We start from the raw sequence: 57,614 nt of genomic DNA on the forward strand, positions 1-57,614 counted from the left end.
TATAGCAAGTAATTATGAAACACCAGTTTTCAGCTCAGGTGTATATTAAATAGCAGAACATAGGGGATTGAGCATTTAAAATATAGGGAGATGGAAGCGTGTGGCCAATGCAATACTCTTTTCATATTGTTTTATATGTACATTTTTATTTATCTTGAATTTCCTTCTTTCATGCATTTTCTTTCCCTGTGTCTAACTTGCAAATTATTTGTTTCAAGAAATTGTTCAGCAACCACCCATGATTTAAAATTACCAACCCCTTAAGTTATAAGAAAAAGGCAACACAAATAACCAGTAGCGATAAACATTGTCCCATTTTGCGTGGTCTACACGAAAACACATAAGGCAAAACAAATTGTTTTGTTGCCCTCAGCCACCGAACGAAAAATATGAAATAATAAAATATCGGGTCGCTTTTTTTTTTCTTTTTTTTTTTAATAGGCCCAAAAGTGAGTAAGTAAAAACTCACCATTTTAAGTAGTAAAAGTGTTTCCTCTAAAAATTAACGATCCCGGATGTTATGTTTAGTAATTGACAAAAACTTCTAAGAACTGATTTATTCAACCCCAAATAACTATAAGTAAACAAGGTCACATAATTTGCATAATGAGGACTTCCTGTGTGTACAGGGTCAATTGCCATATGTTCATAATTAACATGCTTTGTCGATTACATATCATGACACCGGACCGTTGTTTGATCCCCAGGGTTCCCAGGGGGATAAGTGGCGACTTTGAACCTCGGGTTGATCTGTATTTCTCTGACATGTTCCGAATACTATGAACTATGAAGTCTGAAGAGCAAACACGTCTTTTGCATTTCAGGCCATTTTGACATTTGCGATTCGAAGGATAGTTGGTGCACAATATTAAAAATATCGCCGCACCAAGTATTTTCTTAATTAAATAAAAACATTATTGACAAAAACAATACGTTTGTTGTAGTAAATATTATTTTTAATAAATGAAATGCACAAATTTTTAATTGAATTTACAAAACTTGACATTTTATATTAAAACTCTCACCCGCTTACATCACAAACAAAACGACGGCTTTTGCACGTTAAGCGCTGTCAGTATCGCAGTAATGCCATCGTGTGTACGTACCAGTGGCGGATCTGGGGGGGGGGGTGTCGGGGATACCCCCCCCCCCCGTTGACAGAATTAAGTTTAAATAAAAAAATCCGACCGACCGACCCAATTTTTCAATTTTCCGACTTGTGGGCAACATAGTTTTTTTTTGGGGCGGGGGACTAACGGGTGACGAGATATTTTAGTGTGTACAATGGATATTTCAGCGATAATTGGTGGAACTATGAACAGAATACCAGTCAATACTTGATTGTGCTCGTTTGCCTGGGAGCAATACTAAAACCGATTAATAACATACAGTATTGAACATGACCAACTCAGATCAGGTCAATCGATGACTATACTTCCAGGTTTTTGTCATTTACTTATTCTCGACAGACCTGTTCTCGTGATGTCGAACTTGAAAATGCACTGTACATTTTGTGTCGTCGTCTACCAGAAAAACGGTCTGCGTCAACTTGAAAATGCAATGTGCGTCGTCGTCTACTAGAAAAAATGCGTCTGCGTCAACTTGAGAATGCTATATGCGTCGTCGTCTACTAGAAAAAAAAATGCGTCTGCGTCAACTTGAAAATGCAAATGTGAGTCGTCGACTACTAGCAAAAATGCGTCTGCGTCAACTTGAAATTAAAAATGTAAAGTCTCCTAGGGGGACTCGTTTTGCGTCGACAACTTAAAAAGTGCAAGTTGCGTCGCCTACTAGGGGGACTATGGAAAGCCGTACGGTACGGGACCCTGCTGCGTCGATATAAATTGCATGGTAAAACATATAGCTTCAAAATTATGCTGCTTCTTCAACAAAAGTGCGATTTCCGATGTCTACGTTTACCAATTGTAGTAGTAGCAATCAACGCAAAACTTATTCACAGTCGTCGCTAATTAATTAGCAGTTGTCGCAAAGCAAGTTGTGGTAGTCGCGATTTAACGGGTGATGATTTTTCAGATGTCATTAACATTTGTCGTTGACGCGGTTCCTTAATTTATAGATGACGACATTTCATATTCCAAGTTGACGAAGCAAACAAGTCCCCTAGTAGACGACGCAACTTGCACTTTTCAAGTTGTCGACGCAAAACGAGTTCCCCTAGGTGACTTTCCTTTTTTCATTTCAAGTTGACGCAGACGCATTTTTTGCTAGTAGTCAACGACGCACATTAGCATTTTCAAGTTGACGCAGACGCAAATTGCATTTTCAAGTTGACGCAGACGCGTTTCCTGGTAAACGACAACGCACAGTGTATTTTTCAAATTGACACCAACGCAACATTTGAGTTAGGGTGAGGATGATAATCTTCGCAGAGACAATTTTAAGAAAAACCAAGTCAGAAATAATATTTATATAAAATAAAACCAGTGTATAGTAGCAACCGCCCAATGAAACAGTCTTGATATGGAAGACTATTGGAGGTTGATATTTGTATATGGATCTCCAACTCGTATATTTGTCATAAATCAAAGAAATGTGACTTGAGGAAATTTAAAGGTTGTTTTGTCCGTGGCATGCTAATTATTTAGGTCACTGAGCAAATAAGAATCTGCAAAAATATTCGTGAGTAACCACGTAAGAAAGGTTTTTTATAAGTTGATCATACCACCACCTCCATGATCACACGTTATGTCTTGAAACTGCCTAAAGGTTTCGATATAACTAGTTAGGCTTTATATAATATAGAAAAGTTCACTAACACAGTTTTAAACTATATAAAAAACTGCATTAAAACAGAAATTTAGCACACAAATGAGTGAGAATATAATTTACTATTTCCCCTTCTCAAGTTTCTATCATACTTATCTTCTCAATTATAATGAAAAGTTACCAATACTAAATGGCATCAATATAAAAATAATTATTTTTATGAATATAGCTGCACTACAATTTGAGATCACTTACGTATATACACTGGCGGATCCAGAAATTCGGTAAGGGGCGCTACTATTGACGTGGGCTAGGTTTGTCAATTTTTTGTTTGCGGGCTGAAGGGGGTAGGGCGCCTGGAACTGGAACATATGTGTTTATTTACATGTTCGCCATATAAAAAGACATAAAGTCATTATTAGTTTAATTTGTTCAGGTCCTAGTAGTTTGACGTCGTACTAGCGGCCAGGAACTGCCGATGGCAGGGTAGTTAATATACATGGTTAAGAGATCATTGTGCATTTTTTCATGTGGATTCACCATAATAAAATAGCCCGCTAGATTCTCAATAATATCATTTGATAGACATTAAAACAATGAATAAATAGAATACTCAGACCCAGGTGAGCTGAAAACTATAGCAAGTAATTATGAAACACCAGTTTTCAGCTCAGGTGTATATTAAATAGCAGAACATAGGGGATTGAGCATTTAAAATATAGGGAGATGGAAGCGTGTGACCAATGCAATACTCTTTTCATATTGTTTTATATGTACATTTTTATTTATCTTGAATTTCCTTCTTTCATGCATTTTCTTTCCCTGTGTCTAACTTGCAAATTATTTGTTTCAAGAAATTGTTCAGCAACCACCCATGATTTAAAATTACCAACCCCTTAAGTTATAAGAAAAAGGCAACACAAATAACCAGTAGCGATAAACATTGTCCCATTTTGCGTGGTCTACACGAAAACACATAAGGCAAAAAAAATTGTTTTGTTGCCCTCAGCCACCGAACGAAAAATATGAAATAATAAAATATCGGGTCGCTTTTTTTTTTCTTTTTTTTTAATAGGCCCAAAAGTGAGTAAGTAAAAACTCACCATTTTAAGTAGTAAAAGTGTTTCCTCTAAAAATTAACGATCCCGGATGTTATGTTTAGTAATTGACAAAAACTTCTAAGAACTGATTTATTCAACCCCAAATAACTATAAGTAAACAAGGTCACATAATTTGCATAATGAGGACTTCCTGTGTGTACAGGGTCAATTGCCATATGTTCATAATTAACATGCTTTGTCGATTACATATCATGACACCGGACCGTTGTTTGATCCCCAGGGTTCCCAGGGGGATAAGTGGCGACTTTGAACCTCGGGTTGATCTGTATTTCTCTGACATGTTCCGAATACTATGAAGTCTGAAGAGCAAACACGTCTTTTGCATTTCAGGCCATTTTGACATTTGCGATTCGAAGGATAGTTGGTGCACAATATTAAAAATATCGCCGCACCAAGTATTTTCTTAATTAAATAAAAACATTATTGACAAAAACAATATGTTTGTTGTAGTAAATATTATTTTTAATAAATAAAATGCACAAATTTTTAATTGAATTTACAAAACTTGACATTTTATATTAAAACTCTCACCCGCTTACATCACAAACAAAACGACGGCTTTTGCACGTTTTAGCGCTGTCAGTATCGCAGTAATGCCATCGTGTGTACGTACCAGTGGCGGATCTGGGGGGGGGGGTGTCGGGGATACCCCCCCCCCGTTGACAGAATTAAGTTTAAATAAAAAAATCCGACCGACCGACCAAATTTTTCAATTTTCCGACTTGTGGGCAACATAGTTTTTTTTGGGGGGGGGGACTAACGGGTGACGAGATATTTTAGTGTGTACAATGGATATTTCAGCGATATTTGGTGGAACTATGAACAGAATACCAGTCAATACTTGATTGTGCTCCTTTGCCTGGGAGCAATACTAAAACCGATTAATAACATACAGTATTGAACATGACCAACTCAGATCAGGTCAATCGATGACTATACTTCCAGGTTTTTGTCATTTACTTATTCTCGACAGACCTATTCTCGTGATGTCGAACTTGAAAATGCACTGTACATTTTGTGTCGTCGTCTACCAGAAAAACGGTCTGCGTCAACTTGAAAATGCAATGTGCGTCGTCGTCTACTAGAAAAAATGCGTCTGCGTCAACTTGAGAATGCTATATGCGTCGTCGTCTACTAGAAAAAAAATGCGTCTGCGTCAACTTGAAAATGCAAATGTGAGTCGTCGACTACTAGCAAAAATGCGTCTGCGTCAACTTGAAATTAAAAATGTAAAGTCTCCTAGGGGGACTCGTTTTGCGTCGACAACTTAAAAAGTGCAAGTTGCGTCGCCTACTAGGGGGACTATGGAAAGCCGTACGGTACGGGACCCTGCTGCGTCGATATAAATTGCATGGTAAAACATATAGCTTCAAAATTATGCTGCTTCTTCAACAAAAGTGCGATTTCCGATGTCTACGTTTACCAATTGTAGTAGTAGCAATCAACGCAAAACTTATTCACAGTCGTCGCTAATTAATTAGCAGTTGTCGCAAAGCAAGTTGTGGTAGTCGCGATTTAACGGGTGATGATTTTTCAGATGTCATTAACATTTGTCGTTGACGCGGTTCCTTAATTTATAGATGACGACATTTCATATTCCAAGTTGACGAAGCAAACAAGTCCCCTAGTAGACGACGCAACTTGCACTTTTCAAGTTGTCGACGCAAAACGAGTTCCCCTAGGTGACTTTCCTTTTTTCATTTCAAGTTGACGCAGACGCATTTTTTGCTAGTAGTCAACGACGCACATTAGCATTTTCAAGTTGACGCAGACGCAAATTGCATTTTCAAGTTGACGCAGACGCGTTTCCTGGTAAACGACAACGCACAGTGTATTTTTCAAATTGACACCAACGCAACATTTGAGTTAGGGTGAGGATGATAATCTTCGCAGAGACAGTTTTAAGAAAAACCAAGTCAGAAATAATATTTATATAAAATAAAACCAGTGTATAGTAGCAACCGCCCAATGAAACAGTCTTGATATGGAAGACTATTGGAGGTTGATATTTGTATATGGATCTCCAACTCGTATATTTGTCATAAATCAAAGAAATGTGACTTGAGGAAATTTAAAGGTTGTTTTGTCCGTGGCATGCTAATTATTTAGGTCACTGAGCAAATAAGAATCTGCAAAAATATTCGTGAGTAACCACGTAAGAAAGGTTTTTTATAAGTTGATCATACCACCACCTCCATGATCACACGTTATGTCTTGAAACTGCCTAAAGGTTTCGATATAACTAGTTAGGCTTTATATAATATAGAAAAGTTCACTAACACAGTTTTAAACTATATAAAAAACTGCATTAAAACAGAAATTTAGCACACAAATGAGTGAGAATATAATTTACTATTTCCCCTTCTCAAGTTTCTATCATACTTATCTTCTCAATTATAATGAAAAGTTACCAATACTAAATGGCATCAATATAAAAATAATTATTTTTATGAATATAGCTGCACTACAATTTGAGATCACTTACGTATATACACTGGCGGATCCAGAAATTCGGTAAGGGGCGCTACTATTGACGTGGGCTAGGTTTGTCAATTTTTTGTTTGCGGGCTGAAGGGGGTAGGGCGCCTGGAACTGGAACATATGTGTTTATTTACATGTTCGCCATATAAAAAGACATAAAGTCATTATTAGTTTAATTTGTTCAGGTCCTAGTAGTTTGACGTCGTACTAGCGGCCAGGAACTGCCGATGGCAGGGTAGTTAATATACATGGTTAAGAGATCATTGTGCATTTTTTCATGTGGATTCACCATAATAAAATAGCCCGCTAGATTCTCCATAATATCATTTGATAGACATTAAAACAATGAATAAATAGAATACTCAGACCCAGGTGAGCTGAAAACTATAGCAAGTAATTATGAAACACCAGTTTTCAGCTCAGGTGTATATTAAATAGCAGAACATAGGGGATTGAGCATTTAAAATATAGGGAGATGGAAGCGTGTGACCAATGCAATACTCTTTTCATATTGTTTTATATGTACATTTTTATTTATCTTGAATTTCCTTCTTTCATGCATTTTCTTTCCCTGTGTCTAACTTGCAAATTATTTGTTTCAAGAAATTGTTCAGCAACCACCCATGATTTAAAATTACCAACCCCTTAAGTTATAAGAAAAAGGCAACACAAATAACCAGTAGCGATAAACATTGTCCCATTTTGCGTGGTCTACACGAAAACACATAAGGCAAAAAAAATTGTTTTGTTGCCCTCAGCCACCGAACGAAAAATATGAAATAATAAAATATCGGGTCGCTTTTTTTTTTCTTTTTTTTTAATAGGCCCAAAAGTGAGTAAGTAAAAACTCACCATTTTAAGTAGTAAAAGTGTTTCCTCTAAAAATTAACGATCCCGGATGTTATGTTTAGTAATTGACAAAAACTTCTAAGAACTGATTTATTCAACCCCAAATAACTATAAGTAAACAAGGTCACATAATTTGCATAATGAGGACTTCCTGTGTGTACAGGGTCAATTGCCATATGTTCATAATTAACATGCTTTGTCGATTACATATCATGACACCGGACCGTTGTTTGATCCCCAGGGTTCCCAGGGGGATAAGTGGCGACTTTGAACCTCGGGTTGATCTGTATTTCTCTGACATGTTCCGAATACTATGAAGTCTGAAGAGCAAACACGTCTTTTGCATTTCAGGCCATTTTGACATTTGCGATTCGAAGGATAGTTGGTGCACAATATTAAAAATATCGCCGCACCAAGTATTTTCTTAATTAAATAAAAACATTATTGACAAAAACAATATGTTTGTTGTAGTAAATATTATTTTTAATAAATAAAATGCACAAATTTTTAATTGAATTTACAAAACTTGACATTTTATATTAAAACTCTCACCCGCTTACATCACAAACAAAACGACGGCTTTTGCACGTTTTAGCGCTGTCAGTATCGCAGTAATGCCATCGTGTGTACGTACCAGTGGCGGATCTGGGGGGGGGGGTGTCGGGGATAACCCCCCCCCCGTTGACAGAATTAAGTTTAAATAAAAAAATCCGACCGACCGACCAAATTTTTCAATTTTCCGACTTGTGGGCAACATAGTTTTTTTTGGGGGGGGGACTAACGGGTGACGAGATATTTTAGTGTGTACAATGGATATTTCAGCGATATTTGGTGGAACTATGAACAGAATACCAGTCAATACTTGATTGTGCTCCTTTGCCTGGGAGCAATACTAAACCGATTAATAACATACAGTATTGAACATGACCAACTCAGATCAGGTCAATCGATGACTATACTTCCAGGTTTTTGTCATTTACTTATTCTCGACAGACCTATTCTCGTGATGTCGAACTTGAAAATGCACTGTACATTTTGTGTCGTCGTCTACCAGAAAAACGGTCTGCGTCAACTTGAAAATGCAATGTGCGTCGTCGTCTACTAGAAAAAATGCGTCTGCGTCAACTTGAGAATGCTATATGCGTCGTCGTCTACTAGAAAAAAAAGACGACGACACAAAATGTACAGTGCATTTTCAAGTTCGACATCACGAGAATAGGTCTGTCGAGAATAAGTAAATGACAAAAACCTGGAAGTATAGTCATCGATTGACCTGATCTGAGTTGGTCATGTTCAATACTGTATGTTATTAATCGGTTTTAGTATTGCTCCCAGGCAAACGAGCACAATCAAGTATTGACTGGTATTCTGTTCATAGTTCCACCAAATATCGCTGAAATATCCATTGTACACACTAAAATATCTCGTTCCCGTTAGTCCCCCCCCAAAAAAAACTATGTTGCCCACAAGTCGGAAAATTGAAAAATTGGGTCGGTCGGTCGGATTTTTTTATTTAAACTTAATTCTGTCAACGGGGGGTGTGTGTGTGTGTGTGTGTGTGTGTGTGTGTGTGTGTGTGTGTGTGTGTGTGTGTGTGTGTGTGTATCCCCGACACCCCCCAGATCCGCCACTGGTACGTACACACGATGGCCTTACTGCGATACTGACAGCGCTAAAACGTGCAAAAGCCATCGTTTTGTTTGTGATGTAAGCGGGTGAGAGTTTTAATATAAAATGTCAAGTTTTGTAAATTCAATTAAAAATTTGTGCATTTTATTTATTAAAAATAATATTTACTACAACAAACATATTGTTTTTGTCAATAATGTTTTTATTTAATTAAGAAAATACTTGGTGCGGCGATATTTTTAATATTGTGCACCAACTATCCTTCGAATCGCAAATGTCAAAATGGCCTGAAATGCAAAAGACGTGTTTGCTCTTCAGACTTCATAGTATTCGGAACATGTCAGAGAAATACAGATCAACCCGAGGTTCAAAGTCGCCACTTATCCCCCTGGGAACCCTGGGGATCAAACAACGGTCCGGTGTCATGATATGTAATCGACAAAGCATGTTAATTATGAACATATGGCAATTGACCCTGTACACACAGGAAGTCCTCATTATGCAAATTATGTGACCTTGTTTACTTATAGTTATTTGGGGTTGAATAAATCAGTTCTTAGAAGTTTTTGTCAATTACTAAACATAACATCCGGGATCGTTAATTTTTAGAGGAAACACTTTTACTACTTAAAATGGTGAGTTTTTACTTACTCACTTTTGGGCCTATTAAAAAAAAAAAGAAAAAAAAAAGCGACCCGATATTTTATTATTTCATATTTTTCGTTCGGTGGCTGAGGGCAACAAAACAATTTTTTTTGCCTTATGTGTTTTCGTGTAGACCACGCAAAATGGGACAATGTTTATCGCTACTGGTTATTTGTGTTGCCTTTTTCTTATAACTTAAGGGGTTGGTAATTTTAAATCATGGGTAGTTGCTGAACAATTTCTTGAAACAAATAATTTGCAAGTTAGACACAGGGAAAGAAAATGCATGAAAGAAGGAAATTCAAGATAAATAAAAATGTACATATAAAACAATATGAAAAGAGTATTGCATTGGTCACACGCTTCCATCTCCCTATATTTTAAATGCTCAATCCCCTATGTTCTGCTATTTAATATACACCTGAGCTGAAAACTGGTGTTTCATAATTACTTGCTATAGTTTTCAGCTCACCTGGGTCTGAGTATTCTATTTATTCATTGTTTTAATGTCTATCAAATGATATTATTGAGAATCTAGCGGGCTATTTTATTATGGTGAATCCACATGAAAAAATGCACAATGATCTCTTAACCATGTATATTAACTACCCTGCCATCGGCAGTTCCTGGCCGCTAGTACGACGTCAAACTACTAGGACCTGAACAAATTAAACTAATAATGACTTTATGTCTTTTTATATGGCGAACATGTAAATAAACACATATGTTCCAGTTCCAGGCGCCCTACCCCCTTCAGCCCGCAAACAAAAAATTGACAAACCTAGCCCACGTCAATAGTAGCGCCCCTTACCGAATTTCTGGATCCGCCAGTGTATATACGTAAGTGATCTCAAATTGTAGTGCAGCTATATTCATAAAAATAATTATTTTTATATTGATGCCATTTAGTATTGGTAACTTTTCATTATAATTGAGAAGATAAGTATGATAGAAACTTGAGAAGGGGAAATAGTAAATTATATTCTCACTCATTTGTGTGCTAAATTTCTGTTTTAATGCAGTTTTTTATATAGTTTAAAACTGTGTTAGTGAACTTTTCTATATTATATAAAGCCTAACTAGTTATATCGAAACCTTTAGGCAGTTTCAAGACATAACGTGTGATCATGGAGGTGGTGGTATGATCAACTTATAAAAAACCTATCTTACGTGGTTACTCACGAATATTTTTGCAGATTCTTATTTGCTCAGTGACCTAAATAATTAGCATGCCACGGACAAAACAACCTTTAAATTTCCTCAAGTCACATTTCTTTGATTTATGACAAATATACGAGTTGGAGATCCATATACAAATATCAACCTCCAATAGTCTTCCATATCAAGACTGTTTCATTGGGCGGTTGCTACTATACACAGGTTTTATTTTATATAAATATTATTTCTGACTTGGTTTTTCTTAAAATTGTCTCTGCGAAGATTATCATCCTCACCCTAACTCAAATGTTGCGTTGGTGTCAATTTGAAAAATACACTGTGCGTTGTCGTTTACCAGGAAACGCGTCTGCGTCAACTTGAAAATGCAATTTGCGTCTGCGTCAACTTGAAAATGCAAATGTGAGTCGTCGACTACTAGCAAAAATGCGTCTGCGTCAACTTGAAATGAAAAAAGGAAAGTCACCTAGGGGAACTCGTTTTGCGTCGACAACTTGAAAAGTGTAAGTTGCGTCGTCTACTAGGGGACTTGTTTGCTTCGTCAACTTGGAATATGAAATGTCGTCATCTATAAATTAAGGAACCGCGTCAACGACAAATGTTAATGACATCTGAAAAATCATCACCCGTTAAATCGCGACTACCACAACTTGCTTTGCGACAACTGCTAATTAATTAGCGACGACTGTGAATAAGTTTTGCGTTGATTGCTACTACTACAATTGGTAAACGTAGACATCGGAAATCGCACTTTTGTTGAAGAAGCAGCATAATTTTGAAGCTATATGTTTTACCATGCAATTTATATCGACGCAGCAGGGTCCCGTACGGCTTTCTATACTGCAGAGTGTTAGTGACTTCGACAAATCATCACCCGTTAAATCGCGACTACTACAACTCGCTTTGCGACAACTACTAATTAATTAGCGACGACTGTGAATAAGTTTTGCGTTGATTGCTACTACTACAATTGGTAAACGTAGACATTGGAAATCGCATTTTGGTTGAAGAAGCAGGATAATTTTGAAGCTATATGTTTTACCATGCAATTTATATTGACGCAGCAGGGTCCCGTACGGCTTTCCATACCCCCTAGTAGACTTTGCATTTTTCATTTTAAGTTGACGCAGACGAATTTTTTCTAGTAAACGACGACGCACACAGTATTCTCAAGTTGACGCAGACGCATTTCCTGGTAGACGACAGCGCGCAGTGTATTTTCAAATTGACACCAACGCAACATTTAAATTAGAAACTTAGAGTGCGGATGATAATCTCCACAGAGAAAATTTTAAGAAAAACCAAGTCAGCAACCGCCTCAATGAAATGGTCTTGACATAGAGGTCGAATTTGTTTATGGATCTCCAACTTGTATACTAGTATTTGCAATAACATTTAATCAAATGAAACAAATTTGATTGTTTTATCAGTGGCATGCTAATTATTATTTAGGTTTAAGTTTATCATACGTTAAACTGCCTAAGTATTTCACCATTATTAGTTATGCTTTATATAGTATGGAGATGGTCAATAACACAGTTTTAAACTATATAAAAAGCTGCAGTAAAACAGAAATTTCGCACACAAATGAGTGAGAGCATATAATTTACTATTCCCCCTTCTCGAGTTTCTATCATGATTATCTTCTCAATTCTAATGAAAAATTACCAATAGTAGATACCATCAAAAAAAATTACAAAAAGCAGCTTTTTGTCATAAAATAGTGAAATATGTCAAGAAAAACAATCCACTATATTTCACACATTGTGGCGATGCAAATCAGGTGTTGAAGATCATAAAAAAATAAAAAGTGTGTTATCTTCAACAATACTCCTATGAACTTTCACAAGTTTTGCAGTAACTTTCATGAACCCTATATTTACTGTAGCAATATAATAAGGAAAAAAAATAAATATAAATATATATAAATATATATAAATATTCAAATGAGCATTGTACTTTTGTTATAATTTCAGATTATACAGTTTTGAATTTTCTCAATTAAATAGGTCTGAGCTTATCAAAAATGTTTCACTTGTCATAGTATTGCAATTTAGTGAATATGATTTAGTGTCCACCAAATGACAATGTCCACAAAATGTTGACAATTGTCAAAAACCCTGCTTAGATATAGTCGACAATTGTCGAAGACTGGAATACATAGCTTTCAACTTAAAATTTCTCAATTAAAAATTACGCACTTTCTAAATATGGGATAATATTTTGAAAAAATTAAGGTGCCACTCATGTGTACAGCCAGAGGCATTTTTTTTTACATAAAACATTCACTTGTAGAGATGAGCTTTTATAAACATGATTTTGTTTTGAAAATAAACTTAATTATCGGAAATGGTAAAATGTTTATCGGAGTGTTAACCGATTAATAACAAACAGTATTGAACATGACCAACTCAGATCTGGTCAATCGATGACCATACTTCCGGGTTTTTGTCATTTACACATTCTCGACAGATGCGAGATCGTCGTATATCAGGAAAACGCGTCTGCGTAAACTTGAAAATGCAAATGTGCGTCGTCGACTTCTAGAAAAAATGCGTCTGCGCCAACTTGAAATGAAAAAAGGAAAGTCTACTAGGGGAACTCGTTTTGCCTCGACAACTTGAAATCTATAAATTAATGAACCGCGTCAGCGACAAATAAGCTGTAGTGTGTTAGTGACTTTAATTTCACAAATCATCACTCGTTAAATCGCGACTGCTACAACTCGCTTTGCGACAACTGCTAATTAGCGGCGACTGTGAATAAGTTTTGCGCTGATTGCTACTACTCCAATTTGTAAACGTAGACATCGGAAATAGCACTTCTTTGGAATAAGCAGCATGGTTGTAACGCTATATGCAAGACAAAGACAAGGGGTCAACTGGATTACCAATTGATGGAACTAAACAAACAACAACTGGAGACAGTAAAAGGTGTGAATTGGATAAAACAGATGTTACTGGGGTACAACTACAAGTTACAGGAAGTGTAAATTCAGAAGTAAACCAAAAAAGCAATACTGGTTTATCCAGTGATGTTGTTAAAAATACCAAAGATCAATATGAAGAAATATCAAATCAGGATGTTAACAAAACACAAACTAACTCAGAACTGAGCATCAATATTCTTCAAGGTCATCAGACAACATTAGAAACTAAACAGAGTGAAATAGAGTCTAAAGTGGACAACATTATCCTGACCATAGATACTCTAGAAGAAAAATACACTGAAGTTGTTGATCACCTTGAATCACGAAAAGCTGAAACAATCAAAGCAATGATAGAGGAAACTAAAGGTCAGATGCCCTCTATTGAAACCAAGTTCAAAAATGTTAACTCTAGAATTAATGATGAAGAGAAAAGAAATAGCAATTTAAATGCTGTTATGAAGAAGCTTGCTGCCAGATTGGAAATAATGGAGAGTGATACTGAAAAGTATATGAAAGTTGCTCAGATGAATGAAAACAGGATGGAACTTTTTATGAAGGAAAATGAAGAACTTAAATTAACTAATAATATTTTGTGTGATAAGCTGAATGTTCTTGAAGAGAAATATAATGCCCTAGAGTCTATTATAGAAGGGATGGATACAGGCTTCAATACAGTTACTCGTGGTACTAAGTCATACAAGAAAGAAAAATCTTCTGAAAAGGCATTAAGCAGTGAAAAAATGACAAAGGTTCCCACTATTATTGTTACCAGTGCAGTCGAAAACAGGAACCCCACCAATATGCACACTAAGGATCAATATGAAGATATGAAAAAAGATTGTAAAGGGAAAGCTACTAAATCCAACTACAAGGAGCCAGCTTCTAAAAGTACTGGTGATAGCAATATTTTGTTGGTCGGTGACTCATTAATTACATAAAACACATTGAACCAGAGAAACTAAGCAATCAGAATGTCACTAAAGTTAGATCAACAACAGTGAATGATGCCTTACACTACATCAAACACAATTCTCTAAAGAAATACAAGCAGATTATCTACCATGTTGGGAGTAATGACATTTCTAACAAAAAAGAATGTGATCATGTAGTTGAAGATATTACTCAACTAATGAACTATACTGAGACCCACATGAATGGAGCATCCACCATTATCATTTCTGGCATCCTTCCTAGAGGAAATCCAGAACTTAATGAAGTGATTAAGAATGTTAACATAAGTATTTAGTCTATGATAGAAAATAAAGAGAACATTGTATTTGTTCACCACAGAAAATTGGACAGATCAAGGCAATACTATAATCAGGATTGTATTCACCTTAATGACATTGGAACTAAAGTCCTTGCATCTAATCTTATTAATGCAATTACAGGAAAAAACTATAGTACTCGTACTAGGGAAACTAATTTCAGAAATAGCAAAGCCAATCATCAGTCAAGAAATGCACAGCACTCATCTAGAAATCAAAAGAGACCAAACCGTCAAGAGACAGAAGATAGATACAAGAGAGAAGATGGTAGCAGCATTGATAACCGAAATAACAGTGAGCCAAATATCAGCAATATGTTGACTAGTGACAACAGTGTTCATCAAAGTAACAATGAACCATTGCAAAGTACTATGACAACAGGAGCTAATATCATCAATAATTCAACAAATGAAAACGTGCAAAGCTATATTGCAGATGACAACAATTCTAAAAACAATTCACAAACTTTTCAAAATCCACAAAGGCTAAGTAACATGGCAATGTCAAACTGGTATCAATATGGCTTACAGCCACCACCTCCACCACCACCACTCATGGATCGACCAATGTCATTGCCTCAAATATACAACAGATATCTTCCTTCAATACCATTCTCTTATCCACCATGGGGATACCCGTTTAGTTCATAAATGGAAAAATACAAAGAGCAGCTCAAGGTAGCCTCTTGGAACATTCATGGACTCAAATCAAGTATTTATGATCAATCATTTATTAGTTTTATTATTAGTCATGATATTATTTGTCTTTTAGAAACTTGGTTAGAAAGTAGTGATTGTTTTAGATTTCCTAGTGGTTTTTCTTATTTTAGGGCTGACAGAAAGAAAAGTAGAAATGCTCGTAAAGCCTCTGGAGGTATTATGGTTCTTTTCAGATCTAAATTCAGTAAAGGAATCACTAAAATTGAAAGCAAATACAAAGAGTCATTTTGGCTTAAACTCAGTAAGGATTTCTTTGGTTTAGTAAAAGATCTCTACATTTGTATTACTTATATTCCTCCACTTGGTTCATCATACTATAATAGCAGTGAGCTTGCTGCTGAAGACATCTTTAATATTATTACAGACGAAGCACTAAAATATTCCTGTCATGGGGATATTTGTTTAATGGATGATTTTAACTCTAGGACTACTGGTCTTAGTGATACTTTAGGAGAGGAAATTATTATGTCAGACATTCAAATTCCATATACTAATATTATTAATGATAACAGACAATCTATGGATACTGTTAACAATAAGTATGGACATCACCTATGCAATCTTTGTATTACTACTGACATGATTATTGCCAATGGGCGTATTATAGGGGACTTGTCAGGAAGAGTCACATGCTTCCAATATAATGGAGTGAGTCAAGTAGATTATTGTGTTGTACAAAAATCATTTTTGCCACAGATTAATTATTTAAAAGTTAATACTCTTAGTCATGTATCAGACCACTGCTCACTATCATTAGCTATCAAGACTAATTTTACTCTAAAAAATAGCAATGACATTGCATTAAATCCATACAAAAAATACATTTGGAATAGCACATCTAAAGTTAATTTCATTACACAGCTTAACTCTGAAGAGTCAACTAATAAAATGAAAACTTTTCTGCTTAAAAACATTTTAGATCAGAATAATGAAGCTATCCCAGCATTCAATAACATTATGTATAGTGCAGCTGATAAAGCTGTGAAATTTATTAAAATTAAGACTAGGAAAACAAATCAAAGCGGTATACGTAAAAAACAGAAATGGTTTAACGGTGATCTAGAGCAAGTGCGTAAAAGCCTAAAAGATATTTCTAAACAACTCGACAAATTTCCATTTGATCAAAACTTGAGAATACAGAGAAAAAACTTGAACAAAAACTACAAAAAACTAGTTAAATTTAAGAAAAATGAATTCAAGTCGATGTTACTTCAAAATTTAATGAATTTGGAAAATAAAAACCCAAAAGATTTTTGGGAGGCTATTAAAAATATTAAAGAGTTCAATAGCGCTAACAGCACTAATCATTTACCCCCAATTCAAACTACTGACTGGACTGACTATTTTTCAGCACTGTTAAATATTAAATTTCAACCATTAAATTCTAATTCAGAGATTGATTCTGAAGTTAAATATTTTGTCAACAGCTTGAACAAAAAATCCAATGGTAATCCAGATCTTGATAAACAAATTACCAACAATGAAATCATTACTGCAATTAAAAAAACTAAATGTGGTAAATCAGCAGGTCCTGATTCTATTATCAATGAAATGTTTAAGTGCTATAACCCATTACTATTAGCTTGTATTAATAAACTATTCAATCAAATTTTATCAAGTGGATGTTTTCCAGCAGAGTGGAATACAAGTTATATAGTCCCTATTCACAAATCTGGAAACATTTCAGATATCAATAATTATAGGGGAATAGCCCTTTCTAATGGTACATCTAAAAATTTTAATAGCATTATTCATAATAGAATTCAAAATGTTCTTAACAATAATAATTTCTTACAAGATTCTCAATTTGGATTTAGAAAGAATAGGACAACAGACAACATCTTCATTCTTAAGTCAATTATCAATAAATATACAAATAGCATTGGCAAGAAATATCTTTATGCCTGCTTTGTTGACTTACGCAAAGCTTTTGATAGTGTTTGGCGTGAAGGGCTATTATTTAAATTAGGGAAAGCAGGAGTGACAGGAAAATGTATAAATTTGATTCAATCAATGTATTCAAATACTAGCTATGCTATTAAGACTGGTCAGGGGTGCACCAAACCATTTGTATCATCTAGTGGTGTTAAACAAGGATGCAACTTAAGCCCATTATTATTTAACATATACATCAATGACCTATCTGACAGTCTTAAAAAATCTGAGTCTGTCAGTCTTAATGGCACCAATATTAATTGCCTACTTTTTGCAGATGACATTGTCATTTTTTCAAACACAGGTACAGGACTACAAGATAATCTTAATTTGTTTAAAAGCTACTGTATCAAATGGAGACTTGGAGTTAATATTAACAAAACTAAAATTATTATTTTTAATAACAGGGGAAGAAAGATAGATGGCAAATTTTACTTAGGAGACCAACAGGTAAAAGTTGTCCCAACATATACCTACTTAGGTATCACTTTTCAAAGTAGTGGTAATTTTACAATTGCTATCGATAATCTAGTCAAAAAAGCAATGCGTGCAATAGGTGCATTAAAACAAACACTTAGCCTACACAATTATATAGTTTCGCCAAAAAATGCTATTCAGTTATATCGCAGTACAATCCTACCCATTTTATTATATGGATCTGAGATATGGGGGGCTTTTACTTTCAAACTTGTTAAAACAAAAAATAACGAAATAACTGAAGACAATTTTATACAAAGTCTGTTTAATGACAAAACATACTTTGAACAACTCCACATTAAACTTTGCAAACAGATTTTAGGTGTTAATAATAAGGCCAGCAATGCAGCAACTAGAGCTGAACTTGGTAGCTATCCTCTCATTATTGACATTAGTTCACAAACATTGAAGTATTATGAAAGGCTAAAATCAATTAAACATAATCATCTTCTGGACTGTGCTTTTAATACTGACAATAAAATGAACGGTAATTCATGGACAGCATTTGTTAAAAGATTATTCACATTAACTAAAATTAGCGATGAATCTAACACTATAGAATTCAAAACCAAATTCAAACAAGTTTACTATAATAAAGTCTGGTTGCCAACGGTATTTAAACCAGAAAAGAATAAGCTACGTACTTTTAACAAGTTTAAACAAAATTTTGAATTTGAACCATATTTAGAACAAATCAAAAATGTGCAACACAGGGTCAGCTTCACTAAGTTTCGCATTTCTTCTCACGCGTTGCCAATTGAAAAACTTAGATATAATAAAACACCTCCAGAGCAAAGGTTTTGTTTTCTATGTAATGAACAGGCTATTGGGGATGAATTTCATGTATTACTCACATGTAAAAATAGTCAGATTGTACAAGTACGTACTAAATTTGAAGCTGAATTAGCAATTTATGATGACAACATTTGCAAGTTATCAACTCATGAGAAATTCAAGTGCTTGCTAGGCACTAAAGATAGCTTCATTGTCAATTGCTTGGGAAAATTTATTGATTTTATTTCTAAGCTTTAGTTTAGTCTATTGTTTTGTTTGTGTTTTTCTTGACCATTGATTTATTGTATGTTTTTTTCATTCATGCTAAATTTTGTGTCAAATAAAATATCTATCTATCTATCTATCTATCTATGTTTTACCATGCAATTTAAATTGACGCAGCAGGGTCCCGTACGGCTTTCCATAGCTTTTAGTGACAAAGGAGTCTTCGTTTTACCATGGAAGGCATTGGCGGATTTAGATGGGGGCCGAGCCACCCCCCCCCCCCCCATATTTTTAACAACAAACAGGGCTTCGCGCCATCGGCGCTCGCGAACTTGGCCTTAGGCCAACTTATCGCGCCCCCCCTATTCCAGAATCCTAGATCCGCCCCTGGAAGGTACTAACGGAAGGAGCTACGACGCCTCTCAGGTGGCCACTTTAGCTTCTTTACAGGCTTATTTTCTTTTGTTTCAACTCAAGTTAATCCTGATGAGGACATTGTCTAGCTCATCTTTGATGTCGATGATAGTGTCATATCGCTCGTACGGACACCCGTCATTGACTAGGTCAGGATTCCCTCGAGTGGCGCTTGTATTGAAACAATATCAAGCGTATCGTCACATTGCTATCCACAAGCGTGGTTTCTGAAACAATATCCGTGTCGCTTTTAGCAAGTATGTGTTATATGGGCAGCTTAAATCTTAGCCCGTACTTCGTGTAACGTGAACACAAATTTGTTTTCGCAGCATAACAACGACTTACTCCTTTGCTTATTGTGACACTCTCAAATCAACTGATTTCCATTCACCTCAAGAGTCCAAATGGTATGTGCCTCCATTTTACGCCACGACTCGAAAAAGTCTTTTTTGCTTGACGTGTTCACTTGCATTCAATTGCGTTTCAGTGCATGTCACAGTCGTATTCTAGCCGATAACATTTTGGTTCAAATTCACGTAGATATCGCCGAGAAAACTAAAATTTTCAACTAAAGCTAATTTGCATAACAATGTTTTTGCCCATGGTCGCCATATTAGACACCGCATACAACTATGGATTAAATTGCGTTCGCCGTGATAGGCAAAAATGTATTTGCACTAAAGTACGTTCAAGATCTGCACTTTCTCATAGCATAAACACAGTTTTTACCCTCGATTACTAAAATCAAAATATAATTGAGGTATCTATTGCCACGGTAAGTAGTTTCGATCTTTTTCACTCGAAAGGCAAAAGCGATAAGACTAGATTCTCAAGGACACAGGTCGTTTGGATCGGACGATTTCTTTTGTTTACATGGCAACGTTGTTTTTTGTGAATATATAACATGTTCTGTTTAAATAAAGGATTTTGATATGCATAACAATTCCTGTACTCTCTAAAACTCGACAATGCCACTAGCCCAAGATGGACTTCCTGTTCAACACGTCGTTGAATGTTCGCGTCACTGTACGTAAAAACACACTTTCGAACTTGACAATTTTAAAGTTCGGATATAAATACCAGTTGCATAAATCATGGAGATTGATGATTCGATTGCTGACCAGGATAGCTGTATTCAGTGTTCTTTTCTATGCAATATAAAATCATATCAATGCTGTGAGCGGCGAAGGCTGACCGATTGTTTTGGTTCAACGGCTCTTAAGTCATGGGCAACTGACATTTCCTGACATTTTTTTAAACTATTCTGACGTGTTCTGGGCTATATATAACAGTCAGACACTGACAAGTAAGTAAGTAAGTTCGGGACATGGTCAATACAAGCCGGTAGGCTGGTTGACGATCCGCTCCACTCAAATACTAAGTAATATGTTTTTAGCTGTTTCCATGGTATGACATGAACGTGGAGCCAACGTCAGTTTATAACTAAATGGGCCCTGTATACGAAGTTCGCAAAAAGCATTCAGTCTTTAGAAGCCACTTAGTTTATTACTAGGACGTATTCTGCTGTTACATTTATTATTTCCAACCGTTTTGCGATAGTATTTTCTAGAATGAAGGCAGCATTTACAGTTCATTCAAAGTTGCGTTGGGATTACGTTGATACAGTGTAACAATGTCGGCGCCGGTGATCTCTTACCAGTGTGCAACGTAGCCAAAATAAAAAGCATGATTACTGCTATTACAAAGCTGGTAGGAGGTAAACATTTGGGGCGAAAGTATTCAAAAATCAGTTTTTGGCTGTTACAATGGCAGTGGTGGGCCAGGATTTTTCCAATTAGTGACGGTAAGACCTACCTGTGAAGTATGAACAAAATCAACCGAGCCAAACAAATCATAGAGGAGTTAAAAGCCGTTGCTGGTGAAAAATTACCCCAACTTTGGGATCAAATTTCTCGGTAATCGAAAAAGATATAAAAAAATCAAATAGTAACTTTGAGCCCACACTCAAGCTGAGTAGAATGGGCTATATCTGAGGTGTTTTATCCAATACATTTGGCGCTAAGCTATGGTAACGGTGAGCCAATTTTTTTTAAAAGATTTTTGCTAATAACTAGGGTGAAGGTGTGACCTACCTGCCAAGTTTGAGAAAAATCGGCCAACCAAAATAAAATCACAGAAGAAATAATACGTGAAAACACACACAAAACGGCAAAAGTGATTATAAGAGCAATCCTAGCGGAGCGGATCGACAATAATTAATATTTCATTTTTGTTAGTGTATCTTTAATTTTATTTATTAAAATATGAACACATTATATCTAATTGAGGTGGGAATTGCCAAGCTAATTTATAAAATTATAAACAAGTATTTTCGTAATAACACTGACCGTGAAAAACGCCCTTGAGAAGTATTACTGATGGAATATTTTATATTGCAATTTCTTTCAATTTAATTAGTTGTATTGCAATGCATTAGTAATAATGTAAATATATATACATGTATATACATTTCTTTATTTCAATGTTGAGACCGAGTTATATGTTTATTACGTATTATAATTTATCTGTATTGGAAAACGGTTATGGGGATTATTAATTTTAATAAACAATATTCAACTATCCTTTGCAACACTAATACGATCATAATGATAATGTAATGTAAGCATGGGTCTTATTTTCGAACTCCTGCCAAAGCAACTGCACAAATCATAAGGGCAAATTAATAGCTTCTAAGGATGGTATTCCCAGAATAGCGCAAGTTGTGAAAGAAACATAAAACTTTAATTCTCAACAACGATGAAAGAACCAGTTACTGCGACAAAGCCCTACTCCCCACGAGACCCACCCAATACGAAACCCACTTACCACGAAAGCCATTTACCGCGAAACTACTAGTTCCGTGTTAAAAAATATTTCAGGTGTGGTCCCCATAGGAGTAAACACGGAAACAATATTGGAATACGAAACTGAATACGAAGAAAGCCTATGTCGATAGAGCACTAAAATTTATCCGTAATTATTCACTAGTGTGATGGTGCTGTTTCGGGTTCCTTGTTGAACCCCTTTTCAGTGGGAACAGTAATTCACCAAATAGTTCTATTTATTTAGCTTTCCGAATGTTCGACGTTATTACACTCACTATACAATTTAGTTAAAATGGAAAGTAATGCTTCGTCGTTTGGTGTGTCGTTTTTCACGAGTTTGTCAGTACGTAGAGTAGAACTTGTAAGTTTATCTTTCAAGTTAGTATTTCGACGAAATGCAATAAGGGTAGGAATTGAACAAATGTTACTGAATAACTGATCATTCCGAATTAAGTCCCAGTTTTTAATAGGGCTCTTTTGAGCTTAGACCCTTGTATATAAGGGTTGAACGTAGTTGTGAATATTGTTTGTCCTTCATCATTAGGCATTGATTAACGTAAATGTGAGATACGATTGTCATGTTCATTAATTAAATAGTATATTTTCGATATCATTATCACGCAATTTTTCAATAAATAGATTACGTTTATGTAAGAAATCGTTTACATTATTACATGTTCGAGCATACCGAATGGTTTCGCCTTTAATAAATCCCCTGAATACTGATGTAGAGTGACAAGAATTACGTTTCAAATATTGAAATGTTTCCGTTGTCTTGGTGTGCGTTTTCACGTCTAATATATTCAGATCATGGAAGCGTTATCAAGATACGTGACTTGTGTATGGAGTATTCAAATATGAGCCGATATTTGTTACGAAGCATATTAGCTTCCTGAACAAATTTGTGTAATTCAGTAAATCAGGTACCTTTGAATACCACGAAGATGTCATCTCGAAAACGATACCAAGTTTTAATATATCGAGCACCAAGTAGTAAAATTTGATTTTCCAGTAGGAGGAATGTAATGTCAGCAATCTCAGGTGAAGATGGTGATCCCATGCTAACTCCACATGTTTGTGTATAATATTCATTATTAAATTCGAATGTGTTTCTTTTCAGAATGATTTCAAGGAGTTTAATTATATATTCCAAAGTTAGTAGTTTCAAAGGACTATCATTGTGATTGTAATTCGATTGCATTGCATCAGCGGTTGCTCGGATCGCTTCTTCGTGAACAGTATTAGTATATATTGATACGACATCCATGGTTACAAGGACGTTATCTTTGATGTATGTATGTTGCCTTTAACGATTGGAATTAAAAAGTGGTAAATCAATTCTGATATTTTCTCTGTCGGACCAGAGCAAACACCGACTGATTATTGGTCTACTGATGGTGGTATCAGGGGGTAAAATCTTCTTCTCTCTCGGGCTCTCCACACGTGTCAGGGGGGAATCTCGTCTCGTCTCTCTATCGCGTCCCCTTGAGGTACGGGATCAGGAAAGTCACTTTAACTTTACAGTCAAATAAGACACACACAACGAAATACGTTTCAGCTCTCGTCTTAGTCGGTCAATCGAGCACTCTATAAGACACAGCGCCCTGGGGAAAAAATCCCCAAGACTATCGCAAGGCTGACCCAAGACTAGCCCAAGACTGCGTCAAGGGTCGCCCCAAGTCTCTCCAGGACCGGACTCTCGACTCGTCACTCGTGCTGTATTCGCCAAGACCAACTCAAACTCTCTTTATTCATTTTCAAAACTCTAACCAATTACAAAGCAGTAAAAAGACTCTAGGGCGTAACCTTCAATCATAAAGCCAATCACACTAAGTACTGAATACGTCATATCTTTTGATTAATCGTTCACTACATTAATAACTATGAATATAAACTGTCAAAATGAGTAGTCTGAATAGCGGCGCTTATCTGGTAATTAGTTCCAAATCACTGAGCCAATTTCCGTCCAAAACTTCAAATAGGCCTAAACGATGACAGACATAACACAGCAATTCGCTAATAATCAGCTAATTAAGGTATAGATGCATGTTCATGGGCACTCGGAGTGATTTTTTTTTTTTTTTTTGCTTTTCTCACCCAGACAGTCTTGGCTAGATAGTGTTGAAATTTCGGAGCATTGTCAATGCAGGAACATGCTCAAAAATGGATTTTAAAATATAGGGAATCGAGGCACGCGTATGTGATTAAAAGTCCTGAAGGTTTGTTTACGTTGCTCTTTGATTGACAAGTCAATGTTGATGTTATATGCAAATGAGTTGCTGGCCTCAGTTACGGTGCGGCGATGTGTAACTTCCTGTCCGCGACCCAGTTTAACTTACCTCAAGCGCTACCAACTAGTCTTGCAAACTACAAAAAAAGACAAGACGTAGACGCTTCCAGCATGCAAGTGGAATACAAAAAACATACAGTTGTAAATAATAAGTAAACTTTTTCACCCTTATCTCGCAACATGTCGACAACTTCTAGCCTGGCAGCTTCCAGTAGAGTACTGTTAAATATTTTTTTTTTCACGCATTTTTTTCTCCGAAGGCATTATAATTATAAAACTGACTAATTTTACATTAGTCGTTTCGCTGTAACGATCACCGTGCTGATAGCATTGCGATGTAGTAGTGGATAAACACCATTCAGACCATTGCTGTGCTGTCATCGTTAACTAACTTTTCAGTGGCAAAATACACAAACGTGAAATGTTCGGTTACTTAAAAATAAAAAATACCCCGAAAATTACAGAAACATCGGCAACGAGATGCTGTTTTTAAATTCACCGCGGAAAAATCACGCACTCTGCGATGCCATCTTGGTTACCTTAATCGGAAACCCCCCCTTGTCAGCTAGCATGCATCTGTAGCGATGTCGCAAAGTACGTTGTACGGCCGTGCTCGGCGACCTCTGGTACTATGGCACTCTATGAATGAGGTATTTCCAGAGGTCAGGGTTCGTTTTAATTTTTATCGACCCATCGCTTCTGCTCGTAGTTGAATAAAACCTGTTTCGATTTACAATAGTTGTCTTCCATTTCGACTTTTTCTCACCGGCGTTTGAGCGATTGGGTGCAAAAACTGTGAATAGCCGTTGTGTAGCAAAATATTACGGCCCATTTCAACCTGGCCGTCTAACTTCGCACGATCCATTTCACCGTGCCTGTGTTTCACGGAGATCGTGAAAAACTGCGTCATACAGAGTGTTTGTTAAAGGTTTGAGGAAAAGTAAATTTAGACTCAACCCACCCAGTGGGGATCGCTATGTGTGTATAACTGTATGAATATCTCATCGGCTTTACGTAATCCATTGTGCCCCTCCCTAAGTGGAAAAGATAACACGACGCCATGACAGTTTTCACGCAAGGTTTTGACTCCGCGGAAGATTTTACGTCCGTTTCCCTAGTATTCTAAATATTTTTATTTTATTTTTTTTATCTGACGATTGAACATCAGCAAGCGTCGGTGTATGATGGATTTTGGCATGTCGTCGTGATGCAATAGCCATTTTTGTGGACAATTAACGTCACTTACATAAAACGGCCATTATCTCCGTTCGTGTTTTCTGGTTGGTCAGAGTGATTGAAAATTAATTAGCTCCCACAGTTTTTGTCAGTTTGTCTTGACATTTTCACACTATTTTGACAACGTCTCTACGAACAAAAGGACGTCTGGGCTTATTTTTAAAGCTTTGCATTCTCCGACAATGACATTCGAAGTGTGAAATACTGACCGGGATTGACTATACAGCACATATTCTGCTTGACAACTTTGTAATATGAAAACAAAACATACTAAATATACGCTTGGACGCCCATTTGTTAATAAACAACTGATAAACGTTGTGTGAAAGTTTCACTCAAAATAAACAAGAATTATGCGAGTTATTTAGATTTGAACTTCCATGGTAAACTGAAAAACACAAGTGGAGATAATGGCTAATTTGCATAACCATTCACTCAGTAAGAAGTTTGCTAATGCTCATAATTAAAATGGCTGTAACAGTTCCAAATTTAAACCTATTATCGTTTTGTAAAAAGTTAAATATAGTGCATAATATGGAGATCCCGTCATTACTTTTTTTCACCATGTTTCTTTTTGATTATTTATGTACAGCCTTGCTAAATCTTGCTAAGCATTCAAAAGAGAGAATGTTTGTACCAGTTTTCTATATTTTAAAATCGTCTTTAGAGTATGTTCCACTATTCACAATGCTGTGAAATTTTAACAGTTTATAGCCAAGACTGGTTGGATAATAAAAAGCAAAAAAAAAGAAAATTCACTTTCAAGTGCCCACGAACCTGCATCTATACCTTAAGTCGGTCAACAGATACGCAAAAATTCATGACAGTGGTTTGTGTAAATGGGTCTGTATATTTATATTTATATGTGTCGTAATCGGTTAATTCAAGATTGTACATTTCTGTAACGAGCTCATGGGCCAAATTAGTTGTAACTGTGGTATCGTTACCATTAATTTTAGTATAGTATTGCTCGTTGTTTAGTTGACGAAGACGTTCATATATATAGTCAGTTGTATTCATGCCATGACCTTTGTCGAATGGTTTTATTACAACTGTGTTATCATGATGTAATCTATTTATTGCTGCTCTTTCTTTGTTTTGTTTGGGTTTATTGGTAGTAATTTTGGATATCTCAACTTTGGTTGCATCAATGTAATTTTCGAGTCTGGTGGGTTCCATGTTGATTTCATTTTGAAAGGATGTTGTTGAGATTGTTTATTGCGCATTAAATATTTGATACGCATTCTCCTAGATAGCATGAACATGTCTCTGAGCAAAGTGTGATAGGTTGGCTTAGGTTGGGTTGGTATAAATTTGAGTTCGTTGCCAAGGTCAATGACCTTTGTTGGAGTTAAAATTTTACTCAAAAAATTCCGAATAAAATTTGAGACCAACTGAGCTTGATCAGCCAACCGTTTATTTTTAGCCAGTTTTACATTGTATTTCTTTATCCGTTTGCATCTTGCAATGTGTTTCTTACGTGAGAAGTGTCTATTGCGTTTTGTGTTATTGATTGTATAGACAGAGTTCATAGTAATAACAGAAGTTCTCTTTTAGAAGGATGAGGTAGCCCTTGAGAGGGCCGTTTGGTTTGTGTGCCGAAGCAGTGGTTTATTTAAGGCTAGAAGTGCTTTTTCTGCCCTTTCGGGGGTCCTGTATTCTTTTCCTCGATTGTTTGAGGAATTGCCTCAGTTTTTAAACAGCCAAAGCCTGATGTTCTTCTCCAGCCAGGCGTTTGATATCTGCAAACACTTCCTTCTCCTCCTTTACCAGAATGGTCTTGATTTTTTTCAGGTGGCTCGGTGTTGAGTAGTTTAGTGTACTGTTTCGAAGCTTGGCTAGGAAGATCGTGGTTTGGAAGAGAGAAGGCATCCAGGAAGTGGACTGATAGCAAAACCCTTTCATGATGTTAAAGAGGGCTATTATACAATTAATCTACTTTACTTAAAATACAGAAAAAATAAATAAAACAACTGTTGGTTGCAAAAAAAAAAAAAAAAAAAAAAAAATTAGAGACAAGGTCTGCTGAAAAAAATATAATTCCATATCAGATAAGGGGGGGGGGGAAGTAGGCTTCATTTCAATCTTCTTGCCCTCCCTAACGTGTGGCCTTTGTTCTTCGTTTTTCGTTTAAAAAAATATAGTGGGGTTTTCTTTAAACGGAAAAACAAAGAACGGAGACTATATATGTTATGATTAAACGACAGGGATTTTGGCTAAATCGTTAGCTAGTCCACTTAGCATCAGGGAGTTTGTGTCCATGTTTGGCTGGCAAAGCGGGAGGATCGTAATCTGCGCATGCGCGGGAATTGAGCCCCAAGCGACGATAACAACACACGCTAAGAACGCAAAGGCCCATGTGTAGACGCTTGTTTGTGAACAATGACACGCTATGGCAATCTGACGCGTGAGCAGGTGACGACTCCCCCGCTTTAACTTAAAAGTGTAAAAATGATGACAACCTGCCCACTGCCGGGCTTGTGGCAAATCTTGTTAGGAGAATGGCGTCCTATCGGTCCGAGGGGCACAAACTGTCGGCCCCGTGTCCCGTTTGCTCCCATCGCAAAATTACACAACATCCTTATCACCGCGGGATGACTGTATATAATCAGAATTAGAAATGTTGTGTGTGAGTGTTGTCTGTCAGTCATTTCTCATCTGTAATTGGGCCCGTCTGTTGATGAGTATAATCACAGTCAGCACACCCCAAAGAGTTCATGGAGACAGTATTGTGACATAAATTGTAAGTTAAAAGTACAGAGCCCTGGCTGTGTGAATGAAAAGCGCACATGTTTGGATACTTGGCAACAACCCATTGCACATGTTTATTTTGAAGACTGCTGATACAGTCGCTGGATTGTGTTGTCAGAAGAATTTGAGATACATACATCCTGTCTCTCCCTGTGGCATAATGGTATGGCTCAGACAGTGACATGGTGATTGTGAAATACCTTGGAATGTGCTGAGCCCAGTGTTGTTGGCAATGAAAATAGATACTAGTATGACATCATTGACCCGAGTCTCCTACTTTAAATTGGTAGAGCTTGGATTAAGAGTGGTTTATTCCACTACCAAAATTGGCATTCTCTGTACACTGATTTGTCGGCTATTTCGAGATAACCAATCATTTCGTTATATTCATTTTATTATTTGCATGGCCATAAATTAGCTAGGGTATTTAAGTTGAGACATAAAGGAAAAACTTTAGTCAGGAAGGTGACCTGATTTGATCCTGTAACATCTTGTGATGCTGATTCCTGACTCCAGTGAGCTGTACCCTATACGGAGGTACATATGCAGACGTGCTGTGCAGTATTCCCTGCTGATCAACAGGAACCACTGAAGCTCACTGCCCGAACTACTCCCGTTGTACCAGTGCTACCAGTAGCAGCAGATAGCAGTGCAGTTGCTGATACTCCCTGGACACAGAGCACGAGTTTAAATTGTAGTGCAGCTGCTTCGCCAGTGTGCCAGATACGAAGGAACGCAACATTGCACATTGCTGTCCAATGGAGAGTGGAGTGTTCCCTGCAACATCGATCAAGTCTCTAATTTATTTTATTGTACAGTGTATCCCCCTCCTTGCTGGTTCCAGTGACCAGCATCCCTGTTATTTGTTTATTAAAGTACAGGAAACCGTATATATTGTGTTGTGTTGATTTGTTATATTCGTTACTAGTATATTTCTTTCTCTGCACAGTCTCAGTTGTGGTGATATACATTCACCAAACGATCCCCACCCTGTGACAGCGGACGAGCTGAGAGGGAGGAGACTTATAAGATAAGCACGCTACCAAAGACAAAGACTATTAGACCGGCATTAAAGACAAGCTCCCCGATCCCGAATACGGTGTAGCCCCATAAAGACCCCCCGCATTTAACATCACAGTATTATTATTACATGACACGAAAAGTCACTGACACATATTTGAACCTCTGATCCACATTTTACAGGGATGCATGTTTTTTTTTAATTTTATTTCAGTGCGATACACTATAGTTAGTTTTAATTGGGGATTGTTTTTTATTCAAATTATAGCAAGATATAATGCAAGTCGTCCGATATCTTACATCAACAAGGCAACATGACACAGCAAATATTTACGGCCGTAATTTTGTGACATCTAGTTAGTTTTTATTTGGGAATATTATTATAACGCAAGTTGTTTGATGCTTTTCTTCAACAAAGAAACATAAAATATTACGACCCATAATGTTCTGAGATCGACGCCAAGAAACCTCGCTATAATGTCCCATAACTGTTAAAAACATTAAGTTGTCCTATTTTATAGCAAATTACGTTACATTGGAGTAAAGCGATAGTTTTTAATAAGTATAGCCTGCTTGCGAAAACGAGGCTCCGTAATGGTTGTATTTTGTACGCAGTTCAAAATTGTTAATTATTCATTTGCATACTTGTCATTTGCATAACTTCGTTTGTTTGTTTAATTTCTCCACTGCGCATGTTTCTTGTAGCCATTCGCTTCGTTCTGTGTACATGCACTGTTTACATCGCACGCTGTTCGTGCCCAGTCATTTCTGTTCGGGTTATTTTCAACGAGAAAAGGTTCTTGCTCATTTGATCCATGCAAATTTAAATACATTTGCAATCATTGCTATGTCACCCGCAATCGTTTTAATAATCACAGCGAAAAGGACTGCAAACAGAATTCAGGCACGTCCATGTCACCTCTGCACCGCGACAAACCAAGCTCCTCGTGACTCCATGCGCAGCCCTCAGACATCACGTCAACGACCTGTGACCTCCCCGTTAGATCAACGTCTTTACACGTATCTCCGGACGATAGTGTTATCTCGCTCGATTCGGTTAGCAACAACATCACTGGATCTGACCCAACACTTTCAGTCATCACAAGTGTGTCAGGGGGCTCCACATCTACACCACCAGCAGCTACATCACCGTTGTCACTTACGCACACGGCATTACCCAAGCTCAGCACCACAGTCTTCATCGATAATAACAAGTTCGAATCCCTCGCTCTCACCGGTCAGTCAACAACCACACTGACATCAAGCATGATCAAAGCGCCAACATCGCAGGCGGTCCTCAGCGACATCAACTTCGACCCCACACCTCATCACAACACAAGCAGGTCGAGGGCTACACACTCGTCATTGACATCATCATCAACTACAACAACATCAACAACAACTTCTCCATCATCAGCTGATCATTCGCCACCGTCGCCCAGAAACTCTGCGCCGCCAGATCACATTATTTCTAACATTGATGGCAGTATCGCACAACATTACATTGATTTACATCGCAGAATCCCCGCTTCAGGTCTTTATAACATTCAAGGTTGTCGCATCCCGGTCTCTTCCAGTCTGAACATTCAGTCTTGGCGCCATCTTCTACGCAATTACGTCGATGACATCTGCGACTTCTTAGAATTCCGTTGGCCCATCAACTACTCGCGCGACTTTCTTCCTACTTCGCACGCAACGAATCACACCTCTGCTATGCATTTTGCTGAGCACGCGGACAGTTTTCTGGAATCAGGGCTATCTCTCGGCGCATCTGTTGGACCGTTCGACACTCCGCCATTGTCACGCCTGCTCATTACCTCACCATTATCGATCGTGGCTAAGAAGGGCTCATCTTCCCGTTGCGTGGTCGTGGACTTAAGTTTTCCAGAAGGCTACTCGGTCAACGACGGCATCCCAGGGGACAGTTACATCAGGGATGATTACAAGCTCAGATATCCTACAGTTGACTCCATGTTAGATCGCATCCTTACACTTGGTTCCGGTTGCCTCCTTTACAAACGAGACCTCAGCAGGGCATACCGTCAACTTCGCGTGGATCTGAGAGACTACCACCTTCTCGGCTATTCTTGGAAAGGGAAATACTACTTTGACGTTTCACCACCTTTCGGGTTACGCACAGCGGCCTTAATGTGTGAACGGTCAACCAATGCAGGGCATCACATCCTACGCAACCAAGGGCACGAGGTGATCAATTATATCGACGATTTCGGCGGAGCCCGCTCACTCCACTCAGATTTTGCTTCTGGTTCATCGCGCAACGTTACAACTCGATGGCGTACATTTTTCCTCTTCTGCCATTTCTTTTGCATCCAGCCAGTTCCGGCCACAACACGAATGATTATTCGCTACACACAGTTCCTCGCCCGCTCGTTTACAAGCACGGCATCTATCCGCAACTATCTCAACGGTGTTCGGCTGCTGCATCTTTTCGTCACCGAGACCCCAGCTTCACTCGACTCATTCAAACTGCGCCTTGTCCTCCGGGGAATACAGCATATAACAGCGCACCAGCCTCGCCGCAAGTTGTCTATCACACCAGATATCCTTCTTCGAATTCATCGTCTCTTGGACTTTACACGCCCGCTGCACGTTACGCTGTGGTCCGCTTTCCTCATCGCATTTTTTTCGTTCCTGCGCAAGTCCAACCTGGTGTCCCCTTCAGATACAGCTTATGATGCCTGCATTCATCTCTCGCGGGGCAGCGTCGAATACAACACCACAGGTTTGATCATTCGTATCACGTGGTCCAAAACCATACAGTTCGGCGAACGGGTTCTGCACATTCCCATCCTGGCTATCACTAGCTCCGCCCTTTGCCCAGTATCAGCCTACAAGCAGATGGTGGACATGTTGCCAGCACCTTCAGAAGCTCCCCTGTTCCTCGCGCTGTCGCGACAGTGCCTCCTTCGCATTTCAGTCGGGTCCCGACCCCGAAGCAATTAAAGCGATTAAAGCGCAAGACGACTGGCGCTCTCAAGCTTACCTGCTCTACATGGAATCTTCATTCGGTCGTCGCCTCAGGACGGCATCATGCATTCGCGCTGCTATCAAGTCTGGCCAAGTCGATCGGACACTTTGAACATTTGCTTTTGGCGGCTTTCATTTTTGGCCTTTTAATGCAGTATTTCACTGTATGCCAGAAATGTAATTTTAGATTCAACAGAATTAAACTAACTTTTTATTTTCTTTTGCCGCCAATTCGCTTGAGTCGGGTTCGTTCTTTGCCAGTGAATAATTGTTGTATTTTGTACGCAGTTCAAAATTGTTAATTATTCATTTGCATACTTGTCATTTGCATAACTTCGTTTGTTTGTTTAATTTCTCCACTGCGCATGTTTCTTGTAGCCATTCGCTTCGTTCTGTGTACATGCACTGTTTACATCGCACGCTGTTCGTGCCCAGTCATTTCTGTTCGGGTTATTTTCACCCACCCACCCATTTTTTTTTTTTTTTTCTTTCCTATCATTTTGTATTAGTATCACGCTTTGTTTTGTTTCGTTCTTGTTTTTGAGTGCTTTTTATCGTTTTGTCACAGTCCTGTTTTTGCCTTTTAATGCTGTATTTCACTGTATGCCAGAAATGTAATTTTAGATTCAACAGAATTAAACTAACTTTTTATTTTATTTTGCCGCCAATTCGCTTGAGTCGGGTTCGTTCTTTGCCAGTGAATAATTAACTTTCTACTCATGAATATTGTTACATAAATTTGCATATAGCACGGAGTTTCCTGAGCTCGGCAGAGGATAAATTAGCCCCCGGGGACACCTTCCTCAATTGACCGAACATTGATCCCAGTGGTCAAGAATAATAAACGTGTAGTTATGCTTCTGTATACCAGCAGCTAATTGTTCGATTAGAAATGTCAATGTCCATGCACTCGGAAAGTCTACTTCAATCAATCTAACGTTAATAAAGAATCACCATGATTACTGTCAGTGTTGTTTTTCTGACTGTCATTGCATGTAAGTATACTCGTATATTATTTTGAGATCTGTATGTGGTAAACCCGAAAATAAGTGTGCATATATTTACTATAAGTTTTTTTGTGATTTACCATCGCACATGGACATGACCAGATAGGGAGTGTCCTTCTTGATTTGTTTGAGCAACCTGAAAGTAGTGTTTGTAGGATTAGCTTTAGATATACATAATAATATTTGTGAATGCCGCCCTCTTGTGGTAAGTTATCGACATTCTCTTGTTTGTCAATGAGGTCGCAATTTTGGATAAACCACATGTTGAATCTAATGTGATGTCTCTTATTACCAAATACTACAGACATCTCAACTGACTATATGGACCTACTAATAAATATCTCATGCTCTGGAACCATAATAATGTTTGTTTACGTGAGGCATATCTCATTATTTCTAGTGAATGAACGCCTATTCATAAATATTGTATGGTATGGTCTATATCTTCGTTGAAGGCACTCCTAATGTATGTCTGTCGCCCTCTTTTTTAGGCAATATTTGTTTATTTATCACCTGCTTTTATTTCAATAACAAACTATATCCTTAATGGCAGCTGCTGCATTGTCATGTTCTTTTGTTTTTGGACACCCCTAATTGTCTTGGAAAATTTGTAGTATAGTGTGGATGTTTGTTGTTTTCCTTGTAATTATAATTCTAATATTTATGAGTGATATTTTAATGTAAATTTGGGTTATTTTTTGGAGTGGATATACCTACAACCGATGTACTAATTGTTAAGCTAAAATGGCTGATCCCATTGATGGTGGTTTCACTCCTGTAATTTGTATTCCTGTAAGTTTTCAAAAGCACGAATGTGGGACCAAAGTTTCAGGTGTTATTATTTTCAGTATGTGGAGGTGTCGATGTGACTGTACCTGAATCAATCATTGGGTTTAAGACTTACACAACAGTATTGGAATGTACATATATTACTACTGGTGGAAATCCAATAGTTAATTGGTACAAAGGGAGTAGCACAGCTACAGGTACTCTAGTTATACAATCAGTTGGTGGAGTAAATTACCCAGAGCCTGGATTTACAAGACATGACATTCAAGACCAAGCTAGTTTAGTTATAACTAATACAAGGATGAGTGATGCTGACATGTATTGGTGTTATGTCTCAGCATTTCCTGATGGCATTGATAAGAAATCAGTCACATTAACTGTGGAAGGTAAGCTGACTAATATTACATGCTAGTGGTTATCTAAATAAATTGATGTTGATGTGTGTTGATGAGGACGTTGATACGTTTCCACCAGTGATTTAACAAATCAAAGATAGCCAGTTATAATACATATCACATACTATGATAGCTATTTTAGTGCGCAAACACAATCACTCTCGTACACTCGAGTTATAACTTCTAATCTAGTTACATTTAATAAAACACAACAAAGTAGAAACAACATACAACAAGTTTTAACAACGTAGAAATGTGTCCAAAGTTCAGGGTTAATAAAGAAGGGTAGGTATTATAGTACTGTTACACACTAAACCTAAGCTTCGCAAACTTGACTTAAATTCGATTACATATTAATATAATTTATGTAAAAATGTGAAGCCAGGGTATGTGGCTTCATAATTTTGGGTGGCTTCATAGCGTTGGTGTGTTCCAGGTACTATGGCTTCACACACACGCACACCCCCCCCACACACATACACATACATACATACACACATACACACACCCACCCACACACATACATACAGGTGTCCCATGAATTGTGGAGCCACCATTGAATTAACTTTTAATATAGTTGAATTAACTTTTAATATAGTTGCGATATGAACTTGATTAAAACGCGTTCCTATATAGGGTTGCGTTTTAATTGGAGTTTAATTAAACTCAATTACAATGCAATACAATGGAGAATTGCACTTTAATTAAGTTTAATTAAACTAGAGTTGAATATCCCGTGACTGAACATAGAAATGTTTGCGAAGCTTAGGTTTAGTATCGGGGTAAGGTATGGTATAATTATATTAATATTAATATAACGTGAACCATACCTTCCCCGATACTAAACCTAAGCATCGCAAACCTGACTTAAATTATGAAACATTGTGGAGCCACCAATTTGAGGCTCCACTTTGTTTGTGTATGTCTGGTCTACTGGCTCTACTTATACGTCTACACCAACACACACACACACCCATACTCGCATTACTATATGCTCAGAGGACTCGGTTTCTAGACCAGTCTCCGAGGACGTCACTTTCTAGTGGGTTTACAGGCTTGATATTTAATTACATAATATAATATTATTGTAGGTATACATGGGTTAGTAGAGTTTAGCAATCAGACCATTTCTTCAAGGACCTGCGTTTGACTATCATACTGAGGACGCGATTTTTTTTCAGAGGACGTGGAAAATCTCGGGGGTGTCACTCCCACATGTGCAAAGTGTCACTTCACATGTCCTCGAACTGATATGAACAATAGCATAGCATTCACACATATAAGTGCAATTCACAAATGGCAGTATAATTGTTATAGAGAATTGAAACTCGTACACTCAGTTACCAGCAAATGCGAGGTATGTCTTCTCTGTAACAAAAATCAGATCGAAAAAATGAGAAACAATTTGTGATGCCTTGCCTTGTCTATGCCCAGCACAAAAACATTCCATTTATGTATACAAAATATTCACAAATTTGCTTGAGCATTAAATCTCTGTGAATACCTTTAGTTTAATATTTGTAAATCTGTTTTGAATTTAGACAGCAACACTTCCTAAATTTTTAATTGTTTTTTTTCTTTGTCATGTCACTTTTCATTTATCCATTATCATCCATTCCAATGGATGTTAAGTAATTAAATGTATAAATAAAAATAGGTGTGGATATTTTTGTATATACAACATCGTCCAATAACTTAGTGGTGCTGAAAATTGGGTAGGGAAGGTAGCTGCTCCCCTCTCGTTCTGCACAATTTTATTAGGGAAGCAAGCATTTCTTTTTAACATTTTTTGTACAAAATGGCAATGTACATCTCCAGTAGGGGACAACACTGATAGTTGCATAAACTGCAACTGTAATTCACAGAGCAATGAACTCGTATCAGTATTTATCTAGCATTGTTTCCAAATTTTGAATTCGCTAAAATAGAATGGGGTTGGAATCTGGTTGATACAACTTTCACACAGAATATCATCACGCTATTTTCTAATAATCAACTTTATTTGCAATAGTTTGAAGGAATACATATTCCTTTCTTACATTATAATGAGAAATGAGCAGAGATCAAAGTGTACTTGTTAATAGTATAGGCAGGGAGTTTTCCATAGTTGTGTTTTTTCTCAGCCACATGTGGCATTATGTATAGAAAATTTGTAAATATTTTTAGTATATTTTTTCGTTTCTGTTGGAATGCAATATCAAACAAAATGTTTATTCTTATTTTGAAACTTCCAGCATGAAAAGGTGGTAATTTTCCATCCCAAATTTAGGTGAGATAGAGCATATGGTACTCCAAAATTTAAACAAGACCATGTTGTGGATGACCACAGATAACTATGGTAGTGGAAGGAATAAACCTGTTTGGAACTCAAGTACACCTAAGATCAAATGCACAAAATGATCATTGTAAATGATCTAAATGCTTATGCCCATAAACTTAAAGGGTGGTGGTCGGCGCAGCGGGTGTTTGAATTACAATGTAAACAATGTATTTCACACGCATTGTGTGCATCGGTACAAGTCCATTATCAACCAGGCCATGGCGCAACGACCACCTTGCTTTAGGATTTATTTAATGAAAAACAAAATATATGGAGGTAGAAATACATGAAAATATTAATTAATCATAACAAAGAACACGGGAACTCCATTAATGGAACCATGAATTCAGTCACTTATTTCAGATTGAGCTCAATTCAATAACATTTACATTTCTAGAATCCAATTATGTTTTTATAATTCATCCTAAGTAACAAATGATGTACACAGAATATCTCAAACTTGCTATTGGCTTTTGGAGCAAAGCATGATTTTGATTGACATGATTACCATAAGACCAATCAGTGTAACATGTTTTTTAGAATGTAGGACAAGTGCACATGTAGAATACTACTGAGTAGCAGAGATAGGTTTGTTTCACCTGATCACACATTCAGTTCAGTATAAAGACATAAATTTTTTGTGACCACTGTAGTTAAAATGACAATAGCTGCAACTATCGATATTTTCATTTTAATAAAACATTTCCTGCAGACACTGAAAGCATAGCATAAACGGACATTGTACATTAAATCATTGTCAGTGAAATAAGGGGGGGGGGGCACGGTTGCGTCATGGTCTCCATCTATTGAATTCCAGTTTTGATGAAAAATTACAGTACATGATAACTTACTGAGGGCCCTGGGTCAAATACGTTCCCAGCTTGAAAGGCTGACCGATCTCCACGCAATTATGTCTAAAACAGTATTTTGGTAATCTTTATGTAGGTATATTTAAACAAAAATTTTCAAAATCTATTGTCGCTTTAAGAACCTGTCACTGTTTCTATAGTACCAGTTATCAGAAATTAATGAAGGTATGACCCAACTGCAAAGGTTACAACAACTTGCATAGATTTGACCACAATATCTGACAGTGTGAGATTCATTGCAATAACAATGAAGTGGCCTTAATTAAGGTATAGATGCATGTTCGTGGGCACTTTGAGTGAATTATTTTTTTTTTTGCTTTTTCTTACCCAGACAGTCTTGGCTAGATAATGTTAAAATTTTGGAGCATTGTCAATGCTGAAACACTCAAAAAAACGATTTTAAAATAGAGGGAACCGAGGCACACGTATGTGATTAAAAGTCCCGAAGTTTGTTTACGTTGCTTACAGTTGTAAATGATAAGTAAACAGTTTCACCCTTATCTCGCAACATGTCAACAACTTCTAGCCTGGCATATTGTTATATTACTAAATATTTTTGTTTTCACACATTTTTTTTCTCCCAAGGTATTTTAAAACTGAAGTATACAAAGTAAACATTTTTCGTTTTGCTGTAGAGATCACCCTGCTGATAGCGTTGCAATGCAATGGATAAACACCATTGCTGTGCTGTATCGATAACTTTTCAATGGCATGCTCGTAAAATGCTCGGTTAATTAAAAATAAAAAAATACCCTGGAAATTACAGAAAAATTGCCAACAAGATTCTGTTTTTAAGCACCACGGAAAAATGAAGCACTCTGTGATGCCATCTTGGTTACCTCAATCGGAAACCCCCTTGTCAGCTAGCATGCACCTGTAGCGATGTCGAAAAGTACGTTGTATGTATGCTCTGCAACCTCTGGTACTAAGGCACTCTATAAATCGGGTACTTCCAGAGGTCAGGGTTCGTTTAATTTTTATCGACCCATCTCATCTTTAGTTGAATGAAACCTGTCTCGATTTACAATATTTTCCCTCCCATTTAGATTTTTTCTCACAGGCAGTTGACCGATTGAGTAGTAAAAACTGCAAGTAGCCGTTGTGTAGCAAAATATTACAGCCCATTTCAAACTGGTCGTCTAACTTCGCATGGTCCATTTCACTGGAGATCACGAAAAACTGAGTCATACAATGTATTTTTTTTAAGGTTTGAGGGAAAGTAAATTTAGACTCAATCCGCAATGTTTATATAACTGTATGAATATCTCATCAGCTTTACGTGATCCATTGTGCCCCTCCCTCAGTGGAAATGATAACACGACACCGTGACAGTTTTCGCGCAAGGTGTTGACTCTGCAGACAATTTTACGTCCGTTTCCCTTGAATTGTAAATATTTTTATTTAATTTTTTATCTGACGATTGAACATCAGCAAGCATCGATGTATGATGGATTTTGGCATGTCGTTGATGATGCAATAGCCATTTTTGTAGACGATTAACGTCACTTTCATAAAACAGGCATTATCTCCGTTCGTGTTTTCTGGTTAGTCACAGAGATTGGAAATTAATTAGCTTCCACAGTTTTTGTCAGTTTGTCTTGAAATTCTCACAATATTTTGACAACAACCTATTATTGTTTTGAAAAAAGTTAAATATAGTGCATAATATGGAGATCCCGTCATTACTTTTTTCACCATGTTTCTTTTTGATTATTTATGTATGTAGCCTTGCCTAATCTTGCTAAACATTCAAAAAAGAGAGAATGTTTGTACCAGTTTTCTATAATTTAAAATCGTCTTTTGAGTATGTTCCACTATTCACAATACTGCGAAATTTTAACAATCTATAGCCAAGACTTTGGATAAAAAAAAGCAAAAAAAAAAAAAAAATTCACTCCCAAGTGCCCAAGAACCTGTATCTATACAATGTACCTTAAATCATAATCCTGCTGGAACGAATCCCTTTCTATAAAAAGAGTTTAATACTACCATGGCCGAGCACCTGATGAGGTGAGATGTAGAATCAGGTGTGGTAGCAAATATGAACTGGCGGCTCTTTAGCAGTTCTTTACAGTTTGATGTATACCACATTATTATATAACATCTGGCAGCAAAAATAACAGAATTCATTTATCCTTCCATCTCTTATGTACCGTAATCAAATTACGAACACAATCTTTTACATTTTTCCAGGACCTATGGCACAAAACTGGATTCTGTTGTAAACAACTACTGCAAGCAGCCTTTCCAGGCACGTGTAGAAGTCTAATATCTTGCGAAAAATAATTTTTAACAGCCATCTTTTCTTCAACACTCCATATCTTATATTCTGCACCTAACACAAAAAGAAAATATCAAGTAAATCTACTGTTACAAAGTAACAAGGTAAATAGACAGCCGCAAATCAAAATCTGTTGCTGCAAAATTGTTTAGATTTTCAAAAAGAAGTTGTTTGAAATAATAGTTGAAAAATTGCCATCACTCAAAATCAAAACAAGGTGTATAAGTAATATCCTATGAGTAATTTCAAATTAAATGACATTTTCATATGTTGATTTTTTATGGTTTTGTAAATGACCACCAGTCAGTCAAACATAACAAAAACAAATCAACATGGATATGTAATAAATGATGTAATGCAATTTTAAAGTAAACCTGATATTTAATTACATTATAGCATTATCAATATCAGTGGATTTTATGATGTCAATGCAGCAGATTATTCGCAATAATGTATCCCATTATTGATCCCTGTACCATGGATTTGAATACAATGTAGTTTTCGAAAACGAATAAAGGAGAAACTATTTAAGAGAAATTGCAAGCATCCTCGTTAGCTCTCTACGTTAAAGCACGCTTGGTTGAAGCATTTCATCTAGTAGGCATGCTTCTAGATTCCACGACTGATGCCGCTGTCATGTCCCTAATCGTGTCAATGAACTAAGGTTAACCCGGGGTGATTCATCCAAGCAGATGCTGCTATGTTTACAGAGTGTGAGTACAGAAAAATGAATAGTAGTACTACACTTATTTGTGAAACAAGATTGTTGTCAGGTGTCTTTTTTTAGTCTTTGTTCGAACGAAGTCCGAAAACGGGGACTATCATTTTGGGTTAGTTCCATCCATCCGTCCGTCCGTCCATCCATCCGTATGTATGTACGTCCGGAGCTATATCTCAAACACCAATTGACTGATTTCATTCAAACTTTACATGAAGACATAATATCTTACATATACGCGTCAAGTTACTTTATTATCGGAGCAAAAATGGCCGACTTGTGGCCATTTTGGATGTAAAATTTGCTATTTCTGATACCTAAACGTGTCTGCAGCAGTTTCTCGGAGATGACTGGGCCGATTTGGATCAAAGTTGGTATGATGATCATACATATTGGTTTGTAGTTGCACGTCATTTTTTTATCGTGATTCGAACAAATATGGCGGCCATCTTGTTTTTCATGGTACCCATGCTACTTTATCTTGAATGCAATGAATGTCTCTGTTTAAAGTTTGTACAAAGATAGTATACCAAGAGATACATCTGCACCAGCATGGTTTTTGTGATTCAATTCAATATGGCTGGCCGATGCCCAATTTTAATGTAAAAGCGCTAAATCGTCATTTTCACATGTCCGAGGCTGTTTCTCAAAGATGACTGGGTCGATTTGGATTAAACTTGGAATGATGATCATACACATTTGGTTATATGTGCACGTCATACTTTTTTTGTGATTCAAACAAATATGGCGGCCATTTTGTTTTTCATGGTACCCATGCCTACTTTCCTATGAATGCAATGAATATTTCTGTTTAAATTTTGTACAAAAACAGTATACCAATAGATACATCAACACGAACATTATCTTTGTAATTTGATTCAATATGATTGTCCAATTCTCATGTAAAAGCAATAAATCATATTTTTTTTACAAATCCATCTCCTATTAATGGTTTCAATCTAATCTCAATGACTTCATCAGCATCAAATTGATATGTCAAATCACAAAATTTTGGACGGGGACTGTGTCGTTAACAATGACTTGTTATTTATACAGCAAGATTAAAATCACTGTTTGTAGGATGGCTAACACCCACTAGCTTTCCAGCCATGTTCACTCACTCGCTACGCATTCGTTTGGCTTGAAGTATTCATCAAATCATGGGCCTCTCGTAGCATTTGAAAATAGCTATTACAGGACTGTCGCCAATAAAATCCACCTCAATGGTTTGAAAACACTTGCTGGATTGGGTAACAATACGACAACGTACATGTACCCATGGTACACACTCCTACGCACAGTCAATTCCGTCAGTCCATAGGCGGCGGTCTAGCATAGCATAGTGCAAGGTCGTGACGGACACCAAAAGTACTAGTCACTGTGTGCCGTTCACTCGGGCGACCACTACAATGCTACTCCACACTACACTGTAAATTATTTAATTACAAGAACATTTGATGGATAAAAACTAGTTTCTTTCTTAGTTTGCCATATGAGATTGTGAATACAATTTTCAGAAAGACATTTTAAATTATTCAGATTCACAGGCCAGTGACTGCGAAACAGTTCTGTTCACTGTGGATTTTTCTCGAAATTTTCCATTTTTTAGTGGCAGCAAATCCACTGATATTGAAAATGCTTAAAAAAATAACAATAATAAATTCTTTGTCAACTCATAATGGAGTAAGCTTTCGTCCATTATGGGTTGGCGGGTCGTTCATTATTGTTTAAATAGACATCATAAAGTCATAGTCTATGAGGTGCAATACACATTGAAATTTTGGCAGCTAAAGACATACTGAAACAGTTCCATACCTTGAGGCATCTGTCTGCTTTTTTTCTTTACACTAGATGAAGTCTGAGTGAAAGAAACATCACTTTTGCCAGATGCCCTTCTTTTAGGATAAGCAAGCTCATGCTGAACTAAAAGGAAGAATCAAGTAAAATGTAAATGAAAAAGAAAGAAGAAAAATGAATCCTGCAATTCATATATGTTAGTTATAAATTGAAATTCTGCCAGCTTTATGCATGCTGAACAATTTGAGCCAGAACGAATCAACACCCCATCATTGTAAGGATAGTAATATCTCCAGAAAGTGTATATATGAAGGGACTGCACATAATGATAAAAACGTATGTTACTTGATACAAAGCATGTTTCCAACTTACCAATCTGTCAAAATGTGGCACACTTACCTGGATGTGCTTGTTTAGCTTTTATTTGCTCTTCAGTCTGAAGCAATGGTTCATTTGTGTTTGAGTTTTGCTCTTTAACACCTGCGAGAACAGCCAGCCATTTAATTCATGAAAGTCAATTATAAAAATTTGAAAACAGTGTATTTAAAAAAAAAACAATATTGGCATACGATATGAACCCAAATGACACTAAATTACACATTATGATTTTAAAAGTTGTTTGCATTTCTGATTTTATTTACTTTCAAAATCACATATGAACTCAAGAAAAGTATATACTTAAAATTAAAAGGAAGAAATTCTGAATGTGGGTAACAAACATGAAAGCCAATACTATAAAGTTAAACACAAGAAAATCCAGTTATTTTTTCAAGAAAGAATGTCTTATTTACCTGATTCTGAGAGGCAACATACGATATCTTATCTGAGTTCAAAAACTTTGTCCATTCCATGCAATAATTGTGTGTATTTTTCTTTTGCTAAATACTCTGCAAACTTAAAAATTTATATACATGTAAATCATAGAACATGTATAAATAACTACATGCCCACATTATTTTTCATCCGCCAAAAAGGCTTTGACAAAATCAAAATTACAAATAGGCAAAGCAATGCAATTATTATTACTGGCAACAGAAAAATCAAAGAAAGCTTAGAAAGAACTCCCATGTGCTGAGAGTATTGGAGACACATTAAATATAATTCGAAATTACTTAGCTGAAAAGTAACTATGCAAATCAGAAAATTAATATGACCAGATTTGAGTGTAAAACTAATGAGGTCTGCGCAATGTAACAGAAAATCTATGTCTCCAAGTTTAATTGAAATGTGATTAGAACCAAAAAATTATGAATTATTATGCTTATTAGGGAATTAATATGAACAGATTTTTACCCCAAACTAATTAGGTTTGTACATTGTCCTAGAGCATCTTTGTACTAAGTTTCATTGAAATGGAATAATTAGTACCGTGAAAACTCCAAAATTTCGACCCCTCTAAAAATTAGACCGCCTATTTATTTGCCGGGTTTCGGTGTTTTATTTACCTCCAAATTTTCGACTCCACTAAAAATTGCCGACTCATTCTTATTCGAAAATTGCGACCAGTTTTAGTTTTCCCCAAAAGAAAAAAAAAACGATGTGAGCATTCAAACGGGACCTTCCTCAAAGGCATGAATCCGGGTTTCTGATTGACTGAGAGATTTTTATTTTATTGGTAACGAAAATATATTCTAAATAAACGAAGTTTCAAATAAAAACGAACACAAAAACCTCGGCATGCTGCGTTTCTGAATTGTTGATTACTACTGTACTCAGTAGTGATTATAATAATGTACACAAAATAAATTTGTTGAATGGTTATGAAATACAAATAAAAGTCAACTTAGTTTCATCGTAAGCGAATGATTCCGGTCTCGTATAAACGTTTGATGCTGTAGGATATCCGCCATGTTCTCTTAGGTCAAATAGGTCAAATCGCTAATTAACCAATCAAAAAGCTGGATGATGCCAACGTGTTCAAATTACCATAGCTTATTTAAATATGTTAATGTTATTGAACGCAATGCGGAAGAGATTGATGTTGTAGTACGATATTTTGGCTTGGATTTTGATGCGAAAACGGCATGATTTTTTTTAAATAAAAAAATTAGTTGTTTTTAAAAAATAAACTGGTCATCTGAAGAATAATTTAACATTGTTCACAGTGATAACAGCTCATTCTCGAAAGGAAGCTTACCCGCTCACGCTAGTCACGATAAAAATCATACACGTGTACTCTTGAATAGACAGACGTCAATGACTACGGTAAAACTTAGACTCTATTTTAGCCGGCAGGATTGATTGAAATGTCCGAAAAATGACGCCAAAATACACCTTAAAAGTCCCATTTTATTTTCTTAAATCCCATTTTATTTTTTAATCCAAGGGCGAATTTACGGCAGAATTTGGTCCCTCAAATAAGGGACACGTGAGCTTTGATTCTAACCGGATACATTGCACTGGGTCGGGGAGATCGTTTGCTAAACTTCCATGTATCTTTTGTCCAATGGGTACCTGTACTTCGAACATTCGCAAGTTTTCCTAGGTAGTGCGAGACAGCTTTGTCTTTTGACCTATTAGTTTTGTGCTGACCTCTTCTCCGCGTCTTGATGTTTTGTTTTGCTTGTCATAATACTCACTGATTGATGACTTTGTTTAGATTTTGAGTTACAACTCGGCCACGACCTTTGCTTTTACCGTGAAACATGAGGAAGTTTACGTCAATTGACGGACATTGCATTTTTTAAAAACTAATGAAGCACACTGTCTATCATCCCCATTTTTTTTTGCTGATTTCTATTCTGAAAAATTCGACCGTCCGAAAATGCACCTTAATTTTGACTCTAAAAACACGTCACATTTCTAACACCAATTATTTAAAACCGGTCGAAAATTTGGAGTTTTTACGGTACTTTAAATATCAGTGTGAAAGCTTAAAATTGGTTAATTATGCAAATTAGGTAATTAATATGTACAGATTTTAACCCACAATTATTCAGGTCTGTCTATGTGTGATGTATAGTACCTGAGATATCAGTGTGAAAGTTGGTTAATTATGCAAATTAGGTGATTAATATGCACAAATATTTACTGGAAACTAATTGGGTCTGCATAATTCTAGATTCATTGAAATGTGATGATTAGTACTTAGCTGAAAATTAATTATGCAAATTAGGTAATTAATATGCACAATTATTTACCCTAAAACTAATCAGGTCTCTGCATAGTCCTAAAGGATCTATGTACCAAGTTTCATTGAAATGCGATGATTAGTACTTGAGATACCCGTGGAAAAGCTGAAAATTAACTAATTATGCAAATTAGGTGATTAATATGCACAAATATTTATCGAAAACAATCAATCTCTGCATAGTCCTTGAGTAAGTACCAAGTTTCATTGAAATGTAATGCTAACTACTTATATCAAATGCTGAAAATTAATTAATTATGCAAATTAGGTAATTAATATGTACTGATATTACCATAAAAACTATCAGGTCTGTGCAGTGTCGTATGACATCTATGTACCAAGTTTCATTGAAATGTGATGATTAGTACTTGAGATATCAGTGGAAAAACCGAAAATTGACTAATCATTATGCAAATTAGGTAATTAGTATCCACGGATTATTACCAAAACCTAATCAAATCTGCGCATTGGCCCAGAGCATCTATGCACCAAGTTTCATCAAAAACCGATGAGTGGTTCTTTAGATATCAGTGGAACAGTCATAGAACAGCTAAAATTAGCTAATTATCATGCAAATTAGGTAATTAACGAGCATGGATTTTTACCAAAACCTAATCAAATCTGCGCATTGGCCCAGAGCATCTATGCACCAAGTTTCATCAAAAACCGATGTATGGTTCTTGAGATAGCAGTGGAACAGTCGGACACACATACACACACACATACAGACACACTAACTGCAAAGACTCCCATTTTGTGCTTCGCACATGGGAGTCAATGATCATAGACATCAGAAAGTGAAAAACCTCACAAGATGAAACTAGACAGCAGTCAAAGAAATATGAAATGTCTATTTCCCTCATGCATGAGCCATTTATTTCAGCTCAAAACTTGTTTACCAAAATGTGTTAATGCATGTTAACTTGATGTTAGCTTTGCATTAGTGTAACATAATGTTAGCATATTCAGGGTTGTAAAGTTGATTCTTATTCAAAGTTTTTAAAAATAATTAAAATAGTGTTTGAATCAAAAATACATGTATAATACATTTGAAAGGGTAAAACACAAATACAACTGTGCTCCAGAAAGATAGATATTTTATACTTTGCAGCCACATGTTTTTTCAGTAATGATGTTTGTCAAATAATGTATCTACTATCATCCAATCCTTGATCTGTACTAGACGAGTGGCAATAGAACTGCTTTGATATAATCTATAGATTTTAACTTGCGAACAATCAAGTATCCGTAATAAATTGGCCATTCTTATTAATACATTCAAAACTATTACTACTGTTATTTTTACGAGAAGTATTTTTGACAAGTGGAGATCGTTACTGAATTACCCTATAGAAACTTTATTGACATTGTCGCAATGTTGAATTACGACAATGGACACTATTTAATTTTCGTCCTATATAATGTGATAATAATAAACTATAATTCTCATTTCAAATATGGATTGATTTTGTACAGTCCTTGCGCAGAAAATTCAAAGGGAAGTCATGGACTGATGTTTCAATTCATCTGTAATAAATAATGCATCAAACACAGTAAACCACTGTTGGGTGACAGTGAATGTACCAACAGGGACTGCAAATCTAAATGTTGTCTTGGCGCTGGCATGAGGCCATGGCAAGCAATCAATCAGAGTTGTGAATTTGAATAGTTGTTTTGACAACTTTTTCCTATCCCTGATAAGTAGCATGTAATCTAGTAGTAGTAATCTAGACAACTTCTTTTCATTCTGCTATATTTTATGCCCACTGTTTTTATCAACAAATATTTTTGTGAGTATTTCCATACAGTCACAGCCTACTGTTAATACAAAGCTTACATTCAATAATGTAAAGTTAGCAAGGTCATAACACTATTTTAACAAAGCATTAGCACATTAGGTAAGTAAGTATTTAGCTGTACTGTAATATCTATTTATATCTATTAAATTTCAACTGACACACGATGAGGTTTCCTGGCTGTAACACTAATACACATCAAAATATTCAAATGATTCAGGGATATATCCTTACCTTAATGACAAAAGACTCCACAAGAGACACTTGCACTGCATGGTCAATTGTTGATACTTTGTAATTTCCATCTTCTTCTTTGATAACTGCAAATTTACTAAAAAAAAGTGAAATATTTCAATCAAAAACTGTTAGAAGAGTAAAAGAACAGTGGAGGGCAAATTTTTAGCTTTCAGAAGTGACAGTATCCAATCACCATAAACTAAGGTGTTTTCATTGCCATAGTCCTGTTCAAATTATGTTAACCAGTAAGTAGCAGATGAATTTACTAATATGATTGCTGTAAAACAGACACAAAATAGTAAGTGTATTTGCAGAAGTGAAAAGTTGCTACATTTGTACTTCAGCATTCATTAAAACCATGTACATGTTGATGCCATGCATGTACTAAACAATTTTGAATCGACGGATGAAAACAAAATATTGACCAGCCACGATGTGCATCACCCCCCCTAAAAGGTAAAAGTTTGACTGAAATAAGTCCACACATGCCAAAAATGTGGTTCCAGCCATGAAAAATAGTTTGATTTTTAGATGCAAATTAACAACCAAAACTAATGACAGTCCATCTTTGACCACATCTTTATATGTACAATCATGTATGTCATGCACTATCCATGTACAAAAAATGAATTGAATTTCTTTAGGCCTGTTCCAGATGTGTGTCCTGAATACCATCCATCATAATAAAAGTGACCACCAGTTGGCTGTATTAGCTCAACAATGGCAGCAAACTTTGACAAAATAAAAATTACAACTCGGCAATGCAATGCAATTGTTATTACTGGTAACAGAAAAATGATCATAGACATCCGTGACACTGAAAAACTTCAGCACTGGTAAAATTTGAATGATGTTGGCCAAACTGCATCCAAAAACTGGCTCCCCAACATACTTGTACACATGTGTGCATAGATGGCCAGGACCTTAAGATTTTCCAAAGCTCATACAGGAATGGAAAAATTTAACTTACACATACATGTACCAAAATTGTACACACAGACCCAAGGCTTGAACATCCAATTTTAAGACCAAAAAATTACCATATCAAGCCCTACAGATCAGAAACAGATTAGTACCAACAGTTGACTTATGGAAAACAATACATGTACATTATATAGACTAATACTCACTACCAGTTCTGCTGAATTTGATTCATTTTCTCTTTGCTCCCCCCAAAGAATTGAGATATAATATTTTGCGCTCCATTTGATTTACTTCCTGTCAAAACAATCATTAAAAAAAAGTGTTTATATATCAGAAGCTTTATCATTAGAAGTATGTGAGTTTCATTTATTCTATTATTCAAAACAACAGAATATATAAATAAGTATATCTATACAGGCAAGTCACATTCAAGAGTTCAACCGATAAACAAAATTTGTGTCAGATGCGTATAAGATATTAAAACAGAAAATGTGCCCCAATTAAAACAAGTCATAGTTGTATTTTGGTGAATTGACATTTGAGGACTAAAAATTATCTTTTGTCTGTCATTTATTGTGGCATTCAAAAAGACTCAAGAGCACAAAATTTCCATTCGGTCAACAGTCAAAAGTAATCAACATGTATACGCATTCACTGTGACACAAAATCAGGACAGGAACATTGAATGTTGGAATTGTTGACATGATGAAAAAAAAATGACATAGTTATGAGGAACAAGTCATTGAAAATTACACAGTCCCCATTAAATTTTTGAAAGTTCTCTTTATGCTCGTCATATTAAAGTGAAGGTGTTGGTTGTTGCGAGCGTGTCCTTGAAACTTGAGTCCCAAGTGGCAAATACAACAGATAGTTTATTTACATCAAATTCGAACATGTGTTGCGTGACAACCCCTCTGGTTTAAGATATAGCAGAGAAAAACAAAGATCACAAGTGAAAGTAAAACAAATTGAAGTGCACTCTGTTATTGCACTTGCTAAAATTGTTTAAAGTATGTTTAAGAAAATGCATGTCTGAAGATAGGAATGAGGCACTACAATTAAACATTTTGAAATACAACTCTGGACAGACAGACAAACGTACGAATGCACAGACAGTTGGATGCACTGACGAACGGAGGACATATCCTAACATGTATGATCTATGTAAACAAATTTGAATAAAAACTGAGAAAGCATGTCCAAAATATGACATTTTCAAAAAACAAGATGACTGCCAGTTGGCCATTTTGAATTGAAACTCATTGACTCGCTCAAACTGAGTCAACCATACACATAAGTCGTGATATTGGCATCTTGGAATAATTAGTTCTATTTTGCTATAAATAAGTGGGCATATATTTATGATGTTACTACATACTAAGAACAACATTGTCTTTATTATGACAGGAAATTATACTCATGATATTGCATGTACCATGGGGGATGTGTGGATAAATTCCTACACCATAGAAGCATGTATGCATGTGCATATATCCAATACGATGCATGATGAAAGCTCAAGACCTCACTGAATATAAGCCTCTAAGATTGTGCACTGTTGTCCCAGTTCAAGAAAAAGCTGAATATAAAAACAGTCTGATTGCATATAAGCAGTATAAACTACCAGTTGTAGTTGTCGTGTGCAGATGAATAGAAATGTTGTAATATCTGTAAGGTAATTTTAGTTTCCAGTGCACAGCAACAGAAATATTTTTCCGAGTTACAGCTACCTGAATTCCTGTATACTGTAACCTGTGCAGTGAGTACTGCCAATATTTAATAATTGCATAATGCAAAAAACTGTCTATCAAAAAATATATAATGCAAATAGTTATTTTTGCAGTAATAGTTGCCAAGAGAACTAAAGTGCATAAAAAGAAATGAATGAAACAATTTTTGCACAAAATACCATTTTTCAAACATAAGTGTTCACAAAATCAGAAGGATGTACCAAAAGATTGACAGGTAGAGGTGCTTTACACGACATAGCCTCCTATCCGTGTTCTACAAATTCAGTAGACAAGTAGGCAAAGATACTGAGAAAACTGCAAAGTGACAGCAAGATTTAATGAGAAAATTGAAATCAGTGCTTTGTTATCTGTATTACTGAATGAAAGATTATTATATAAATTTGTATATACATGAGAATGACTAAGAAAAATTCTTAAATATTTACCACAAGAGTTCAGTGTCCATCTTGTATAATACCACAAATATTTTGTCCACCTTCATACATAGTTCCCATTATCAAGTCATGCTTGGAAAAATCAATCTGTAAGTGTAAATGAAAGTAGACAAGTCATTGTCAATGACACGTCCCCGTTCCGTTCATATTTGAGTGACATATACATTCAAAGCAGATCATGACCGAAATGCACCTGCATATGTACAACACATTGTACTAAATCTGAACAAAATCCATCCATGCATGACTGAGATCCGATTCCGGAATTGTGAAAATACGTGATTTTGATGCATTTTCGACCTTAAAATGGCCATCATTCAGCTATTGTTAAGCGAATCATGAAACAAATGCACATACATATTTGTGACATGATGTACCATGTGTGTGTGAAGTTTGAACTTGATCAATCCAGACATGTCTTGGATACGGATCCAGAACTGAATTTATTAAAACAAAATGGCCACCAGTCGGCCATTTCGAACTTGATCCGAAAAAAAAATGACGTGCATCAAGGTCCTATTATGTTTAATGTATGTACCAAATTTGAACAAAATCCGTCCATGCATAACTGAGATCCGGGTTCGGAATGGTGAAAATGTGCGATTTCAATGCATTTTCGACCTTAAAGAGGCCGCCATTTGGCTATCGTTAATGAAATCATGAAACAAATGCACATACATATTTGTGACATGATGTACCTTGTGTGTGTGAAGTTTGAACTTGATCAATCCAGACATGTCTTGGATACGGATCCAGAACTGAATTCTTTAAAACAAAATGGCCGCCAGTCGGCCATTTCGAACTTGATCCGAAAAAAAAAATAACGTGCATCAAGGTCCTATTATGTTTAATGTATGTACCAAATTTGACTGAAATCCGTCCATGCATAACTGAGATCCGGGTCCGGAATGGTGAAAATGTGCGATTTCAATGCATTTTCGGCCTTAAAGCGGCCGCCATTTGGCTATCGTTAATGAGATCATGAAACAAATGCACATACATATTTGTGACATGATGTACCTTGTGTGTGTGAAGTTTGAACTCGATCAATCCAAGCATGTCTCACATACGGATCCAGAACTGAATACTTTAAAACAAAATGGCCGCCAGTCGGCCATTTCAAACCCGATCCAAAAAAAAAAAATGACGTGCATCAAGGTCCTATTATGTTTAATGTATGTACCAAATTTGAACAAAATCTGTCCATGCATAACTGAGATCGGGGTCCGGAATGGTGAAAATGTGCGATTTTGATGCATTTTCGGCTTTATTCGGCTATCGTTAATCGGATCATGAAAAAAATGCATGTGCATATGTCCCATATAATGTGTGATGTATGAGTGAAGTTTGAACTTAATCGGTCCATGCACGTTGGCACGCACGGACGCGCACACACACAGGGCAAAACATAAGTCCCCGTTTTCGGACTACGTCCGAACGGGGACTAAAAGCAAAAATGAGTGAAGAGTATGCAACTTTGATAATAAAAATAAAAATAAGATCTTTTATACATATGCAGAATAGGCACATGTGAAATTTCTATTTACTCGACATGTATACTGCTAAGAATGAAAACATACATGAACTAGTTTAGACAAAGTTTTATAAAATAAAGGTCACAAAAACTTTTAAAGCTTGATAATCTTACCTTCTTTGGATAAGTCGTTTCACCCCTCAGACAAATGGATGACATTAAATTATGGTCAAAAAATTTGATTCTCTGAGAAAAAAATATATCAAGAATATAGTTATCAAATTGACTTGAACATCATAGCTTTAATGATGCTCAGTTTAAATCACAAAGTTTAACTTAATTTAGAGCTATTAGTGATATAGAATAACAAATATTTCACAATTTGTAGTCTTCAGCTGGAAAAGTGGTAACAAAATTTACCACATACATGTGGAGCCTGGACATGTATAGGGTATATAAAACTAAACATGTAATTATGAAATAAGAACTCAAATGAAAACAAATGGTGTTCAAAATAAAGTTTGAACTCCTCTGCCATCTAATAAATTTTTTAAGAGTGAGGTTATCTTCAGTTGTCCAGAAGAGAAATTGTTGAGCTATGCATAGCAAAAATGTACATTAATGTACAAGAGAAGCTTTAACAAACAAACCAATGCCATTAATCCTGAAATTTAGTTTTTCAGACTTTTAAATTTGCTAAGACACCTATAGGTTGAACACATCTTTCTGAAAAAAAACCTATATAGAATAATGTCCCCTATTGTATTAACAATTTAAACAAGATTTAATTTAGCTTTTATAATATTATCATTTCTATTTTTTAATTATATTATCTAGCACATGATAACTGTACAGCATGCTATAGTGTACACAAATTATTTCTTATCTAATTACAATGATGTACATGTGACACGGACTCAGTGAAGTAATTAATATAACTTTAAGTTACCTCTCTTTTTTGAGTGGCAGGATAGACAGCAGAATTGACAATATCATCAGAAAGTTCATTCCCATTCTTGAGATTCCTAAAACTGGATTCTAGTATCAAATACGGTTCTATCTTACATACAGCTGAATCTGCTGTTTTCTCAGTAGGTGCTGAAAAAATACAAGGTATAATGAAAGTAATAAAGATAAGGAAATGTACTGATCTGTGACAGTGTGTGCAAACACAGACGCTGTTCATGAAGAATAACGTAATGTAATAGTTTCATAGTTGGATTTTATTTCCCCTTTATAAAAAACAAGTCATTGTCAATGACATGTCCCCGTTCCGTTCATATTTGAGTGACATATACATTCAAAGCAGATCATGACCGAAATGCACCTGCATATGTACAACACATTGTGCTAAATCTGAACAAAATCCATCCATGCATGACTGAGATCCGGTTCTGGAATTGTGAAAATACGTGATTTTGATGCATTTTCGGCCTTAAATTGGCCATCATTCCGCTATTGTTAAGCAGATCATGAAACAAATGCACATATCTATTTGTGACATGATGTACCATGTGTGTGTGAAGTTTGAACTTGATCAATCCAGACATGTCTTGGATACGGATCCAGAACTGAATTCTTTAACAAAATGGCCGCCAGTCGGCCATTTCGAACTTGATCCGAAAAAAAAAAGACGTGCATCAAGGTCCTATTATGTTTAATGTATGTACCAAATTTGAACAAAATCCATCCATGCATAACTGAGATATGGGTCCGGAATGGTAAAAATGTGCGATTTCAATGCATTTTCGGCCTTAAAGCGGCCCCCATTTGGCTATCGTTAATGAGATCATGAAACAAATGCACATACATATTTGTGACATGATGTACCTTGTGTGTGTGAAGTTTGAACTTGATCAATCCAGACATGTCTCGGATACGGATCCAGAACTGAATTCTTTAAAACAAAATGGCCGCCAGTCGGCTATTTCGAACTTGATCCGAAAAAAAAATGACGTGCATCAAGGTCCTATTATGTCTAATGTATGTACCAAATTTGAACAAAATCCATCCATGCATAACTGAGATATGGGTCCGGAATGGTGAAAATGTGCGATTTCAATGCATTTTCGGCCTTAAAGCGGCCCCCATTTGGCTATCGTTAATGAGATCATGAAACAAATGCACATACATATTTGTGACATGATGTACCTTGTGTGTGTGAAGTTTGAACTTGATCAATCCAGACATGTCTCGGATACGGATCCAGAACTGAATTCTTTAAAACAAAATGGCCGCCAGTCGGCTATTTCGAACTTGATCCGAAAAAAAAAATGACGTGCATCAAGGTCCTATTATGTTTAATGTATGTACCAAATTTGAATGAAATCCGTCCATGCATAACTGAGATCCGGGTCCGGAATGGTGAAAATGTGCGATTTCAATGCATTTTCGGCCTTAAAGCGGCTGCCATTTGGCTATCGTTAATGAGATCATGAAACAAATGCACATACATATTTGTGACATGATGTATCTTGTGTGTGTGAAGTTTGAACTCGATCAATCCAAGCATGTCTCAGATACGGATCCAGAACTGAATTCTTTAAAACAAAATGGCCGCCAGTCGGCCATTTCGAACCCGATCCAAAAAAAAAAAATGACGTGCATCAAGGTCCTATTATGTTTAATGTATGTACCAAATTTGAACAAAATCCGTCCATGCATAACTGAGATCCGGGTCCGGAATGGTGAAAATGTGCGATTTTGATGCATTTTCGGCCTTAAAATGGCCGCTATTCGGCTATCGTTAATCGGATCATGAAAAAAATGCATGTGCATATGTCCCATATAATGTGTGATGTATGAGTGAAGTTTGAACTTAATCGGTCCATGCATGTTCGAGATACAGGTGATCACGGACGCACGGACGCACGGACGCACGGACGCACACAGGGCAAAACATAAGTCCCCGTTTTCGGACTGCGTCCGAACGGGGACTAACAAGCCATGCATGGCACAGTCCCAGTTAGTTATCAAACTTAAGATGTATAGTTTTGTTTATAGTAATATAGTTGGAACATAAACATGTCAGAGATATGGATCCAGAAGCTGATGCTTGATTATGATTTTTTTAACACTGAAATGATTGACATTCAGCCACCTTGTTTCTAATCGTCAATCCATCCATAAATTCTTGATTTTCCAGTATTATAACTCTCACATACCTTCAGGAGTCTTGATATCAATCAGCACTGATTCTTCATCATCTGAAATAAACACACATATTGATGAAGCATACAATAGTAATGAGAAATTAATTTTTTTTTTGATGTAAGAACATCCATTTTTGTTTAGGCATAAATGTGATTTACGATAAAGTTAAAAATTTTAGAATAACATTTAAAAATTTCAAAACTGCAGTTGAAAACCATTTTGCCAACCACAGGAACTGTGGCTTTGGCATAAATACAATTTCGAAATGACTTCATCCAATCAGGAATTACTTTCACGAATATAGGGCGGTAACAAAGAACATACCATCACCACATTCATTGAAAATATTCTGGCATATATGTACGTTAAAGTAAATCCATACTTACCATTCAAGTCAATCTCTATGTCATCAAGTGATTTGTTCTTGTACTTTTCCACAGATCCTCTTTCACAAGCAAGTAGAATTCTGCTGACTTTAGCGATCTGCAGGGTGTCTTGTGGGAGCCTATAAAACTTCCTATCAACTCTGATGTAATGACCCAAAAAAACAGCCAAAATTTCCTGTCCATTGTCTTTCAAGTTGAAAAGTTGAGACATAGTTGCAATTTGCTTTCTTAAGATTGGTTGAGTTGAAACATTCAGGGCAAGTCAAACCACATTTCTGTGCATATTTGTTCAAGCACATGGTAGCACGTATTGGATTCTCAAGCATAGTGAAGAACCAGATGTAGCTCATGTGTTGAGTTTTAAATCCAGAAGTGCTGAAAGAAAATAGCTGTGGCAAAAGCTAACAAAGGAAATCATGCAAATAGTGTTGAAGTACTCAAGGCAGGAAAGGGTTTTCTAATTCCCTTTAAAACACCATCATATCAGATAGGTGCAACTAAATATGTTCCCTGTCCAGCCTGTTTGGGATATTTCATCCGAACTGAATTATGGAAACATCACAAATCATGTACAGCCATATACTGAGTCAGTATTGTTCGTAAAAACATTTGTTAATGGAGCAGCGTTCAAGTGACGATCAGTAACAATCTCAGCTAACGGGCTACTAATTTCATCGGATGATGTGTGGTCTGACGATATGTCACACTGTGGTACTTGACACTGGATTGACTGAGTGGTGATTCCATCTGGTGTTGTGTGGTTGGTATTACATCACATCCTGGTACTTGAGACTTGGCTAACTGACAACTGATTCCATCCGGTGATGTGCGGTCTGGTAATATGTCACACTCTAGTACTTGAGACTTGGCTACCTGACAACTGATTCCATCCGTTAATGTGCGGTCTGGTAATATGTCACACCCTGGTACATGAGACTTGGCTAACTGACAACTGATTCCATCCGGTGATGTGCGGTCTGGTATTGTGTCAGACCCAAATACCTGAGACTTGGCTACCTGACAACTAATTCCATCCGGTGATGTGTGGTCTGGTAATATGTCACACCCTGGTACTTGAGACTTGGCTAACTGACAACTGATTCCGTCCTGTGATGTGCAGTCTGGTAATATGTCACACCCTAGTACTTGAGACTTGGCTAACTGACAACTGATTCCATCCGGTGATGTGTGGTCTGATAATATGTCACACCCTGGTACTTGAGACTTGGCTAACTGACAACTGATTCCATCTGGTGATGTGTGGTCTGGTAATATGTCACACCCTGGTACTTGAGACTTGGCTAACTGACAACTGATTCCGTCCTGTGACGTGCAGTCTGGTAATATGTCACACCTTGGTACTTGAGGCTTGGTTAACTGACAACTGATTCCATCCGGTGATGTGCGGTCTGGTATTGTGTCAGACCCAAATACCTGAGACTTGGCTACCTGACAACTAATTCCATCCGGTGATGTGTGGTCTGGTAATATGTCACACCCTGGTACTTGAGGCTTGCTTAACTGACAACTGATTCCATCCGGTGATGTGCGGTCTGGTAATATGTCACACCCTAGTACTTGAGACTTGGCTAACTGACAACTGATTCCATCCGGTGATGTGTGGTCTGATAATATGTCACACCCTGGTGCATGAGACTTGGCTAACTGACAACT

General features: G+C 36.5%; 1 protein-coding gene and 1 long non-coding RNA gene across 2 annotated transcripts; both read right to left on the reverse strand.

The window, feature by feature from the left end:
* Positions 1-39,657: 39,657 nt before the first annotated feature.
* LOC146745942 (uncharacterized) lies at positions 39,658-43,256 on the reverse strand. The gene is made up of 4 exons (XM_085498836.1): positions 43,253-43,256; positions 43,055-43,135; positions 42,674-42,781; positions 39,658-40,194 (listed from the first exon to the last, which is right to left on the reverse strand). The coding sequence occupies exons 1-4, from the start codon at positions 43,254-43,256 to the stop codon at positions 39,986-39,988; spliced, it is 402 nt and encodes a 133-aa protein (XP_085354962.1). The 3' UTR covers positions 39,658-39,985.
* A 1,951-nt stretch (positions 43,257-45,207) lies between these two features.
* On the reverse strand, positions 45,208-45,492 carry LOC146745943 (uncharacterized). Its single transcript, XR_014929426.1, has 2 exons — positions 45,438-45,492; positions 45,208-45,280 (listed from the first exon to the last, which is right to left on the reverse strand). It is a non-coding gene; the product is annotated as an uncharacterized LOC146745943 (long non-coding RNA).
* Positions 45,493-57,614: the final 12,122 nt, after the last annotated feature.

This window comes from Saccoglossus kowalevskii, chromosome 5, assembly GCF_978046115.1.
Source record: "Saccoglossus kowalevskii chromosome 5, keSacKowa6.1, whole genome shotgun sequence".
In the NCBI taxonomy this organism is placed as follows: domain Eukaryota; kingdom Metazoa; phylum Hemichordata; class Enteropneusta; family Harrimaniidae; genus Saccoglossus; species Saccoglossus kowalevskii.

Coding starts and splice junctions, on each gene's coding strand:
- LOC146745942 (XM_085498836.1), bottom strand. Junction 42,782..43,054: donor AGCTAAACAAGCACATCCAG/GTAAGTGTGCCA, acceptor TCTTCCTTTTAG/TTCAGCATGAGCTTGCTTAT. Junction 40,195..42,673: donor AAGCAGACAGATGCCTCAAG/GTATGGAACTGT, acceptor TTTTTGTGTTAG/GTGCAGAATATAAGATATGG.